Source organism: Molossus molossus, unplaced genomic scaffold (assembly GCF_014108415.1).
Source record: "Molossus molossus isolate mMolMol1 unplaced genomic scaffold, mMolMol1.p scaffold_m16_p_2, whole genome shotgun sequence".
NCBI lineage: Eukaryota > Metazoa > Chordata > Mammalia > Chiroptera > Molossidae > Molossus > Molossus molossus.
In genome coordinates this window covers 13,066,529-13,135,254 of record NW_023425355.1, presented here as the reverse complement: position 1 = coordinate 13,135,254, position 68,726 = coordinate 13,066,529, and the positions used below count along the sequence as shown (strand labels likewise).

At 36.9% G+C, this 68,726-nt stretch overlaps 1 protein-coding gene across 2 annotated transcripts; it reads right to left on the bottom strand.

Moving 5' to 3' along the window:
- Positions 1-8,022: 8,022 nt before the first annotated feature.
- Positions 8,023-60,398, bottom strand: APOOL (apolipoprotein O like). 2 transcript variants are annotated; one of them, XM_036270769.1, is made up of 9 exons: positions 60,363-60,398; positions 46,184-46,288; positions 34,855-34,974; positions 31,712-31,766; positions 29,897-29,995; positions 26,085-26,176; positions 16,106-16,219; positions 15,784-15,901; positions 8,347-8,508 (listed from the first exon to the last, which is right to left on the bottom strand). In XM_036270769.1, the coding sequence occupies exons 1-9, from the start codon at positions 60,375-60,377 to the stop codon at positions 8,420-8,422; spliced, it is 807 nt and encodes a 268-aa protein (XP_036126662.1). In that variant the 5' UTR covers positions 60,378-60,398; the 3' UTR covers positions 8,347-8,419. The 2 variants fall into 2 exon arrangements, with proteins under 2 accessions (XP_036126661.1, XP_036126662.1); XM_036270768.1 differs by lacking the exons at positions 46,184-46,288; positions 60,363-60,398 and adding an exon at positions 35,566-35,686 and having other exon boundaries at positions 8,023-8,508; positions 16,082-16,219.
- Positions 60,399-68,726: the final 8,328 nt, after the last annotated feature.

Below are 68,726 nucleotides of genomic sequence, written 5' to 3'. Positions count from 1 at the left end.
TTGCAAAATCACTAGTGTCTAGGGAGTACTTATTAACTAAGCACAATATTCATGGTAACAACCTTTCCCATAATAGCCCAAGATATTACAGAAGACAGTTTATTGCTTTTCATGCAATAACTTTATTGCATAAATAAAAGTCATTTATTTATCAAATACATGTTTCCAGTTTCAAATTTCAAATGAAGCAGAATTCCCTCCTCAAACATCCCAGCCCAGGCCTTCACAGCCCTATTGTCTGTGTCCATGGGCTATGCATATATGATATAAGTTCTTTGGTGAATCACTCTCTACCTACTCCCTCTCCCTGCCCTCACTTCCCCCAGAGATCTGTCAGTCTATTCCATACTTTCATGTCTCTGGCTCTATTTTATTCATCAATTTATTTTGTTCATTAGATTCCACAGATAAGTGAGATTATGTGATATTTTACCTAAATGAAAATGAAAACAACTTATCAAAGTCTATGGTAATAGCAAAAGTAAATAAAAAGTGGAGTTACAAACCAAATGAAAATAACACTAGTTCTTATACTTTTCTATGTAGTTAACTTTACTTAGTACCTTTACCTTTACTTCTTCATATGGTTTTGAGTTACTATCTAGCTTCCTTTCATTTCTACCCTAAGGACTGCTTCTAGCACTTTATGCAGGGCAGGTCTAATGATAATGAACTCCCTCAGGGTTTTTTTCTTTTTCTTTTTTTGGAGGGGGCGGGGTTGAGGATGTCTTAATTTCCCCTGGTTTGAAGGATGGTTTTGGTGCGTATAGATTTCTTAGTTCACAGGTTACCCCTTCCCTCAGTACTTTAAATATATTAACACACTGCCTCTGACCTCTAAAGTTTCTGATGTGAAACTGGATAATATTATTGAGGAACAAAAATTGTAAGGAACAAGTTACTTCTTTCTTGTTGCTTTCAAGATTTTCTCTTTGTCTTTGTCTTTCAACAGTTTGATTATAATGGGTCTTGGTGTTGATATTTTTTAGTTTATACTACTTGGAGTTTGTTAAGCTTTTTGGATTTGTAGAGTCATGTATTGCATCAAATTTTGAAAGTTTTCAGACATTAGTTTTTCAAATATTCTATTTTCTTCTTTTTCTCTTTCCTTATGAGAGTTGCATGCGTATGTTGGTCCACTTGGTGGTGTTCCATAGGACCCTGAGGTTCTGTTTACTTTTCACTTTTCTTTTTGTTTCTCAGGCTTGATCATTTTAATTGTTTTATCTTCAAGTTCACTGATTTTTTTCCGCTTCCTCATTTCTGATTTTGAGCCCTTATAGTACATTTTTCATTTCAGTTATACTTTTTTAGTTTTAAAATATTTTAGTGGGGTTAATTTTTATAATTTTTATTTCTGTACTCATATTCTTATTTTTTTTCATACTCCCTCCCCCCCGTTTTGTTCATGTCTTCGTTAGCTCTTTGAGCACCTTTAGAACAGTTGTTTTAAAGCTGTTGTGTAGCATGTCTGACATCTCCGTTTCCTCAGGTATGTTTTCTGTTAATGTACTTTGTTTCTTTGAATGGGCCATACTTTCCAATTTCTTTGTATGTCTTGTGATTTTTGTTATTGTTGAAAACTGGACATTTGAAAATTACAATGTGTTACCTCTGGAAATTAAACTTCCTTTCTCCAGAGATGACTTTTTAAAAAATTATAGGATGTCTCTGTGTCAGAGATCAGCCTGAGTTGAATGTTTAAGGTGTTCTGAGGTCTTTTCTAAGTCTGTGCCTCTCTCTGGTTATGCATGATGACTTTCTAGATTCTCCTATACACATGGTTGTTTTTCAATGTCTAACAAAATAGGTGTGGCTTCTTTAAATCTCTTGGAAGCTGTTTTAGTTGGTTGAGGTTAGAAAAATGGTGGCCAACTTCCAAGCCCTAGCCTAAGTGTTCAGAGCAGCAACCCACAATCAGAGCAGAGAAATCCAATATTTGGAGGATAAGTTCCTTATTGCCTCCCCCAGCTCTAGCAAAGCCACTCTAGACATTCAGGTCGTTTTCCACAGCTGCCTACCTTGAGGAGGGTGGTGGGAGCTTAAAAGTCACCAGTGGGCTGATTGCTGAATTTGACTGAAATAAACTGCAATTTACCAGCCAAGTTGTTCTCTGGGAGTTGCAAGTGTTCAAGTGAACACTAGGGCTTCAAAATATTCATTTTGGACAGTTCTGCCAGAATAATTGTTGTGCAGATGAAGAGATGAATTCCTGATGCTGCCTACTCCAACACTTTCCTTCTCTTTACCGTAAACTTTCTAACATTGTATGTGAATTAATATTTCAGATTTATTCAGGGATGGCTTTGGAGACAATCCCCTTTTCTACTGCCTGATTGCAGAAGTACTTAATCAACAAAAAGCATCAGGTAAAATAAATCTTCCTTAATTTAATGTGAAATATATTTTCTCTAACCTGGAACAATATACAGTTTTATAGCATACAATTACTATTAAGCAAAGGATAAAAGTATAAATACATGAACCCAGTTTTTTTTAAAAGAGAAAGTGTGTGATATGTACTTATTTGTACATGTATAAAAAAATTTTTAGAATATATACGACACTGTTAAAAGATGGCTTATCTTTCAAAGTTTCTATGATAAAGGAATTAAACCTTCTACATTTCTGTAGTTTGAAATTTTGTCCATTGAGCTTTTATTACTTTGATAGTTTAAAACACACACAAAGATATTCTCTTTTGGAAGAAAGAACATTCTAAATTCAAAACATTAACCTCTTCATACCTGCTCTTCTCTCTTTCTAGGTAAAGTGACTGCTGGATTTGCCATGTACTATTTTACATACGATACCCAGATTAGCAAGTTACTTTACATAGAGGACTTTTATGTCATACAACCTTACCGAGGTCAGGTTATACTTACAGTATTATTTACACTTTATAAATTAAAATAGTATATTCTAAGGAGTAGAGAGAAGGCTTTAATATAAATATATGAAGTTAGTTTATGTAACTAATTTCTGTTTCATGAGCCTGATCACTGTCCTAGTTATCCTTGAATAAGATAAAGACTCAATCACATTAGAATAATATATTAGTTTCTGTCAATATAATCTGTCAAGATTAGTTTCTTTTATCTTTATGAAATACTTTTACATTTTGAGTTGGTTTGTCAAGCCATGAATAAAAATATACTCTATTATTACATGATAGTGACAGGACTCATTTTCTCTCCACTGACCATTAAGATAAATTCAAAATCTTTTCCATTACCTTTGAAGCTACATTTCAATGAGGAAAAAGAGATATGAAAAACATTCATGAGTTGAGTTTCAACACAAGCTATTAAGAATATATGACAACTAGATATAGGGTTCCATATTTTCTTTCTTTTAACTAAAGCAAATAACATGTTATGTGGAATTCTTCAACTTGTATTTTTTTCATTTTACTTTATATCTTTTTCCTTTTAATTGAATTTATTGGGGTGACATTGGTTAATAAAATTATATAGGTTTCAATATACTGTATTGTGTATTCACCATCCCAAGTCAAATCTTCTTCCATCACCACTTATCCCTCCCTTGAACCTGTTCTACGTCCCCTCCACCCCCTTTCCCCTCTGGTAATCACCATACTTTTGTCTGTGTCTATGAGTTTTTGTTTTTTTTGCTTAATCTTTTCATTTTTTGCAGCTGGAATGCTAAAGAAGCAGTCAGGTATACATTACAATTAATATCCATATTCTATATGTTATCTTCCCTCTATCAAATTTTATTACTTAGCAGGGCCTAAATTAGATAATTTATCTCATCATCTGAACATAACCTCAAACTATACTTAAATTTTGGATTCCATTAAACTGAATTTTCAAATCAGATACTCCTATAAGTTATAATTGAATTATATTTAATTAAGCATTGATTTGTATATAAATCACAACCCACTATATTGCTTTTTGCTATAAAGCAGAAATAAGCAAGGAGACCAGAAGGTGATTTTACCTATAAGATAGGTCTACCATATGCATGAGAATAGCATAAAAACAATATCTTTTTGTATTTTGAAAATACATGTGAGAATTTTAGGTAAACTTTTTCTATAATGAAAAAACAGTGAAATTGTATTTATAGAGAAACCAATGGGTGGACATAGCAAATGCATTTTGGACTTCAAAGGGGGGGCGTAAAACTCTGTAGAGAAAGATGTTTTCCTTTTTTACAGTTCTAGAGGAGTCTAAGGGATAATTATTGTATTATTTGGAAGTACAGTATTATGCACACAATACCTTGCATATAGTAGAACTTTAAGACAATAAAAGTGTTAATGAAGACTATACTTTCAAGTAAAAAAAATCTGTTTTAAACAGATAGCATCGCCCAGCCGGTGTGGCTCAGTGGTTGAGCATTGACCCATGCACCAAGAAGTTGCATGTTCGATTCCCCGTCAGGGCACAAGCCCAGGTTGTGGGCCCGATCCCCAGTGGGGGGCATGCAGGAGGCGGCCAATCGATGTTCTCTCTCATGGATTTTTCTCTCTCTCTCTCCCTCTCCCTTCCTCTCTCTAAAATCAATAAAGAAAAAAAAATTAATTAAAAAAATAAAGATAGCATCAAAAGCCAATGTTACTGCATGAACTTTCATGCTGTCATTTGGAACTAGGCTTCTATTGACCAATACACTCATTGAGAACTTTAGACCTTTTCCCCAGGGAACGCTGGTATCTGTTCATGGTTAACAAAGGAAAACTACTGCACATGGCAAGTATGAAAAAGGACTTATTATACATTGTCTCAACACAGGCTCCAAAATGTCAGTGTCACCTGAGTCCAACAGCAGTTTGACTTTGCATGTTGTAGAATAGAGCAAGTGATTAACCTGGTTTAATGAATATTTTACTTGGAAACAGATTTTGTAGATATAGTCACATCTGCCTTACAAAACTAATATACTAATGGCTAGTGGCAAAGCTGATGATCCAAAAGAGCACACAATTCACATATCACTTATATTTGGCTTTAGGATATTTATTTTTTACTTACCATAGCTCACTAAATTTAAGATGCTTATATTTTCACATCTTAATATGGCTAAAATTGAGGTAAGTGTAACTGGCAGCACTTTTTCTTAGAGGTAAATAACGTGTTTTAGATTTTATGAAATATGGATGTGTTTGATTATAAACAGATCTGAAGGACAAAAATCATTGAAAATACTGTAGCTAAATGTTGAAGAGATTACTTATAAAAAACTAGTAAGTGAACTGCTTCCCCACCTCGAGCAGCTCAAGTACTGCTGCCTCCTTGACATATTCTCAGAACTACAGTCCAGTTTTCAGCATCTATAGCTCTTTGGTTATACTTAGGACAGTTACTACATATATCACTGGATTTGTATATGTTTCCATCCTTTCCAGAATATAAGTCCTTTGATAGAATTATAATTATTTTTGCATCCCGTGTTACAATCAGTATGGTAGAACATGTGAGTTCCTACTATGTACCAGAGTACGTCATGGGTATAAAAGCTACACAAAGATGATTGACTCATACCCACAAGTAGGTACCAAGTGGAGTCTTATCTGTGAAAAAATACTAGGTTTAGTTTTATATTAAAGTGTATGGACTATCACATCTGTAAGTACCAAGTGTATGAGAATGTAGAAGAGAGAGCCTCTAAATCTTACCTTGTAGAATAGTAACATTGGAATTGGGTTTTAAGGATCAGGAAATTGGAATATGGAACAGAATGAGACAAAAAAATGCTAAGAGGAAGCACCAGCATAGGCAGAGAGAGAGAAGGATAAAAGATCAAAGCATGTTCAAGAAGCAAGTCGTATGTTAAAGATAAAATGTAACATGCATTGGCAGTAGGATGGTGGGGTGAGGGAAAATGGGATTAGAGTTGAGCTGGTATCATATATGAAGAACCTTTCATGCATGCTAAGGAGTCTTAATTTGATTCTGTAGGCAAAGACGAGCGACTGATAATTTCAGAAAGACAATCTATAATAGTTAGAAAGATAATGATGTCATAATATGAGAAATGGGTTAGAAGAACAGGGTAGCAGACACTGTATGTTAACTCAAACTCAATACCCATTCCAAATCCCTTCCCCCTTGCTTTCCTTATCATAGAAAACACATGATTTGCCAATCTTCCTTGAGTTATCTGTGCTGTGGCTGTATGACAAGCTCTAGATGTAAAGAGAAGACTTCTGAGAGCAGTTCTAAGAAAGCATTTCCTTTTCTGATAAATGGGGGTCAGAAGCATCTGGTACAGTTTGTCCTAAACCCTGTTCCTACTTTGGTGCATGGGTCAACGCTCAACCACTGAGCCACACCGGCCCAGCCCTTGTTCCTACTTTGAATATGTGTTTCCCAGAAGTACAGTAGCCATTTTGTGAACATGAGGTAACAAATCCACATGCTAAAGACCAGAGTGGAAAGAAAAAATGTATAGGTCCTTGATGGTGGCACCAATGAGTTCTTATACCAATCCTGTAGTGCCTAATAGCAGCCTTTAAATAGACTCTCATTTATTTAAGCTACTATTAACCGGTTTACTGTTACTTGCAAGGAGAACACATTCTGAAGTGACCAAAAGCAAACCTGACAGAAGGCAGATAAACCAGACGGCTACTAATAATTCCGGAAAGTGATGATGAAGATTTCAATGAGAGCAAGCAGAGAAGGTAGACTAGATTTGAGAAACAGAAATAAGGAGACAGAGGTAGAGGCAATTTAGTGTAAGGCACATTGACATTGGGATATCTATGGGATGGAAGATGGGTACACCTAATAAATAATTAGAAAGTTAGGTCTGCAGCTCTGGAAAAATATTAGAGCTGCACATATAAGAAATAAAGACAGCCCTGGCTGGTTTGGCTCAGTGGTTAGAGCGTCAGCCTGCGGTCCAGAGAGACCCGGGTTCGGTTCCCGCTAAGGGCTCGTGCCTCCGTTGCAGTTTGTACCTCAGTTGCAGTTTGTCCCCGGCCCTGGTTGGGTCGTACGGGTGGCAGCCACTTGATGTGTCCCTTTCATATTGATGTTTCTCTCTATCTCTTCCTCTCTCTCCCTCCCATTCTATGTGAACAAAAAGATGGTAAAATGTCCTCAGGTGAGGATAAAAAAAAAAAGAAAGAAATGAAATAAGGACATATAAATGGTTCCTGAAGCCGGTGAAGTATGTTGAATGAAAATGAGAGCACGTAGCAAATGAGAAAAAGAAGGCTAGGAATATAACCTGAGGAGCCCAGGCATTTAAGGGATTCAGAACAAGAGAAGAATGAAGAAGAACAAGATGAGCAGGAATAACAGAGAGCAAAGGGAAGGTGTGTGTTTCAAGGAGGGAGTGGTCAGTCGGTACTGAATAATTACAGAAAATGTAAGAAGGTATAAAGGCCAGGGTGTCACAAATTAGTAATTGATAGTGAGGTAGTAAGAAAGTGACATTACTTTTTTATGAAATATGACAATTACAGAAAGGAGAAAAAAAGGTAGATCAAGAGATAGAGAGAGGTTTTTGTTAGTGCTGTTTTTAGATAAAGAAGATCAGAGCTATTTAGAGGTCGAGGGGGAAAAAATGAGTGAAAAGAGAAACCAAAGACTGAAGATATAATATAAGGGAAAAACCAGGAAGGGATGAGATCAGGACCCAAACAGAAGCATTAGCCTTAGAAAAAGAAGATAGCGTGGCTGAAAAAGGTGTCTTGAAAGTACATGGGAAGAAGCTGTGAATGGTCATGACGAATAACTTGTTTTTTTTTTCTCTGTGTAATAGGAGACACAGTCATCTTTGGCAGGTGTAGGAGACTTGAGAATAAAAGGTCTGAAATAACCTCTCCTAGGGAACAGAATAGGAAACCACCTAGGAACCAGTAGGTCTGCTAAGGAGTACCGGAGGTCACATGGAGCATATGTCCTCTTAAATAGTTACAATGGACATTTAAGAGGAGTCAACATTAATAAAACGCAGAGACAAAGCCAAGCCTGAATATCATAAAATATGAATATTTTATTCCAGCTCTGGGAAATGAAAAAAAGAGAATGATAGGGAACATATCCTTCCACAAATCATTCTAATTTAGCTGACAGTAATTAGAAAAAGCTAAAGCAACTATATGTGTGTATAAGTATTGATATGTACACATACATATTTTTTCAGACCTTAGTCTAATAAGTGTTCATATATTTACTCTATTGTTTATAAACACCCTTAAAAATCATCAAATGCATCTTAATACTACCTCTGCCTCTTCACCAATCATTTAATAGTGTTTGGATTCTGTTTGCTGTTTGTGTTTTAATCACTTACGTGACTGGTCAAACCATACATTAGAAGATGCAAGGAATAGATTTGCTTTAAGTTATGCTCTATGTGTCACAATTACCCATTACATGATTTTTCGTTATGATTTGGAACTTCACAAATCTTGCCATTCTCTATGTAGACGATTTCAGCTTCTAGTGCTGTACATATCTACATCTTCCGGATGGGACTGCCCGTGATCCATGAGCTTGGGGTCAGGCATTCGCTGTGTAGCACCTGATAAAGTATTAAAATGAAAAAAAAAAAGAGTCATTCATTTCACAAATTTATTGTTGTACTAGAAATACAGCAGTGGAAAAAAAGTTAAAACTCTTTGCCAATATGGACACAACATTTGAGTTGTGTGACATGGGCAATAAATTAAGTAAAAGAAATAATATATCGGAGAGTGGTAAGTGTTATGCAGAAAAATAACACAGGGAGGAGCATATGGAGTGAGTGGGTGATTTGCAACCTTTTTTTTTTTTTTTTAAATCTTCACCTGAAGACATTTTTGCATTTATCTTCAGATAGAGCGGGAGGGAGAGAGAGAGAAACATAGATGTGAGAGAGACACATTTAGTGGCTGCCACCCACACAACCCCACCGGGGCCGGAGCCAAAATGCAACCAAGGTACGTGCCCTTAGCGGGAATCGAACCCGGGTGTCTCTGGTCTGTGGGCTGATGCTCTAACTGCTGAGCTAAACCAGCTAGAGCAATTTGCAATTTTAAATAGGGTGACCAGGAACAGCCTTCTAGAAAAGTGGTAACTGAAAGAGGTGAGTGTGAGCCCTGTAGATATTTTAGGGAAATGCCTTAGAGAAGGAGAAGAGAGCAATTATAATAGACCTGAGGCTTGTCCGAGTAACCACAAGATGGCTGGAACACAGTTGGCAAGATGTGGTGACCGGCGGGGGGGTTGGGGGGGTGCCGTGAGAATGATAACAGACATGCTCAGGAAACAATGGCATGCTAGGCCACAAAGAGCCACAATAAGGTTTTTCTTTTTTCTTTTATGTGAGAAGAGAAGCTACTAGGCAGTTTTGAGCAGAGGAGTGACATGATGTTTTTGCAAAGAATCGCTCTTGGCCACGAGGAGAGGAGACTATAAGGGAACCAGGCTGAAAGAAGGGGGAGCAGTTTGGAAGGCACTGCAGTACCCCAGAGGGGAAATCCTGGCGGCCTGAATTAGGGCAGCAGCAGCGGGGCTGGTGAAAGGGGACTGGGTTATGGATAAATTCCTAAGACAGAAAGGACGGGAGTTCCTAAATGGACTGAATATGTTGTGTGAGAGAGACTCTAACTTGAGAAACTGCAAGGATGGAATTGACATTTATTGAGATAGGGAAAAATAAGGGAGCATATTGGGGGAAGGCAAAGGAGGTATTAAGTTTTTTAGAGTAAGTTTTGGGTATGTTAAATTTCAATTCCTAAATAGTCATCCGAGTATACATGTTGACCAAGCAGCTAGCAATGTGAATCTGTAGAGTTCAGGAGAGGCCTGGGCTGGTTTGGACATTTTGCAGTCCGAGCTTTCATATGTTATTTAAAACTATGGGACCACTTGAGATCATTTAGAGCATCAGAGAAGAGGTCTAAGGAATGAGGCCTTTGGATACTACACTTTTTTGAAGTTAAGAAGATTAGGCCCTGGCCGGTTTGGCTCAGTGGTTAGAGCGTCAGCCTGCGGTCCAGAGAGACCCGGGTTCGATTCCCGCTAAGGGCATGTACCTCGGTTGCAGTTTGTCCCCGGCCCTGGTTGGTCGTGCGGGTGGCAGCCACTCGATGTGTCCCTTTCACGTCGATGTTTCTCTCTTTCTCTCTTCCTGTCTCTCCCTCCCACTCTATCTGAACAAAAAATGGAAAAATGTCTTCGGGTGAGGATAAAAAAAAAAAAAAAAGATCAGGAGAATGTAACAGAGAAGACTGAAAAGGAACAGCCAGTCAGTGAAGTAAAAGAACCGTGGGCCAGTGGCATCCCAAAGGCCAAGCGAAGAGACTGTTTTAAGGAGGAGGGAGTATTCATGGACTGCATGAGGTGGGACTGAGAATGGATTCCTGGATTTGGCAATGTGTGAGGCACTGGTGATTTTGAGAAGCTGACTGTGGCCCTGGCCAGTTTGGCTCAGCAATTAGAGCGTCGGCCTGCGGACCCAAGAGTCCCGGGTTCAGTTTCCACTAAGGGAGCGTACCTTGATTGCAGTTTGTCTCCGGCCCTGGTTGGGGTTGTGTGGGTGGCAGCTACTCGATGTGTCTCTCTCACATCCATGTTTCTCTCTCTCTCTCTTTCTCCCTCTCTCCCTCCTGCTCTATCTGAAGATAAATGCAAAAATGTCCTTGGGTGAGGATTAAAAAAAAAGAGAAGCTGATTGTGTGCCAGGCAGGATACTATGTTATTTTCATGCAATGTCTCAGAATATCACCATGAGATATAATTACTTTTAGTATTCAATATAACAATATACACAACGTTCTGCATATAATACCCTGTGCATATTAAGTAGGCGAGAGACAACCATTTTTATATTTCCTTTATGACATTAGAAAAAATGATTTTTCAGAAATTTGTTTTTATTTCAAATATATTTTTCAAAATCTGATTCTTTTTAAAATGATTTTATTACATTTGGGAAACACACCTTTTTTTACATAGAGAAATTTAATTTCCAGTTTTATGATGAAAACAAGGAGAAAGAGATTTATATACAATGATGTTACACGTATCATTTCAGGAAAATTTTCTATTTTAGAAAGTCTGATACACCTATATGTAACTTCACCAGCAAATATATTACAAACAACAAGATCATTAGTAATCATTACCCATGGAACTAATACAGTTTTCCATAGAATACAGTACTTAAATTTAGGGGGGGTCTGTGGATAAAATTCATGTGATTTATGAACTTGGATGAGGGAAATTTGTCTTTCTTTTTCATTAACTTCTGGCTAGAAATGAACATTTCCTTCAATAATGCATGTAGAAAACAAACTACAATAGTATTAACAGTACCTTAGGTTCTGTCACTAATAGAAATTACATATATTTTTGTATTACTCTGCAGTCGCAGTTATCTTGAAATATTTACACTTACCACTAACTTAAAAACTATGGCCTTTATTAGATATTAGATATTCTGTTAGATATATTGTTGTTTAATACATTTAAGGAAGCTCATATATAACCATGTATTTCATTTTGTGCACTTAAAAGCATTATTCTGAAAAGGGGTCCATAGCATACAAAAAACATTAAGGGATTCTGCTTGCTTCCTTCTCAAATGTATCTTTACTGCCACCTTGTGGCAGCTCTTGCTCGGTGCCAGTAAAAAGGCATACTATAATAAGCATGTGACAAATATTTCATATAAGTCTGAATGTGTCTAATTTGCTTAATTTCTTAATTTACGTTCCTGTCCAAAATCTAGTCAAAGATTCAGCTCACTCAAATTTGAAAGGCCCCTTTACCTTTAGATTGCCACTTCTCAAAATTTGTTGAAAGGCTTCAAAGTTTTAATTTACCCATAGTTTACATCAGACATTATTACATAGAAGAATATGCATTGAGAATTCCCTATGGAGTTCTTCCTGTAACCACTTGCTTAGAGGCCTCACCTCTGGAGATTTTGATTTATAATTCTTCGAGTGAATTTTAGAAAACAGAACAAAAAATAATTGTGATGTGGATCTCTCTGGTTTAGAACTTAGCTTTGGTCACTTTATTTCTGATTTTTAAAAAATTATCTCATGATTTTCTGAGTACTTAAGGATTATACCTTTCCTCTTATATATTTCTTCACCCCATGAACTGATCAAGGGCTCTCTATCCTCCCAAAGGATGAACTGTCATAAAACTGTTCTTGAATAGAAATCCCCTAATCATTATAATGTTTTTCTTTGTACTTTATCATATTTTAAATCTCTAATAAAGACACTTGATGCATAAAGTTTTTTTTAGAAGACTTAAAAAAAGTTGGTGTTACAACAGGAAAGTAATAAAGATGTTTAGTTATAAAACATGATTTTATAACAATGATTTATTGTCTCAAATAGCCATTAGTGATACCTGTTGACTGATAATTTAGTTCACACATTATGTCATTTATATTTCAAGCAAGTTACAAAAGATGGGACAGATCAATAATAAACTGCTGAGTGAAGTTAAAATGGTTAGACATTCTATTTTTGTTTCTTTTCTCTAAAATTAGGATGATATCTAGCATTCAGCCCTTCAGTAATTGGAATACTTAAAGATATTAGTCACTGTAAAATACTTTCTCATACATTCTTCCCATTCTTTCTGTTCTTTGCTTCGGTTGGGCTATTTGCTGTTGACCTGTATGCGAGTTCATTACTTCTGTCCTCCCTTGTATGCAATCTACTGTTAGACCCATCCAATGAGTTCTTAATTTCACGTACTAAATGTTTCACTTTTAGAATATCCACTTGATTTTTTAATATATTACAATTTTTCTGTGAAATTCTCAGTGTTTTCATCCATTTTGTTCATCATGTTTTCTATTTAACATATTAACCATAGTTACTAAAGTCCTTTTTTTTGCTAACTTCAATATTTAGATCACCTGTGGGTGTGCTGTTATTATTTTTTCCTCTTTTGATTGTCAGGCATATCTTCCTGCCTCTTTACATGACTAGTACTTTATTTGTATGGAGGCCACTGTATCAAAGAACTGTAGAACACATTATCTTCTACCTGCTATGGAACCCTTTTTCTCTTTAGGAAGGGTGAATATTATCTCAATCCAATCAGCATTGAACTGAGCTGTAGTTTTAGTAACTCACTCAACCTCCGAATCCTCCCTGTTCCTCAGGTATAGCTGCACTGAGAGCCTGGGGAGTTTCTGTCTCCCTCGCACTAAAATTCTGTAGGAAATTCGGTTTTGCTCTTCAGAGGTTTTGAGATTGGCTAGTCTCCTGAGCCATAAACAAACCAACCAACCAACAAAAAACTGGCAAATGTCGTAAGGAGGTAGATGAGTAAAGTATATACGGCACACTTCATCCCTCTCAATCAGAAATCAGCACATTTTTCCTACAAAGGCCAAAGAGTAACTATTTTCGACTTTGTAAACCGTAAGGTCATCCACTCAACTCTGCCACTGCAGTGCCAAAGCAGCCAGAGCATACATACATGAACGCGTGCGACTGTGCCCCAATAAAATTTGATTTATAGACACTGAGATTTGAATTTCATAGAATTTTAACTTGTCAAGAAATAGTCTTCTTTTGATTTTTTTCAACATTTAAATAATGTAAAAACCATTTATGGCTTGTGGAATGTACAAAAATAGGTGATGACCCATTATTTGGCACAAGGGCCAACCTGAGCTTTAGACGGACGTTAATCCTGTGAAACCATGAGACATTTTACTCTGCTTTCATCAGATTTTGAAGAGGTCCATGTCCCCAAATTTCCAAATTAACATAATTTTTACCATAAATGTATATAGATGATAGAAAAAATCAAACTCATATCCACAGCCATGATATAGATAGACAGAAAGACAGACAGACATAGATAGATAGATAGATAGATAGATAGATAGATAGATAGATAGATAGATAGACAGACAGACAAAATGGACAGCTTGAGAGTTCACCCAATCTATTCTGTAAGTTGATAAATGATGATCATGGCCGGGCTTCCCAGCTAAGTAACATGCTCCCAAATTGTGCTCAATGAAAATAAATTTGTTTACTGGCAAAAGGCTAACTACTCTAGTCAAATGATAATGATGTCTTCTAACACTAAGAGATTAGTATAGTATGTGCTTGATACTGGACTTTGTGCTTTCCATGCAATATTGCATTTAATTCTTACAACAACTATGAGAGAAAAATACTATTATGTTTCCCATTTTATGGATGAAGAGACTGAGACTTGAGGACTTCAGATCCATGTCTTATTCTAAAATCTGTGCTCATAATCACTACTGTTTCTTGGGTCTTAGACCTCTGGGACTGCATGCGAAAGGTAGAATGGTAGAAATGGTGAAGCCCAAGGGTCTACTGTATAATCAACTCTGACCAATATGAGATAAGGATGAATGGTACTGGCTTATCTCTTTCCCACATGTCTCCTTAGAATGCTTTTCATATACTACATTACCCACGACAGGCAACTAAAGGGTTCAAGAATCCAGGTATGTAAAAACAAAGTTATTGGCTAGGGATGGTTTGGTCCGACTGTCAAACTATAACATGTTTCATCTCCACAAAGATACTCTGGAATTGACAGGCATTTAGAAAAATGACTAGATCTATTATATATTTGTAGGATTATGGTCAACTGTGTATTACTCAGAGAAAGCGTAAATACTGTACAATTCATCTTGATTAAAAAGGAGAGGTGGCCTAGGAAGAGTAAAACTCAAATCAGTTTTGTTAGTAACAGCTTTTAGGAAGATTAAATGAGAGAAGAGAAGGCTGAAATTAGAGACTAAACTCTGGTTTTAAATTAGCTAACTCTGTACACAATGCGAACAGCTTGGATTTTGGTGTCAGGAAGATCTTGTCTATAAACACAAGTCTGCTACTCATACGCTGTGCGATTTTGGGCAACTTACTAAAGTTCCCCGAGTCTCAGTCTCTTCATCATTAACTGACTACAATGACATACATCAGAGGTTTTTTGTTTTTTTTTTTTGCTTTTGGATGAGGATTAAATAACACAATATATTTACAGCTCTTTGTACCACAGAGGAGGTGCTCAATAAGGCCCCTGAATAATGCAATACTATTATTTCTCAATTCTTTACCCCTGAGTTGGTCCTATTTACTTTGCAGTAAGACAACTTACTGGGTAGTACCATTAACACTGTACAGATAGACAAACCTATGTAAATCAGTGACTGGTGAGTTTACGTATATACATACTGAAATGGTATTAAACATTCTGTTACTTCTTACTGATCACAGTAAAACCATTACAGTATTTTCCTAGAAAGTATAATTGTCACACAAAGTACTAATTGCCATTATCTAACACTAGCAAAGTTATTAGTTTTATAGTTGGTGTAATTTTTACAATTTGATGTTGAAAGTCTCCCAGTATCTAAACTACATAAAACTGATGATGGGAACCAAAACGGATAGGGGTACATAGCACAGGGAATGGGAAGCTGATATTTCTTCCATGTAGACGCGACTCATATTCACAGCCTATAAATTAACAGAATGCAGAAAGACACATTTTACTCCACCTGATTAAAAAGCTCACTTTTATAAAGTGATATTAAATGCTTCATTCATCCAACCTGCAGTGCTACTCTGTACCCCCATGAGCAAAGATCTGTATTATGAGCTATGTCACAATTAGAAAAGTCCCAGGTACCTGAGTACCTCAGGACCTAAAAATATATACAAACTAGATGTGAGAAAGAAAAAAAAATTATTAAAAAGCAACACATAAATAAGTTCAAGCTAATAAGCATAATATTACAAAAATTTAAAAGAAGGAATAAAAACAACATTAAATTATCCAAACAAACCTGAGGTGGATTCTGATTTGGTCTTAGTTTCAGATCTGAGTTCTGTTGGCAAAGCCATTGAGTGTTTCTGGTCATGGGCTGTTTTCGCAGGTACTTCTATTTCAGGAGAGCTCCCTAGCTGTTTAACAAAAAGATTTTCCTCATAAGTAAATCATTTTACTAGAAGAATAAGGTATCTTATACAATTATAGCATGCAAAGGTATTATGTTCTTTCATCTTTTTCTCATTCTGTTCCTGACCTCTGTCTAGTACTACCGTTATAAGCCAACACCCACCCAAACAAAACTCAATGTCGACCTTTTTGCTCCCTTTAAACTCGACCTTAGTTTTTTCTTTAGGCTCAGGAAGGGACTCTTTTTTGTTGTTTTTTGTCCACAATGATTTAACTGCTTCATAAATTTGCTGGCTTGTAGCATATGCCTTTTTCCCGGTTACCTAATTAAAACAAAAGGTGAGACAAATAACCTATTTTTAAGAGTTAAAATAACAAGTATTAAACACTTATGTCAGGTTGTTTATATTAACACCCGTCAGAATCAATGATAAAGATATGATTGAATTTTTAGATGTTAAAACACAAAGTCTCATCTTCTAAATCTTATATGAAGTCATTTGTGTCATGTAAAAGGCTAAAAAAAAGTGTAGTTAGTACAATACCCAAACTGGATCCTGATGTAAACTGTGAACTTTGGGTGATAATGATGTGTCAGTGGAGGTTCATCAATTGTAGCAAATGGACCAGTCTAGTGGGGGATCAGAGGAGGCGATGCATGTTGTAATGGAAATCTCTGATAGCTTCCCCTTGATTTTGTTATGAACCTAAAACTGTTCTAAAAAATAGTCTTAAAAACTGTATAGTTAGCCTTCTCACTGCGAAACTATGTCAATTTTTAGAGGGGTTTGGGAAAGATAGTTTGAGATAATAAACAGATGAGAAAATAAGATTTTAAGATGCTCAAAAGTTAATGCTTATGCTTATATTTTTATATTGCTTTCTTCTCTTTCTTCTGTCATAAAGAAAAAGCATCCATGTGTTTCTACAGAGAACAATACTCTTTTTTTTTTTTTTTTGGTAGAAACATGACATAAAAAATGAACTACAAACACTAAGCAGAGGCCAGGTTGCTAACGAAATTCCTGAAGCTGCTGTTAAACTGTCTGTTTGAAAATAAGATTCCTTCTTTCTAGTCTTCTCCCATCCTTACATTCCTTATGGTTTAAGTCATTTCAATAGCTATTCATATTTCAAGCTTTAAACAAATTTCTAAAAACTATGTTTTTCTTCTATTAAGTAGAAATATTTTTATTATTTTTGATAAGTATATACTACACTTAAGAAAAATCAATCAGCGCTGGCTGGTTTTGGCTCAGCAGTTAGAGTGTTGGCCTGCGGTCCAGAGAGACCCGGATTTGGTTTCCACTAAGGGCACGTACCTTGGTTGCAGTTTGTCCCCGGCCCTGGTTGGGTCATGCGGGTGGAAGCCACTTGATGTGTCCCTTTCATGTTGATGTTTCTCCCTCTCTCCCTCCCACTCTATCTGAACAAAAATATGTAAAAATGTCCTCGAGTGAGGATTAAAAAGAAAGAAAAGAAAAATCAATCAGCCCAGCTGGTGTGGCTCAGCAGATGGAGTATAGTCCCATGGACTGAGAAGTCCTGGTTCGATTCCTGGTCAGGGCACATGCCCGGGTTGCAGACTTGATCCCCAGTAGGGGGCATGCAGTAGGCAGCCAATCGATGTATCTCTCTCACATCGATGTTTCTATCTCTCTCTCCTTTCCTCTCTCTCTAAAAAATAAATACAAACATATTTATAAAAAAAGAAAAGAAAAATCTATCAATCCATTGGTATAAAGATAGTCTTCTTCCTCCCCTCAGCATAACCATTGTTAACAGTTGAGTGGATGTTCTTCCTCAATTTTTACTATTATATGTACATTTTATACATACACACAAAGCATTTTAAAACAAAGGGAATGTAGCCTGATCCAAGATGGTAGCAGTGTAGGTGGAAGTCACATGCACCTCCTCCCAGGACTGAACTGGAATTACAACTAAATTATAGAACAATCAACCTGAATAACCAACTGAAGAGTAGCTGAACAGAAATCTTATAACCAAGGATTTAGAGAAGAAGCCACATCAAAACTGGTAGGAAGGGCAGAGATGTGAATAGGGCTGCCACCCCTCCCACGGGTGGTGGCTGAGATTCTGCAGGGATCAAAGATACCCCTGAGGAGCATGGGGGTCTCAACCACAAACTGGGCCCCTTAGCACAGGGCACCAGAGCCAGGAAGAGGCAACCACAGCACATCTGGTTGTGAAATTCAGCGGGGAGTCTGTCTGCCAGGAAGATACGGGATCTGCTAGGGACACAGATGCCCTCTAGAAGGGCCAAACACATGAAATCTCATTCCCAACCACTCACCCTGGGCTCTAAATGAGGGATGGAAGAGCAGACTAGATTCCTGTGAGGAAAGACTGGGGCTTGCAGTTCTGGGTAGAGACCTGAAGGGACAGCCGCCAGAATCCCTGTGCTGAGTCCTTCTCCCACACCACAGACACCAGCTTTCTTGGGTGAAGCACTCCCTCCTTAGGACCTCAGCCTGGGGTAATTCAATATCCTCAGCCTCTGCACTCCCTGTTGCCCCACTCTGCAGAACACATGCCTTGCTGAGGTGTCAGCTGCCTAGGTGGGAGTGCAGAGGTCTTTGCAGACTCAGGGATTGTCAGTGAGTGAGTTGTGTGGCTTTGAGGCAGGGCCCATTACCCTCACTTTCTGGTGAACCTGACAGGTGCCTACCCCTCACAGGAGATCTGCTAGCCCCACACTTTAGACTCCAGGCAGCCCCACCCTCCCGACTCCTGGCGTCCACTGCCCTGCTGAGCAAGGGCTCCCCGGGAGTTCTGGGAAGAATCCAAGCCAGACTGAATTGTATGTCTCAGAGGCAGGGATCACTGCCCTGAACTTCCCACAAGCCTGACCAGCAGCACCCGGTCACAAGAGGTCTACAAGCTCCACTGTCCTGGAAGCCTTGCCCTGATAAGCTTTGACTATTGGCAGAATCTGCGACAGACTGAGCTGTGTGGCTCAAGGATGGGGGCTATTTTTCCCTCACATGCATGACCAGTGCAGAGCCCTCCCTTCACATGGCCAAATCTTGGTCTGTTTGGGTCACATAACCTCTGTTAGCCTCACCCTGACAACTCCCTGGGCCCCATCCAACCACAAAAGTATGCGGGCACTCGGGGGGTGGCAGCTAGACTTGATATACCCTGGGACTTTTATGAGTGGTCTCAGACTAAGCATAGGCACCGAGTTTGAATAACTATCAATCTGGTAAACTCCACTTGTCCCTATCTGGTGATTCAGCTTGGTCCTTCCAATGCATACACAGGTCCAGCAGAGGCTTCCACAAACTGTGGATCACTTTGTAGCTCCAAATAGGTTACTCAGGGCCAGTCACAGGCAGTATCTGATACTGACCTGTACTAGAATCGCTCTCAAAAGGTCCCAGAACCAACAAGATAGCGATCCACTTCAGACAACATAAGAGCACATTTCAATTAGCTTCACAAGTGGCATATTGAAAGGGAGATCTCAGTAGGCACCAGACCCAGCTGAGATCTTCTTTATGTGGTCAGAACCTCCACAGCAGTTTATATACTGTAATTGGGGTCAACACTAAGACTATGCCAGACTGAAGGTGAAACACATGCATAAATGGGCCAATAGCAATCAAGACTTAATTACAAAGGGAGAGCCCACATAACCTACACAAGAGACATTCTTGAACAGCCAGCTCAGGTGATCAAAGAGACTGTGCCACTGGGTCCCAAAAGAAACTTACTACATAAAGCCACCTTGCCAAGACTGGGAAACACAGCAGATCTACCTAACACACAGAAACAAACACAAAGAGGCAGCTAAAATGGGGAGACAAAGAAACATGCCCCAAATAAAAGAATAGGAGAAATCTCTAAAAAAAAAAAAGCACCAAATGAAATAGGAACAAGCAATTTACCAGATATATAAAGTTTTTTAAAATGGCTATTAGGATGTTTAAGAAACTTATTGAGAACTTTAACAGCATATAAAAAGGACATACAAACCATAAAAAAGAACCAGTCAGAAATGAGAAATACAATTTCTGAAGAATACACCAGAAGGAATAAACACGAGGTTGGATGAAGCAGAGGACAGAATCAGCGATTGGGAAGACAATGTAACAGAAAACACCCAATCAGAGCAGCAAAATGAAAACAAAATTTAAAAAAATGAAGATAGTTTAAGTGACTTTTGGGGCAACATGAAGCATAACAACATCTGCAGCACAAGGGTACCAGATTAAGAAGAAAGAGCAAGTACTCGAGAACATATAAGAAAATAATGACAAAAATTCCCTAACCTGGTGAAGGAAAAAGACACACAAATCCAAGAAGCAAAGAGAGTCCCAAACAAGATGAACCCAAAGAAGCTGATACCAAGACACATCATAATTAAAATGGCAAAGGTTAGACAGAAAGAGAATTTTAAAAACAGCAAGACAAAGACAGTTACCTATAGGATTAAGGACACCACACTCAATGGGAGACTGTTTGGATCTGTCTTCTCAAGTCCTGATACCCTCACCCTGCTGAGCTCAGCTCTGTGGGAGGCTCAGAGAGCTGCTGGAGCAGGGACCTTTAAAACAGGTCTCTCTCAGAGACTCTTCTCCAGGAAGGGGAAGAAATGCCTGCTCCCTCCTCCAGAGGCTTGCCAGTACCATCTCCAATGGGAGACTCTCTTGATCTGCCTCCCAAGTCCTGGTGGCCCTGACCTGCTGAGCACAGCTCCACAGAGGAAAGGAAGTACTGCTTGCAGCTAGGACATTTGGAGTGCTTCTCCCTCAGTGGCTTTTGTCTGAGAGCAGGACGAAGTGTTAACCCCATTCTTGTGGGTTTAGCTGGCACCATCCTCAATGGGAGACTCTTTTGATCTGTTCTCCGGAGCAGCGGTGGCTCCTCCCTGCTGACATTGTTCCTGCAGAGGGAACAGCTGGCTGCACCTAAGCTGAACTTGCAACACGTTCCTCTTGGTTCCTCTAGAGTTAGAGACTCTGGCAAAGAGTGAGTGGTAGGGCTCTGGAGTAGGGACCACTACCCCCTCATTGAGTTCCTGACCAAGTAAGAGACCTACTAGTCCCACCCTCATGACTCCAGTCACCCTGCCCTACTGAACTCACATGTGAAACTGTCTGTAGGTCATGGCCAGCCTATTATTACTCCACAGTATTTCTTTGGAAGGCCCTTTAGGAAGATCTGTCAACCTCAGGGGTAGGCAGAGTAGCTGACAGGTGGAAGTGGACCTTGGGGATCATCAGACCTTTTATAGATCTGCCCTCAGCTCTAAGCTGGAGGAAGCTGACCTTTGTATACAGATTGGCCCCTACCATGCACACCCAGACCCAGTAGATGCAGCCACAAACAATGAATAATGTGGTAGCTCCAAACAGGTAGCACAAGGCTGGTTACATACAACGTCTGACATCAACCTGTACCTGAACACTGTCCAAGTGGACCTAGAACCAACACAACTAGTGGTGGGCTTCAGGCCACACCAGAGCTTAAATCAACTAGCCACACAAGCAGCACACCCAAAGAGGGATTCTGACAGGCATCTCTGCCTCAGGGAGCAGCCCTTGAACAGTGTCTCATACACAGTAATTGAGGAGTATCCTTATAGTCACCCAGCCTGAAGGGTTAAGTCCACCCACAAAAGGGCCAACAGCATACAAAATTCAACTACAACAGGAGGTTGCACATAACCCACAAAAAACATTCCTGGAGCACAGAGTTCAGGTGATCTGGAAGATCTTGTCACTGAGCCAAACAAGACACCTACATCATAAAGCCATCATAACAAGTTTAGGAGTCATATCTAATACACAGAAACAAAATGGGGAGACAAAAAAAAATGCCCCACATGAAAGAACAAGTGAAATCCCTAGAAAAAGAATGAAATAAAATGGAAACAAGATAACCAGGTATAGAGATTAAATCAATGGTTATAAGGATGCTCAAAAACCTTAGGGGAAGAATGGATGATCTCAGTGAGAATGTAAAGCCATAGTAAGCATTAGAAAGGACATAGAGCCCAGCCGGTGTGATTTAGTGGCTGAGTGTTGACCCATGCATCAAGAGGTCGCTGGTTTGACTCCCGGTCAGGGCACATGCCCAGGTCGTGGGCCAAATCCCCAGTGGGGTGCATGAAGGAGGCAGCCAATCGATGTTCTCTCTCATCGATGTTTCTCTCTCTCTCCTCCTATTCCTTCCATTCTCTATAAAATCAATAAAGAAATTAAAAATAAACAAATAAAAAGGACATAGAAACCATAAAAAAGAGCCAGTCAGAAATGAAGAATACAATATCTGAAATTGTATACTTCCTTCCTTTTCTAAGAGGACGTCAGACAGAGAAAGAGAAATACCAAATGGTTTCACTTACATGTGGAATCTAGAAAAAGAAAACAATGAACAAACAAAACAAAAACAGACTCATAGAACCAGAGACCAAAAAAATGGTTACCAGAAATGGAGTATGAGTGAAAAGAGGGAGAGGAATACAGTCAATAACACTGCGATAAGTTTATAGTGACAAATGATTACTAGAATTAGTGGGGTGTTCACATTGTAAGGTATAAAAATGTAGAATCACATCATTGTACACCCAAAACTAATATGACCAATATATTGGATACCAACTATACTGGAGACAAACTGCAACCGAGGTACATGCTCTTAGCGGGAACCTAACCTGGGACTCTCTGGTCCATGAGCCGATGCTCTAACCACTGAGCAAAACCGACCAGGGCCAAATGGTTGTATTTCATCTTTTCCTATGGCTGAGTAGTATTCCATTGTGTATATGTACCACATTTTCTTTATCCAATCACCTATTGAAGGACACGTTAGTTGTTTCCATGTTTTGGCCACTGGGAATGAACACAGGGATACATATATCTTCACGAATAAATGTTTTCAAATTTTTCAGGTCGTTACCCAGAAGAGGGGTTGGTGGGTCATATGATAACTCTTCTTAATTTTTTGAGTAACAGCCACACTGGTTTCCATACATTCCCACCGGCAGTGAATAACGGTTCCGTTTTCTCCACAGACTCTCTAACACTCGTTATTACTTGTTTTGATGATAATAGCCATTCTAACAGATGTGCGGTGGTATCTTACTGTAGTTTTGATTTGTATTTCCCTAATAGCTAGTGAAGTTGTTTATCTTTTTATATATCTGTTGGCCATTTATATGTCTTCTTGGGAGAACTGTCTCTTTAGGTCCTCTGCCCATTTTTAAATTGGATCATTGCTTTATTTGTTGTTGAGTTGTATGAGTTCTTTTATATTTTGGATATTAAGCTCTTGTTGGAGCTACTGTTTGCAAAAATTTTCTCCCATTGGGTTGGTTGCCGTTTTGTTCTGTTGATAGTTTCTTTTACTGTGTAGCTTTTTAGTTTGATACACTCCCATTCATTTATTGTTGCTTTTGCTTCCCTTGCCTTTAAGGCAAATTCACGGGATATAAAATTGAAAGCTACAAATGAACAACCAAAACAAGCAAACAAAAACTCATAGACACAGACAATAGTGTGGTGGTTACCACAGGAAAGGAAAAGTGGGGGTAGCAAAGTTTAAAGGGGGGTAAATTTATGGTCACAGAAGGGGATCTGACTTTGGGTGGTGGGCGCACACTGCAATATACAGGTGATGTATTATAGGATTGTATACTTGAAACCTATATAGTTTTATTAACCAATGTCACTCAATAAATCTAAAAAATTTTAAGTGAATTACTTAAAAAATAAATATATAACTGCTATCAAATTACAGGTGACCAAGACAACTATAAAAGGCTATGAGAAATAATAAAAACCTACAGGATTCTACTCTCATTTTATTTACAAAATGTTTTTAACTGCTCATTATATATTTTTAAAAAACCTAAACTGAACCAGTAGAAGACATATTACAGATATGGCTACCTATAAGAAAGATGCTACTAACCTTCAGCTAGGAGACCCATACTCATAGAAAAGCCCTACTTCAAAAGTGAGAAAAGTAAACACACCTATATGTCTTAATTTTACATATATATTTAGATTACATATTTATGACTTTTAAAAAACTTCTTGTAACATTTTTTATTGTTAACTACTGATCCTGATAATATCAAATTAGAAGGCACCTATCATACACATACAATTTTTCATATGGTTTCAGGTGGGCAAGTCACAGGTTCTCTAAAGTTCCTTATGAAGCTCAGGTTAAGAACCCATCACACACACACACACACATACACACATTTGTCTAATGTACACAAATATATATTTATATGTAATATACATCATATTAGAACCCACCAAATGTTACATATGACACTTTTATATGACAGTTAGAAGAAAAGCAAGGGTCCCAACTCTAGAATTTTAAGTAACAATTATTATTAAACCACAGAACTTTTAGGAACTCATAGTAATAATTCTTTGAACGTAGAAATTTTAAAGATCAGCAATTCTTTTCTTTTTATTTCCTTCTGTCAAAGTAACAATGAACTTAATACTTTATTTTTTAATTAAAACTAAGATGCATATTATGTATACTGTGATCCTGTTCTTAGGAAACTGTTTCTGTTTATTCACCCACCTAGTTTTCCATCTCTATGCAGGCATGAATATATGACTAGAATAACATTCTATCAAATTTTAACACCGACATTTTTCTGAATGGAAGAATTTCAGGGGGTTAGTTTGTTTTTCCCTACACTTTTCTTGTAATGCTTAAATTATTTAAGGATGAGTAGGTATCAATTTTACTTAAAAAGCATGAAGTCATTACTGTAAACCAGTGGTTCTCAACCTTCCTAATGCCGTGACCCTTTAATACAGTTCCTCATGTTGTATGTGGGCGGACCTGCATGTGGGCGGACCCGCCTGGAGATGGATAGAGGAGCGGTGTCTCGGTTCCTAAGACCATCGGAAATATGTGTTTTCCGATGGTCTTAGGCGACCCCTGTGAAAGGGTTGTTGGACCCCCAAAGGGGTCATGACCCACAGGTTGAGAACCACTGCTGTAAACCAACAAAAAGAATCAGTGGCAGTGTCATGAACAGGAAAGTACAACACCTGAAGCTAAATATAACTCTGGTCAAATTAGTCACTGTGAAACTTCTCTGGGCCAGTTTCCTTCCTGTTAAATGAGAAAGTTGAACGTAATGAATGCAAAGGTTTCTCTTTCAGCACTAATATTATATGAACTCAAGTGGCTAATTCCTGCATAAAATTTTAGGAAATATTTCAAAAAGTAAATGTATCATTTTATCCATCAATTATCTTAAGTATAACATGACTTAATGAATAACGGTCTTTTTGTTTGCTATGAGCTTTTATCATTTGACTGATTACATTACAAACTACATAAGGCACTCTATCCTTCACATTCTCAAAATACTGAATTTGAAGTTTTATCAATGATTGAAGAGATGCTGTAATGATAATGCAATTACACAAGTTCTTTTGGTAACACTATACACTGCTCCAAGTGTGAGGGAAATGTCAGATGTTGATATTTAATGGAAGAAGGAAAGGAATTAAAAAACTGCATATTCCAAAGCTTTCCTTCCCACTCTGAATATGTGTGAAAAATAAGATACAATACTGACACACGCTGTTAAAATTACTAGGAAAATATTTGGTTTTGTAGGTAAGCTCACAAGAAAATGACAAAACAAATATAATATGGATTTTCATGGAAAGTGTTACTTGGTTCCAGATGGTTTCAAACTTGAGTTTGTGTATGTGTCTATTTTGTTTTCATTTTCAGAAGCCTCTGTTATCTTGTCTGGGTACCTACCAAATGGCTGTTTCTTACATAATGTTACTCTTTTAAACTGACAGCTGACAGCAGGTATAATTTTCTGTAAATTAAAAACTGAATTCTACATTGCTCTACAATAGAAGGGTATTTATCCCCAAAAATTCTAATTCAGTGTCTCTGAACTTAATCGTCAAACAGCATTTATAATGTTGAACTATACTGAAAGAAATTCATCCTATTTATTTGTGATGATCACATACTTAGGAATGACATTTACTATGCTGGGATGCTAACGTAATTTTACCAATATAAGAGTTGATACCACTATGTATCTATGAAAATTAAATGTTGCAGATACTCTATGTCATTTAAATATTGCCATATCAAGAGTTTAAATAAATACTGAAAAGCAGCTTTCACTTAAAAACAACTTACCTTTGCAATTATTATGGACTGAACTGGATAACAAACAGTTGCTCCTAAAGTAGCCAGTCCCAATGGATAAGCAATTTTCTTAAATCTAGAACCTAAGAAATTCAAACAAACTATTAAACTCCTAGAAGAATGCTACCAGAAACTTGATGCTTTTAATAATTTTAATATTCTCTTTGTTCCCATTTAAGCCATACCCCTATGTTAAACATCAGGTAATAATACCAATCAAGGTGTCCTTAAGGATCACAATTCAATGAATAACCTTTAGTTGTCACATCCAATTTAAGAAAAGTATTCTCAATCTAACATAATAATTACCTACACAAGAGGGATTAATGATTTTTTCTTTTTTAAAACTAGGTATTTGTTCATGTTCTAAACCATGTTAAAATGAAATGAACTTTCTTTATATATCCTTTTATGATTAAGTGTTTAAGAAGGTGAAAGATCCAACTAGCTAATCAGTTAAGGACTTTAAAAAGTACATAACTCCTTCATGTCATTGACTTAGAATAGTGAAGTAATAATTTAATAATTGCAAGTAACTTGAGATAATCAAATCATTTATAAAAGTGTCTTATCTAAGCATCTAAAGGTCATTTTCAAACTATTTTGGACAGCACAATCCTTTTCAAAATAAATCTTAGAGATAGAATGTCAGTAAGAACTTCATATATAAAACTTATAAACTTGAAACCACTCTGGTTAGCCTGCAGGAGGAAAGCCCAGTATAAAGCCATACTTACATAGCTTTTTCCTTTTCCTCATACCACCCCTAAACACTCCCATCGAACCCCAGGTTCTGTAGAATAGTTTGAAACCCACCACTCTAAGCTATAGCTTAGTTTCAACAGACTGCTGGTACAAAACAATACGTATCTTTAAAATACTTGTCTGGGTACCTTGGACTCTGTAAATATGATCTGAGCAATTATATGATGGAATTGGTAGCTAGGGGTAAGTACTTTTATTCTTTGGAACAACTCTTAATTTAAAAATGAAACAGCCTCCCAGCCACTGTGGCTCAGTAGTTGAGCGTCGGCCCATGGACCCATAGGTTGCCGGTCCGATTCCTGATTAGGGAACATATCTGGGTTGTGGGGGCAATCCCCAGCAGGGGGGCATACAGAGGCAGTCAATCAATGATGTTTCTCTCTCATCAATGTTTCTCTCTCTCTCTCTCTCCCTTCCCCTCTCTCTAAAATCAGTAACAGCATAAGAAAGAAAGAAAGAAAGAAAGAAAGAAAGAAAGAAAGAAAGAAAGAAAGAAAGAAAGAAAGAAAGAAAGAAAGAGCCTATCTGATATACCAATACAAAAAAAAAAAAAATACCTGGCAACGTTTGCAGGCAACTTTACAGTTTAGGGAAAGTAAAAACAAGTTTGAGGACTAAAGTTGGGTAAATCAACCATCAAGTTATCTGATATCAGATTCCAGACTGGTTCAGAGCTGTGACTTCCAACCTCATGCAATTTAGTTTGGGGACACTGACTGGCAACTTATTTGTGGACAGAGGATGAATGAAAGGTGACCAAAATAGCTACTGATCAGAGAATCACATCAGCTTAGTAAGGGCTTGACTGAGGAGAGGAAGCAGTAATGCCTGCTGAGAGGGTTTCCATAACCAGAGGTGGAAGATGGTCGAATAAAAAAAATCATCAGCCCTGGCCGGTTTGGCTCAGCGGTTAGAGCGTCGGCCTGCGGTCTGGAGAGACCCGGGTTCGGTTCCCGCTAAGGGCACGTACCTTGGTTGCAGTTTGTCCCCGGCCCTGGTTGGTCGTGCGGGTGGCAGCCACTCGATGTGTCCCTTCACGTCGATGTTTCTCACTCTCTCTCCCTTCCTCTCTCTCCCTCCCATTCTATCTGTACCAAAAATGGAAAAAATATCCTCGGGTGAGGATAAAAAAAAAAAAAAAAAAAAAAAAAAATCATCACATGCTTCTGAAAGAGAGTTATTTAATGGATTGCAGAAAAGGAGTCGACAGAGTGTGTCCAAGGCCATTGTTAGAAAGGCCTGCTTGCAAGGCTGGCATCTGGGAACTTGATTGGTAAGCAGTTCACTACAATAGAAAACATCCCCTGAATGATGAGTGGTACACTTTGCCTAAATGATTGTGCAAATAATATGGTTTAGAATGAACAACTATTTTCCTTCTGGGAGTGTGGAATTTGGGTAGATGCTAGATAGACAGTGTGTACAAGACCAGCCCCCAATAATATCTCTGGTCACTCAGTCTCTAATGAGTTTCCCTGGTTGACATCTCATGCGCACTGTCACGAGTCATTAATGGAGGATTTGAATGCATCTTATATGACTCCACTGGGAGAGGACTCTTGGAAGCTTGTACCTAGTTTCCTCTAAGCTCGGCCTCGTGTGCCTTTCCCCTTTGCTGATTTACTTTGTGTCCTTTCACTGTAATAAATCTTAGCCATGAATATGACCACAGGCTGAGTCTTCCTAGGTAATGGAAAAACCTGGTGGTGGTCTTGGGGACCCTCTACACAAGTCGTATAGTGGGAAGGAAGGACAAATTGGTAGCGATAGAGAGTGCAAAGAGGGGGAAAAGAAATAAAATATATCAAGTCTCATGTGCTAAGTGAAAATAGTGAGTGAGCTGTCTGTTTCCCAAACTCCATTTTGAGTTGGCTGATGTCAATTCCAGCAATCTTGGGATAAGGAGGGAATATATTTTTTTTCCTCAGATGTCAGACCTCTGTCTCAAATCTTTAACATAGCCCCCAGAAAACTGGTTGTCATGACTAAGCAGGGAAAAGTAGTTTGAGCAGTTAGTATACATTTTTACCTTAATGTAAAACTCTTAAGACTTTTTAAAAATAGTTATCTAGAAGATGAGAACCAAATGATAGATTACAATGTTAATAGGAAGAGATATATATTTTTAAATTTTTTATTTTAAAATGATCTTACAGGAAATTCAACTTTTTTTGGTGCACAGGTCTATCAATTTTAATATATGTATAGAGTTGTGTAACCACCACTACAATCAGGATATGGAACAGCTCTATTGTTCCTAAAAATATCTCATACTATCTCTTTGTAGTCCTACCTTCTCCCTACTCCTAACCCCTGGGAACCACAGACCTATATTTTGTCACAGTCGTTTTGTCTTTTTGAGAAATTCATATAAATGGAATCACACAATATTAAACTTTTTTGAAATGGCTTCAAGATCGTTACATGTATCAATGGTTAACTCCTTTTTTGCCCGAGTTGTATCCTTTGTATGAATGTCCCACAGTTTAGTTAATTATTGAAAGACATTTAGGTTGTTTCCAACTTTGGGTGATTATGAATAGAGCTGTTATTAACATTTGTGTACATGTTTTTCATTTCTCTAGGATAAATCCTCAGAAGTGGTATTAGCGAGTCTCATGGGAAGTATATGTTTAACTTTATGACAAACTTTTTTCCAGAATGACTGTACCACTCTGTATTCCCACCAGCAGTGTATGAGAGTTTCAGTAGCTCCACATTCTCAGATGTACCTGGTATGGTTAGTTTTTTTTTTTTTTTTTTAATTTTAAACAATCTAATAGGTGTGTAGGGGTATTGCATTTTGGTTTTCATTTGCATTTCTAATAATTAATGATGTTGAACATCTTTTAGAATAGCTATATTCTTGAAAAAAGTTTTTAATAAAAGTAGTCATGCTGTAGTATAAAATCTAAATATTTTAAGGTAGCCTACCCTAATAATACTCAATAAAGGTTATAAAGTTTTCCTGTGATGGTACATTCAGAAATTAGTATAACATAATCAAAAAAGAGAATATATATATTTTTAAACCCTACCTTTTCTTGCTGCAACAACGCCTGCCAATCCTGAGACTGTAATCACTCCAATTTTCGGAAGAAAATCTCGTGGTGGATTCTTCAGATAAACATATGCATCTCAAGAAATCAGTTAAAAATTATTATAAATGACTTACCACAACTGGGCATTTTATATAGGCATGATGCAGAAAAGTTAAGAGATGACAGCAAATGCTTAAACATTTTTAAAAAGAACTACACAAAATAATGATTTGAGCAGCGACTTAAAAAGCTAATTATAATAGTTACTTGTTATAAAATTTAATCATCCTTCTGTAGCTGATTTCAGGATAAATTTGCTTTCTTAATAATATAGGCTATTATTACTCTTCAATGCAATATGATGTTAGAGTCCATATCTTAATATAGATTACTATAAAATAAATTCCTGATTGTTTAAGTATTATATACCTATAATAGAAATGATTCTGACCTTTGAGCAAATAAGCTCAAACATTGGTAGGAGCTGGTAAGAACTGAAACAGATACTTTATAAAGGAACCTTAAATAATAGTCTAGGGATACATGCAGCCACTAGATGCTGAGGTTACTCCCCAGTAACCTCAGAGCCGATGCTGATACTGGTTAAAGTCAAGATTATCAGCATGAGAAGTGAGTCTAGACAAAAAGTAGATAGAGAATGGGCAGAAGTCTGGATTACTTAGCTTTTTATATATTTAAATTGTATTGATTCTAAGCAGTTAAAAACCACACTCTCAGCCTGGCTGGTTTGGCTCAGCAGTTAGAGCATCAGCCAGTGAACCAAAGAGTCTGGGGTTCGATTCCAGTAAAGGGCGTGTACCTCGGTTGCAGTTTGGTCCCTGGCCATGGTTGGGATCGTGCAGCTGGCAACCAGTCGATGTGTCTCTATCACATCAATGTTTCTCTCCCCCTCTCTCCTACTCTGTTGGAAGATAAATGGAAAAATATCCTCAGATGAGGATTAAAATAAAAACACACTCTTGTACCATACTTAATTATTTAATGGCAATCACTTATTTAATCATATTCCTCAAGATTGATGAGGAATTATAATTTGGAATTAATTCCCACAACATACATTAAATAATGATAATGCATATACTGGTCATCAATATCATGGAGACTTTTAAAATTTTAGTTGCTCTTTGTGTCCTCTATACATTTGACAATTGACTTAGGTTAAAAATACTAGGAAGCAATCTCTCTGCCAAACATCATTGTCAAACTAAAGACTCAAACACAACTGTATTCCAGCATCAGCTCAAATATTCTAGGGTGTGAATGACTGGTACACTGTTTCCTAACAAACAATAGCAAAATGCTGTGTCTTTTAACAGCAAATAGTGCTTATTAAAACTGATAACAACAAAGACATGTTTCTAATTTATGCTTTATGAGTACATAATATAAAACAGAACTTAGTTTGAACGCAGCTGTTGCCACTTACTAGCTATGTGGTCTGGGTAACCTATTTAATATTTCTGAACCTCAGTTTACTCATCTATAAAAGGGGAATAATACCAACAGTCACAATATTGCTACAAAAAGTAAATTAGACAAATTATGTAAAATGCTTATTATAGTGACTTAGCATATATTATATTTGGCATATAATATATTTGGCATAATAGCCAAATAAATTATAGATACTGTTGCTTTGTTATTATTATCATAAACTGCTTTGCAGAGTGTCTTTACAGTTGGTAAAACATGATCATGGATAACATACCATGTTTATTTTTCTCACATTTAAACCTTGCAAGTTAAAAAGACAATAGAACATTCCCAATTATAAATGGTTTACTCACCTACCTTTCCCAAATTGTACTGTATCCATTATCCCATTTTTCACAAAGACATAAACACCCTAAGCAAAAAAGAGGAAAAGGGCATATGTATTTTTGAAAATGTTGATAATTAGATCAGAGTCGACATCTCTGAGATTCTATTAAAATGTTGACTTAACGTTGCACCCAAATCTAAATCTAACTGTACTAGATAGTCACTATGAGAATATTTTTTGAACTTAACTTCTCTTCACTTTTTGCTTTTCATTCTATTTAACATTGATAATACTTGTACACTATTTTCCTCATATTAAATAAGTAAAGTGCTGCCTATAAAATAATCAGAGTAGCTCATATAAAACTTATTGCAGAAATACAAAACAATGATCATCTCATTTTTATAATGGCCTAGAAAATTGAATGCAATTTAAATAAAGCATAAAGAGAGGTATATTTCAGCTTAGAAGCAACATCTGATTAATAAAGATGCACCAGCAACAACACAATGATTTGTGGAGAAAACAACAAAAAGCCTAAAGAAAAGTACTTCATCTTCTGTCCTTTTTAAGTGTGCATTAGAATGAGAAAAATCTAATTAAGACATTTATCTCCGGATAGAAATCATCCTATAACGGTTAGTGTCCATCTTGTTTTTAAATAGCAACATAAATTTTCTATAAATCAAGATTGATTAACCCATGGAGGGATTAAAGCTTCAAATCAAATTGTTCCTTTTACCTGTTTCCAACTAATTTATTTTAATGCAAGAAATATTGTTACACACATTTATTAAGTGATAGGTACTATCTCAATTACATCCGAAGAAAAATGAAGGTATGAAATGATTTTTCCATAGTAATTGCCCATAGTCACACTGTACTGCATTGAAGGAACCAAAAAACACAATATAAAGATACGGTCTCCGTCTTTAAAATAGCTGCTATCAAACCATGGGATAAAAACAATAAAAGAGATTTGCAAAGCAAAGAAAATAGAAATTAGTATATTAGATGGGAAAGGGATAAGTTATTGCTATTGAAATATCTTGGTATTAGTAACTTTGTCTCAGATATTTTCATGGCACTCAGAGAGGCACAGGTTCATTCTGTTCACCATGGTTTCAAGCTGTACAAACCAACATAGACCCTAACTGCCACGGAGCTACCTCTCTTTAGGGACTGTGTCTTGAGAAAATGTCACCTTCATATGATAACCTATTGACCAGTTGACTGGGAAATCATGTAGCTGTTGAAGAAGCAAACTAGTCACTTCTTTTAGAACATTTTCCTTAGCTGCGCTTAGGAATTCATTCTTACCACTGGGGGTCACTGCTATCTAAATTTCCAAACATCATCAAAGAGTAGGAGTAGAAATTGAATTTGCCCTACATGATTCTAAGTTTAATGCAGAATGTAATTTGAGTCAGAAGTAAGTTTTAAAGAATATATTCCATTTTTAGAGAAAAATTAGAGAAGAAACATTGCTTACATTGAAAATGAAATGCATCCAAAATTGACCTTCTTCAACCTAATTGTTTCAGCATATTAACAGAATATAAAGTTCTTTCAGTCTTAAATTGGGTGATAGTTATAATAGCTATTTAAGTATTTTTTAAGAACAATTTACCTCACTGAAAAAAACAACTTTGAGAACAGTAGAGAATAATAGGTATCAGGAGACTAAAGTGTGAATCACCCAGCTGATGGCATGATTCAGACCCTAATTACTTAAGATATTTCCTTCGGAGATTAAACCATTAAGAGTGTATAGTACACCTAGTACTATTAGAATTATTTGACAGGCAAACTTTTTAAAAAATAACACCATATATTCATTAGATGTTTTAAATATCATCTGGAATGACCACAGTTCACAGATTTGGTATTTCAATCAGATCATTAGAATTTTCTTTTTATGTGGAATCTAATGAACAAAGTAAACTGGTGAACAAAACAGATCCAGAGCCATGGAAGCAGGGAACAGACTGAGGAATCTCAGAGGGAAGGGGGACAAGGGGGAGAGGAAGAAATAAACCAAAGAACGTATATGCATATATGCACAACCAATGGTGCAATAGTGCGGCGAAGGCCAGGGGCAACAGGGTGGAGGGAGTCAATGAGGGAAAAAAGGGGGACATCTGTAATACTCTCAACAATAAAGATAATTTAAAAAGGAATGAATTAGAAACAAAACCCACAGAAGTTCACAATTGGCTAGATTTGGAGCAAATCTGTGTAGCTATTAGGTCAGAATGATAAAAACAATGGTACCGGCGTTATCATTATGACCCCAACATTGCAGATTATGATGCTAACACACCTATGTTGCTGCAATAATAATGAAACATCAGTATTGAATCAGCTTATTGGACCCCTCTGCTGCTAAAACTGATTGAAAGCTATGTATTAAAATAAGGTGAATTCTACTGCCCAATAGCTGACTGTAGTCAAATTGGTCTTATGAGCTAAACAAAACAAGTGAAATAAGTGCTTAGTCAAATAAGAAACAATTAAGAAGTAATATCAGAACTTCATGCAACAGGCCAAACATGCTAGGTGACATAAATGCTTGTGGAAGTACTTTAATCTATGAAGTAGTGCTACAGTAGAATAAATACGGCCACAAATGATTTGTTGTTACTTGTATTGAGGGGTGGCAGTTTTCCCCTCTTCCTTTAAAACTGGATTGGTCTTAGTGACTTAACTATGTGATGCTGTAGAATTCACTTTCTTGAATATCTGAGGATACGTAAGAAACATGGCAAATTCTGCCCAGGGCCTCTTATAACATCTTCTATAAGAGCCCTGAACTGCCTGTAAGTTATCTCGCCACCTTGCCTGAGAGGCCGTGTGTGGGTGCTTTAGTCAACATTCCCGGCTGAGCGCAGCCTTCTAGCATCTGTGACAAGTTGCCAGACATGAGAATGAAGCTGTCTTGGACCTTCTAGATCAGCCCATTCCCCTGATGAATACCAGAGTGACCCACATGCATGAGAAGAATCATCTGTCTGAACTCTAATTCCTGATTTACATGAAATATAATAGAATGGTTGTTTTAAACCACTAGGTTTGGGGGTAGTTTGTTACACATTGATGGGTAACTGGAACAACTGGTATGTAATACAAATGAGAAGCCTCCAATGTTAAACAACTATTAGAACAGACTTACCTTGCACCAGCCAATGTAACGACCAGTTGTAGTGCGGATGGAGGCAAAGCGCATTTGTAAATTACCAGGCTGTTCTTCAACATATTTAGACTGGAGAGGTGGTGCAGTATATATAGGGAGCTAGAGGGGGAAAAAATCATTTCATGTAAAAAATATAAAAGAGTTGAAATTACTTTTCCAACAGTATGGCAGAATAGTAATCCTCATCAACATTCCTGCTAAAAATAATTAAAAATACAAAATATATATATACATATTTATATATGAATATATAAAAATATATATACATATAAAATTGGGTTTATAGGGGTGACATTGGTTAATAAAATTATATAGGTTTCAGGTGTACAATCTATAACATATCATCTGTATATTGTATTGTGTGTTCACCACCCCAAGTCAAGTCTCCTTCCATCACCATTCATCCTCTCTTTACCCTCTTCTACCCTGCCCCAACTTCCCCTCTGGTAATCACCATACTGTTGTCTGTGTCTATGAGTTTTTGTTTGTTTGTTTGTTTTGTTTTGTTTTGCCTAATCTCTTCATTTTTTTTCATGCAGCTCCCCAACCCTCCCTCCCTGATAACTGTCAGTCTGTTCTCTGTCTCTATGAGTCTGTTTCTATTTAGTTAGTTTATTTTGTTCATTACATTCCACATATGAATAAATTCAAGTGGTACTTGTCGTTCTCAGACTAGCTTATTTCACTCACCATAATAATTTGCAGGTCCATCCAAGTTGTTGTAAAGGGTAAGATAGCCTTCTTTTTAATGGCTGAGCAGTATTTCATTGTATAAATGTACCAAAGTTTATATCCACTCATCTACTGATGGACACATGGGCTGCTTCCAAATCTTGGTTATTGTAAATAATGCTGCAATCAACATAGAGGTGGATGTATTCTTTCAAATTAGTGTTTAGGTTTCTTCAAATATATTCCCAGAAGTGAAAAAATGGGCTGTAAGGCAGTTTCATTTTTACATTTTTGAGGAAACTCCATACTGCTTTCCACAGTGGCTGCACCAGTCTGCATTCCCACCAGCAGTGTACTAGGGTTCCCTTTCGTCCACATCCTCGTCAACACTTGTTGTTTGTTGATTTATTGATGGTAGCCATTCTGACAGGTGTGAATTGATATTTCACTGTGGTTTTAATTTGCATCTCTCTGATGATTAAAGATGTTAAGCTTCTCTTCATATGACTATTGGCAATATGTTTGTCCTCTTGGAGAAGTGTCTATTCAGGTCCTTTGCACACTTTTTTTTTTTTTTTTGGTATATGCCCCTAGTGGGAACTGAACCTGGGACTCTCTGGTCTGCAGGCCGACACTTCAACCACTGAGCCAAACCAGCCAGGGCTCTTTGCCCATTTTTTAACTGGAACTGTTTCTGGTGTTGAGTTGTATAATAAGTTCTTTATGAATTTTGGAAATTAACCTTTCATCAGATGTATCACTGGCAAATATGTTCTCCCATTCAGTTGTCTTTTCATTTTGTTGATGGTTTACTTTGCTGTGCAAAACCTTGTTAGTTTGATGTAGTTCCATTTGTTTATATTTCACTTGTTTCTCATGCTGGAGGCAATATATCACAAAAAAATACTGCTGCAAGAAATGTATGAGATTTTACTGCGTGTTTTCTTCCAGGATTTTTATGGTTTCAAGTATTTAATCCATTTTGAGTTTATCTTGTATATTATGGTATAAATGCATCCTCAGAATAAATCCGACTTGATTATGAAATATGACCTTTTTAATGTATTACCTGATCCAATTTGCTAATATTTTGTTGAAGATTTTAGCGTCTATGTTCACCAGAGATGTCGGCCTGGAAAAATGAGCTTGGAAGTCTACACTCCTCTTGAATTTTTTGAAATCTGTCTAGATTATCTGATTCTTCCTGATTCTGTTTTGGAAGATTGTATGTTTCTAGGAATGAATCCATTTCATCTTGATTGTCTAATTTGTTGGCCAATAGTTCTTTGGTGTAAGTTATTTCTCCACTTTCATTTCTGATTTTATTTGGGTCCTATCCCTTTTTTCTTGATGAGTCTGGTTAAAGGCTTTTCATTTTTGCTTATGTATTGCAAGTACCAGCTCTTGGTTTCATTGATCTATTGCATTAACTTTTTTAGACTCTATTTTGTTTATTTCTCCCCTAATCTTTATAATTTCCTCTCTTCTACTCATGTTGGGCTTCGTTTATTGTTCTTTTTCAATTTCCTATAAGTGTAAATTTAGATTATTTACTTGATATTTTTCCGTATTTCTTGAGATAGGCCAGTAACGCTATGAATTTCCCTCGTAGGACTGTTTCCGCTGTGTCCCATGAATTTGGCGTTGTTGTGTTCTCATTTCCATTTGTTTCATGGTACCTTTGATTTGTTCTTTGATCTCACTGTTAACCCATTCATTGTTTTATAACATTTTATTTAGCCTCCATGTCTCTATGTGTTTTTCAATTTTTTTGTGTGATTATGATTGATTTCTACTTTTGTACCATTATGGTCAGAAAAAATACTTGATATGATTTGAATCTTAAATTTATTGAGACTTGTTTTATGTCAGAACATGTGGTCTATCCTAGAAAGTGTTCCATGTGTCCTTGAAAATAAATGTATATTCTGCTGCTTTGGGGTGAACTGTTTTGAAGATATCAATTATGTCCATTTGATCTAGTGTGTCATTTAAGGCCACTATTTCCTTGTCCATTTTCTGTCTGGAATATCTATTGATGTCAATGGGGTGTGAAAAATCCACTATTATGACTGTATTACTGTTAATGTCTCTCTTTATGTCCATTAAGATTTGTTTTACATGTTTTGGTGGTCCTATGTTTGTTGCATAAGTATTTGCAAGGGTTATATCCTCTTGTTGGCTTGTTCCTTTTACTATTACATAGTGTCCTTCTTTGTCTGTTATTCTAGCCTTTGTTCTACAGTCTATTTTGTCAAATAAAAGTATTGCTACCTAAGTTTTTTTGTCCTTCCCATTTGCATGAAATATATTTTCCATCCCTTTACTTTTAGTTTGTGTGTATTTTCTGTTCTGAGGGCCTTTTGTAGACAGCACATATATAGGTCTAGCTTTCTTATCTATTCAGTTACTCTATGTCTTTTGCTCGGAACATTTAAACCATTCAAATTTAAATGGATTATTTATAGGTACATATTTATTAACATGTTTTTCCTTTAACTATGTTCCTCCGTTTTCTTCTTCTTCAAGAAGGCCCTTAAACATTTCTTTGTTGCTGTTGAAAGTCTGCATGTTTATTTTCTCTCTTTTTCTATTTTAATTGTTGATACCATTACAGAAGTTTCCATTTTCTCCCCCTTTCCCCCTCTCTACCCAGTCCCTGCCCCAATTCCCTCTGGCCTTTACCACACTACTGTCTGTGTCCGTGGGTTATGCACATATGTTCTTTCACTAATCCCTTCACCTTCTTTTAACTGGTTCCTGCTCCCTCCTCCCCTGACAGCTGTCAGACTGTTCTACATACCCAAGCCTCTGTTTCTATTTTGTTAGTCACACTATTTTGCTCATTAGATTCCACATATATATGAGAACATATTGTATTTGTCTTTCTCTGACTACTACTGGTTTGGTGGTAACAAACTCCTTTAGCTTGTTCTTGTCTGGAAAACTCTTTATTTCTCCTTCAATTTTAAATGATACCCTTGCCCTGGCCGGTTTGGCTCAGCGGTTGGAGCGTCGACCTGCGGTCCTGAGAGACCCGGGTTTGGTTCCCGAAAAGGGCACGTACCTCGGTTGCAGTTTGTCCCCAACCCTGGTCGGTCGTGCAGGTGGCAACCACTCGATGTGTCCCTTTCACATCGATGTTTCTCTCTCTCTCTCTGTTCCTCTCTCTCCCTCCCACTCTACCTGAACAAAAAATGGAAAAATGTCCTCCGGTGAGGATAAAAAGATAAAAAAATAAAAAAAATAAATTATACCCTTGCTGTGTAAAATAGTCTTGGTTTTATGTTCTTGCTTTTCATCACTGTGAATATTTCATACCAATTCCTTCTGGTCTGAAATGTTTCTGTTGAGAAATCAGCTTATGATCTTATGGTAGCTCCCTTGTAGATAACTAACTGTCTTGTGGCTTTTAGGATTCTCTCTCTGTCTTTAACCTTTGTCACTTTAATAATGATTTGTCTTGGTGTGGACCTCTTTGGGCCCATCTTGTTTGAGACTCTCTGTGCTTCCTGGATTTGTATGTCCTTTTCCTTCACCAGATTAGGAATGTTTTTGGTCATTATTTTTTTCAAATAGGTTCTTAATCCCTTGCTCTTTCTCTTCTTCTTATGGTACCCGTATGATGCAGATGTTGTTACGCTTCATACTGTCCCAAAAGTCCCTTAAACTATCACATTTTTTTAAATATTTTTTTTTCTTTTTGGTGCTTTGATTGGGTATTTTTTCTGCCTTGTCTTCCAAATCACTGATTTAATCCTCTGTTTCATCCAAATTCTGTTTATTCCTTCTAGTGCATGCCTCATTTTAGAAACAGTATTCTTTATTTCTGACTGGTTGTATTTTTTATTGTTTGTATGTCTTTTTTCATGCTGTTGTAGTTCTCACTAGATACCTTGTAGTTCTAAGTTCCTTGAGCATCCTTATAAGCATTTTCTGATCTCTGTATCTGATAAGTTGTTTGCCTCCATTTCATTTAACTCTCTTTTAGGAGATTTCTCCTGTTCTCTCATTTAGGGCCTGTTTCTTTGCAGCCTAGTTTTGGCTGCATGTTTGTGTTTGTTTCTATGTATTAGATGGATCAGCCATGACTCTCAGTCTTGGTATGGTGGCCTTTTGTAGTAGGTGTCCTGTGGGGTCCAGTAGTGCAGGCACATTGATCACTTTAGGTGGTTGCTCCAGGAATGTTGCTTATATGGGTTATGTGGGCCCTCTTTTTGCAGTTGAGTCTTGATTGCTATTGGCCAATTCATGTATGGGATCAACCCTCAGGATGGCTGACTAAGAGGCTCAACCCCAACCATGGTGTGTGAGCTGCTGTTCAGGAGCAGACCACACAATGCAGAATTCACCTCAGCTGGGTCTGGTGACTGTCGAAATCTCCCTTTGGATATGCCACCTGGGATGCTTATTGGGTCCTGTTCTGACGTTGTCTGAAGCTGGCCACTGGGTGTGTTGGTTCTGGGCCTCTGGGAGGGACTCTGGTTCAGGCAGATGTCAGGTGATACTTGGGACTGGCCCCAGGCAACTAGATTGGAGATACAAAGCAGTCCATGGTTTGTGGCTGCCTCTGTTAGGCCTGGGTGTGCACAGGAATAACCAAGTTGTGCCCCAAGGCTGGCTACTACCAGCACTGGGCCTGGGTGCAGGTCAGCAAAACCCCAAGTCACAATGATATTTGTTTCCCCGTCTCTGCCTGCCAGCAACATGTTAGGCTCAGTCACTGAAAAAGCCTCCGGTGGTACCCCAGTTACATGAGGTAGGTTCTCAGTCAGTCACCAGGTAGGGGTCAATGGTGTTCACCAGATAGTTACAGGTTCAAATTCGGTGCCAGTGCTGGGTCTAAGGCCACTCAGCAAAAGTTCCAGGGTATACCAAGTCTTATGCACTGAAAATTATAAGACAGCAATAAATAATTAAAGACAAAGACAACAGTGTGGTGATTATCAGAAGGAAAGGCTGGAGGGAGGAGGTAGAAGAAGGTGAAGTGGGGGATAAATGATGACGGAAGGAGACTTGACTTGGGGTGGTGAACATGCAATACAATATACAGATGATGTATTATAGAATTGTACACCTGAAACCTATATAATTTTATTAACCAATGTTACCTCAATAAATGCAATTAAAAAACATAAAAAAAGAGATCTTGGTTCTATTTCCAACACTTCTTCCTAATAACTAATAAATTTGAACCAGTCACTAAAACATAAATAAATAAATAAAGACACATAAATGGAAAGACATCTCATATTCATGGATTGGAAGAATTAATATTATTAAAAGGTCCATACTACCCAAAGTGATCTACAGATTCAGTGCAATCCCTATCAAAATCACAATGGCATTCTTTAAAGAAACAAAAAAAAAATCCTAAATTTCATATGAAAACCAAAAGGCCCCAAATAGCCAAAGGAAAACTTGAACAAAAAAAAAACAAAGCTAAAGGCATCACAATTCCTGATTTCAAAATATATTACAAAACTATAATAATCAAAACAGTATGGCCCTGGTCGGTTTGGCTCAGCAGTTGGAGCGTTGGCCTGCAGCCCAGAGAGGCCCGGGTTCAGTTCCTGGTAGGCCCTAGCGACTAGGGGCACGTACCAAAAACAAAACAAAACAAAACAAAACAAACAAACAAACAAAAAACAGTATGGTACTGGCATAAAAATAGACATATAGACCAATGGAACACAATGATTTTTACAGAAATAAGTCCACATGATTACAGTCAACCTTTGACAAGGGTGTTAAGAACACACAATGGAGATAGTCTCTTTGATAAATGGTGCTGAGAAAACAGTATACCCACATGGAGAAGAATGAAAATGAACCCTTATCTCATATCTCACAATATATGCAAATAGCAACTCAAAATGGATTAAAAACTTAAATGTAAAAACTGATATGTAAGACTATTAGAAGAAAGCATAAAGAAAAACCTTGACATTGTTCGTAGCAGTGATATTTTTGGTATGGCTCCAAAAGCAGAGGCAACAAAAGCAAAAATAAATAAGTGGGACTACATCAAACTGAAAAGCTTCTGCATAGCAAAGAAAACCATCAACAAAATAAAAAGGCAACCTACAGAATGGTAGAAAACATTTGCAAAACACATAACATATCTGAGATGCAGTTAACATCCAAAATACTTAAGGAGCTCATACAATTCAATAGCAAAAAAAGTCATAATTGGAATAAAAAATGAGCAAAGGATCTGAATACATATTTCTTAAAAGAAGACACACAGATGGCCTACAGGTATATGAAAAAGTGCTCAATATCACTAATCATCAGGGAAATGCAAATCAAAACCACAACAATATATCACCTCACACCTGTTAGGATGTCAATCATCGAAAAGACAAGAAAAAACGAGTGTTGGCGAGGTTGTGGAGACAAGAGAACCCTATACACTGTTGGTGAAAATACAAATTGGTACAGACACTATGGAATAGTATGGGCGTTCCTCAAAAGGTTAAAGATAAAACTAACAAATGGTCCAGGACTACCACTTCTAGGAATACGTCCAAAGGAAATGAAATCTGGATCTCGAAGAGACACCTGCATTTCCACATTAATTGCATAATTATTCACAATAGCTAAGATACTGAAACAATCTAAATGTCCATCAGTAGATTTACTGGATAAAGAAAATGTGTGTGTGTGTAATACTGACTCCTTCAAATTTCAAGGTTTAAAAATGCATAATATATGCGTGTATACACACACTCTTATATGCAATAGAATATTATGCACCCTTAGCAAAGGGATATTCACCTGTTTTTGACAACATGGATGAACCTGGAGGACATTATGCTAAGTAAAATAAGTCAGACACAGAAAGAAAAATACTGTATGAGCTCAGTTATATGTAGAATCTAAAATAGTTTCAGAAGAAGCCAGTGGAATAGTGCTTACCATGGGTAAAGTGAGAGGAAAATGAGGAGGTCAAAAAGTATACTTATGCAAGAAGAATAAGTTCTAGAGATCTAATGTACAGCATGGTGACTATAATTAACAATACTGCATTGAATGCTTAAAATTTCCTAAGAGGGTAACTCTAAATGTCAACAAACACACACCTGACCATGTGAGGTGACAAATATGTTTGATTGATTGTAGTGATCATTTCAAGGTGTGTATGTGTGAAAATATCAAGTTGTATACCTTAAATGTATACAATTATTATTTGTCAAATATATCTTTGTTATAGTTGAAAAAATATTTCAACCCTACTATGAGAATCTGTGTCCACTGAAGGAAGAACAATCTCATTATGGATTACAGAAATACAAGTTGCTTGTACACGATTAGCAGTTACAATTAGATTCGGTAAGTTATAAAACCACATTTAAATTAAATTGAACAAAAGTAACTAGAACTCCAAAATCAATATTCTCCTCTGTTATTTTTTGGTAAAAACAAGCAAGAAGAAAATGACTCAAACTCCTATCAAAGAAATATTTTAAAAAGAAATATCCAATGATTGCTGACCATATCTACACATAGCCTAACTGTGTCATTTTACAGATCTGAATACTGCAAATTTCATGGTTTAAAAAATTGGCAGGGGTTTTTGATACTTTTCAAAAATATGCTTAACACCCTGGCCGGTTTGGTTCAGCAGTTAGAGCGTCGGCCTGCGGTCCTGAGAGACCCGGGTTCGGTTCCAGCTAGGGGCACGTACCTCGGTTGCAGTTTGTCCCCAGCCCTGGTCGGTTGTGTGGGTGGCAGCCACTCCATGTGTTCCTTTCACATCGATGTTTCTCTCTCTCTCTCTGTTCATCTCTCTCCCTCCCACTCTACCTGAACAAAAAAAATGGAAAAATGTCCTCGGGTGAGGATAAAAAATATATATATATGCTTAACAAGAAGAACTGAACTAAGAAAAAGACATTCTGGTTAGGCACAAGTTTAGCAGAAGAATCAATTAACCAGAACAACCTCATTCATATAGTGTTTTGGTTCATAGAGACTTTATTGTAAATAGATGTAAATAGACACATAACTAACTTCACACAATAAAAGTACCTGGAAATGTTGGATGCAAATCATATTTTCGTTCCTTCAGAACTTGTAAGTTCCTCAGTAAATGGGTCCTGACTTTGTGAATAGTCCCTAGCATTTAGCGCAACCAACCTTTAATGAGTAATCCAATTAAATTCTATTTACAATGTACTGGGGAAAACAATAAATATCAAGGAATCTTGTATATTCCTTGGAATAGTATTCAATAATATAGTAAATTATGTATTCCATAATATAGTAAAGAGCACACATTTATTTTAAATTCAGAAATATGCATATTCAGCTATTAGGGACAAATGCTAGTTACTTATCTTCCTACCTAGATTTTGAGGTTTCCAAAGATGGGAGTATCTAGGTAGGCTTAAAAAAATCTACCTTTCTATGATTAAAAAAAGGAGAAAAAATACTAAGATATAGCAAGTTAGTAGGGAAGTAAATATCTCCTAGACTAAAAGTTTATAGTTCTATTATTATAATTCATTGCTTAGAACAGTGCATCATACACATGCAAGAGGAGCTCAGAAAATAATTGTTAAATTTTATGCATATCAGTATGCCAATGCATTGAAATTTTTCATGCATTATGACCTACAATTCCATTTCTAGATATGTATTCTAAATGTACACACAGATTTATGTATAGAGAGTTTTAACAATGCAGTATTACTGTAAACAAATTATTGGAAATATGCTAAATTTTCAAAAATTATGGAACTTGCACATTTGATAATGTACATTTATACAACAGAATATCTGAGCTACTGATAAGAATTCTGTCCAATCTTATCCAAATAGTCAATGGTGGCGTCAAGATTCAAATTCAGATCTGTCTGATTCAAGAATATGTTTCTAAGTATGTAGATAAATCTTAGGGTGACTTAAGGCTGGAAAAGGAAAAAGTACAATGGAGAACTGAATCAGTAACCACAATTGGATATCAACAGGCTTGCATGATATAGACTAGATCAACAAGAGGGAAATTAAACAGGCATATATATACCTGCAATTGGATCCAAAAAGTCTATATGCATAAGTACACATTAGGAAAAGACATAGCTTACCAGTAGCCCATATAAAAATGTTTAACAAATTTTAAGAATTGCAAGTTCACTATGTTATGGTCAAAGGGAATAAGCAGGATTGATTGTGAGGACACAAAACAAAAATATATTTAAAAGCGAATGTGATCTTAGGTAGCTTCAATATAAACATATTATCTAAAACAGGAAAAGTCAGAGTCTGTTTCTATTGAGAAGTGGTCAAAATATTTACACCTGAAGAAAATGCTAACCATCCCCAATATGTTTGGCAGAGAATGATCATGGTACTGAAGGAACTAAAAGCTATGGACATATGAAGAAAAGCTAAAGCTACTAATAATACACTTATCCAGGAAGCAAAACTACTTAAAATGTAACTGACATCTGAAGAGTTGTTTGGTTGGAGAGAGATAAGAATTTTTCTGTATGGTATCCATGGTAAGAGATACAGGGTGAATGGGTAGAACTTAACTATAACACAGGTTTGATGGACCTAAGGAAGGATCTTAAATTGAATGAGAGCTGCCAACAAGTTGAATGAACTGCCTTAGGTTCCTTTATCCAGAGTTATATTTATGTAGAAGAGAAATGGCCACTTAATGTACCCATTTAGAGGGGATTACAGTAACATACAGGAGGCTGAGCTAGAAAACATCTAAAGCCACTTTCAAAAATGAGATCTTAATGAATTTCTTAAACTAAAGCTTCCAAATATAAGATGTACCTATATAAATGTTCAAGAAAGAAAAATCAGATTGCTTAAAAGTACTAAGAACGTGAACTACATATTGATTATTCAGTGTGAAAAATCATCAACTGTTTTTCCTTGGAATTAGGATTTTATTGTTTATTTTTATTCCTCATTCGAGGATATTTTTCTATTTATCTTCAGATAGAGCGAGAGGGAGAGAGAAGGAGACAGAGAGAGAAACATCGATGTAAGAAAGACACATTGACTCGTTGCTTCCCACACAACCTTGACCAGGGTCGAGAACAAACCACAACCGAGTTACATGCCCTTGACCAGAATGAAACCCACGACTCAATGATCTGCAGGTCGACGCTCTAACTACTGAGCCAAACCGGCCAAGTCTTGGAATTCAGACTTTAGAGGTTTGGATTAAATATAATATGGTATTGTTTTTTTAAATCCTCATCTAAGGATACTTTTCTTTCCATTTTTATCTTCAGATAGAGTGAGAGGGAGGGAGGGAGGGAGAGAGAAAGAGAGAAACATCGATGAGAGTGAGACACATTGATTGGTTGCCTCCTGCACAACCCCAACCAGGGCCCGGGACAAACCGCAACAAAGGTACATACCCTTGGCCAGAATCGAACCCATGACTCTTTGGTGCACAGGCGACATTCTACTGCTGAGCCAAACTGGCCAGGGCAATACAGTGTCTATTTTAAGGCACTTTATAACTATTTCTCTCAACTTATAAAATGTGCCCAACAAATACTTCAAAGACATGTGATGAGTAAGGGTAACAACAATATAATAAAAATTCATTTTAATCATATTTATGTTATTTAAAAATCCACAAAAATTGTAGGCAAATTACCTGCTCTGGTTTCATTAGCTGCTTTTTGGATTCCTCTTCTTTGGCTGCGTGCACACTTATAGATGCAAACATCAGACCTGCAGGCACAATTGTCAGCTTTCCCATCTGAGAAAGATATATCAAAAAATATTTTTAATTGAAAAGTTCCCCATCCTCAATTTTCTAATATATTTTGTGGACATCTGTGGAACGCAGTAGGTTTCACTGAAATTTATTAAAATCTCAAGCATTAAAAATTATTTCTTCAAGTAGTTTTAGGATATAATTCCTAAAATTCACTTTTCATACTAGATGGTAAAGTATTATTTTTTACCAATTAGCTAACTATCTACTTCATATGGAATATAGCAATATAATAATTACCAGAGAAAAACTGAATATAAAAGTTGAGAGATGAAGCAGGATAGAATATGGTATTCATTCAGTGTACAAACACTGACTGAGCAACTATTATATGCCAGACCCTGGTGTTTAGAATACATCAGTGAACAAAACAAAGATTCCTGCTCTCATGGAGCTGACAGTCTAGTGGAACAGAGACAGACAATAAACACAATATATAAGTTATATGGTACATAAAAATTGATACATACCATGAAGAGAGCAAAGGAAAGGGTAACTTGAAGTACTAAGTGAATTAAGTTACATCTAGAAATAAAATGTACATTATTCATAAAAATAATTTCCTTCTCTTACAAATACTTTGCCCCTAATTTTACCAATGCATTCTTTTTTTCCTTGTTTCATGCTTACTGTAAAGCCAAAGTGACCTGTGTTTTGGATATAACCTGATTTGAATTGAAAATGCAGGAAAATTATTGGCTCTAAGAACAAACTGTTCCAGAGTTTATTCAAGTACCAAAGTAATTCCCCAAAATGATCTATTCAACAGGCCAAATGAAAAGCTTTCCAGGGAACAAATATTTTAAGAGCTTGATTCTTCAGAAAGGAAAGGAGGCAAGCTGAAATCAACAAAAAACATCCAGAGGGAAGAGGTAGGTCTCTTTGGCTTACATACAAGTGTAATTGCGAAGAAATCCTGGCCAAAGAATTCTAAATGTTCTCTAATAGTGCCTTTATTTCATTTCTGACACATTTTTCAATATTTTCTGAGCAGAATGCAGAAAGCTCCAGGAACTAATTAAACAATTTTCCTGTTTAAACTAGGCATGACTCTGATTTTAGATTTGAGATTCCAGAAATACAGCATAAAATGAAGAATCAATACTAAAAGTTTATTCACTGTTTTTCCCTCTTCAAGCCTCCCTATAGTACATATAGCATCACAGAATGATTTATCTAGGCTGGCCTTCCCCAAAGACATCACTTTTTATTTCTTCTACCCAGTAGGTATTCACTAATCAAATAACAAGATTTCCACTCCATACCTATGTCAGGTGTCAATAAAAAGCATATTAAAACTAATTCCAGCAAGAATACTCTCCCATGTACCTGAGAAATTTTGATAATAAAGTTCTGAAATGATTATTTGCACAATGTCAATTCTTACATTTAAAAATTATTTATAAAACACCTGATGAGATCTTACTCCCTTGATATAATAAATATACTTTTGAAGTATACTAATACTTGAAAAATTTTCAACACCCTAATGTTCTTAGAGTATAATCATATTACTTTTCATAATGCAATAATAATACATGTAGACTATAAACATGCCTATCATGCCCAGCCAGTGTGGCTCAGTGGTTGAGCACTGACTAATGCACCAAGAAGTTGCCGGTTTGATTCCAGGTCAGGGCACATGCCTGGATTGTGGGCTCCATCCCCAGCGTGGGGGGGGGGGGGAGCATGCAGGAGGCAGCCAATCAATGTTTCTCTGTCACTGACTTTTAAAAAAAATTCCTAAACTGAGGTGCATTAACTGTACACTACCAACCAGCCTGTAGGCAGAGACTGGTCTCTAGGTGCTTTGAGTCTTTGGCCTGGCTCAGTTATTGGGTTTCATTGCTCTGGGGACCAAGCTGTGAAAGTTGCTGCCTGTGTCCCTGTGCTGAGCCATTAATCCACGCTGCAGAAATCATTTTTCTCAGGCAGAGTGTTCCCATCAAAGCAGCTCTAGCCTGGGGAGGGGGGGCAACTACCCCATCCATTGGAATTTCACTCCACTTGCCAGGAGGAGTTTGCACCTAGCACAGAACTGCAACCTGAGGCTTATTAACTGTCAGAGACCACCAGACAGCATGCAGGCAGAGATGGGTCTCTGGGTGCTTTGAGCCTTGGGCCTGGCACTATCAAGAAGATAAAATGATAATCCACAGAATTGAACAAAATATCTTACAAATCATGTATCTGATGAAAGTCTAGTCTCCAGAAGTTTTAAATATATATATTCTGTTTACTTCAGATAGAGTGGGAGGGAGGGGGGGAGGAAGAAAGAGAGAGAGAGACATCGACTCGTTGCCTCCCACATGATCCTGACCAGGGCTGGGGACCAAACTGCAACCAAGGTACATGCCCTTGACTGGAATTGAACCCACAACTCTTTGGTCCATGGGCCAATACTCCAACTGCTGATCCAAACCAGCCAGGGCCAGAATATGTATTTTTTTAATCTTACAACTTAATAAAATGGAAAATAACCTGTTTTCAAAATGGGCTAAAGATGTGACTAGACATTTCTCCAAAACAGATATACAAATGTACAGTATACACATGAAACAATGCTTGACATCACTTGTCATTAGGGAAATGGGAATCAAAACCAAAACAACATACCATTTACCAATTCATGTAGAATGGCTATAATCAAAATGACAGACAATAAGAAGTGCTTGTAGGATGTGGAGAAATTAGAATCCTCATACATTGCTGGCAGGAATGGAAAATGATATAGCCACTTTGGAAAATAATCTGGAAATTCCTCATAAAGGTAAAAATAGAGTTACCATATTACCCAGAAATTCCACCTACAGATCTCTATCCAAGAGAAATGAAAACACATGTACACATAAAAATGTGTACATAAATGTTCATAGCAGCATTACTGACAATATTCAAAAAGTAAAAACCCTAATGTCCATCAAATGGCAAATGTATAACAAAATGTGGCATATCCATACAATAAAACATTATTCAACAATGAAAATTAAAATAATACATGCTACACCATGGATGAACCTTGAAAACACTGTGCTAAATAAAAGACAGACACAAAAGGAAATATAATGCAAGAGTCTATCTACATAAAATGTCCATAATAGACAAATACATAGAGACAGAAAGAAAATTACTGGTTGACTAGGGCTGGTGGAGTAAGGGCTGCATGGGGATAGGGAGTCCAGCTAATAGACATAATGGGTACAAGTTTTCTTTTAGGAATGATTTTATAAATTTCAATTATGGTGATGGTAGTACAGCTGTGTAAATATACTAACAACCTTTGAATTGTAAACTTTAATGAGTGACCTTTATTGTATATAAGTTTTATGTTAATAAAAATTTAAATAAATTGGAAACAACCAAAATGCCCTACAATAGGTGAATGGTTACACAAATAGTGGTATATCCATATCATGAACTACTACTCAGTAAGGAAAAGGAATAAATAATCGATATATACAACAACTCAGATAGATCCTAAGGGTATTAAGTTGAGTGAGAAAAACCCGTCCCCAAAGGTTACATAATCTTGAAATGACAAAATGTAGAGGTAATGACAAATTAGTGGCTGCCAAGTGTTAGTGATGGTGGAGGAATGGGGTGGGAATGATTATAAAGGGGCAGAATAAAAAAACCTTAATGGTGATGGAATAATTCTGTATCTTGATTGTGGTGATACTTAGAGGAATCTACATGCCTGATAAAGTTCCATAAAAGTGCATACACACACACACACACACACACACACACACATTACCAACATCAATTTCTTTGTTTTAATATTGTACTATAGCAATAAAAGATGTAACAATTGGAAGAAACTGGGTGAAGGGTACACAGGGCACCTCTTGTACTATCTTAGCAACTTTTTGACAATTTTTAATTACTTCAAAATAAAAATTTAAAACAGAATATGATGGAAGTATTAAAGAACATCTAAATTATATTTAGAATGGGTGGGTAGAAATAATCATAAAAATCTCCCCAGAGGAAGATTATGGTGGGCTAAATCTTGAAAAGTGAATAGATGATAAAAATAAATAGTTCCATTTATTTTTTTAAACCACATAATATAAACAAGCAATAGTCAAATAATTCTCTTCTGTAGTATTTTATCATCAAATAATTTAAGGTTTCCAACAGACTTCCATAACTTTTCATTCTTTCAATAAAATCCTGTATCTATAGACATATAGTCAACCCGTGGTAATTATATTGAGGATTATGTAGATACTCTTGTTTTATATTTTTTCTGATATAATAAAAGAATATAAGTCACATATTTTACATAATTATCTTTTACTTTGAAGAATGGAGAAGACAACTTCATGTAGCTTGGTTTTCAGAAGTTAAAATCTGTTTAGGTAAGGCGTGGTCTTTTAAACCAAAACACTATATTAAAATCCTTAACCTTGGTAAGTTATAAAATATAATTATTCAATATATTAAGAATAAATTATCTTGATGTACACATAAAGAAAATAGAGATCATGAAGAATAAGCAAGATTCAAAGCAAACAGAAAAGCAGAGCAAGCCCCTGCCAGTTGCATGGCTCTGCCCAATCTAGTCCCTACATTGCAGAAGTGAGGACGTAGATATTTGCTTTAAATAAAAAGGATAAAAATCTATTGTGAATTTTTGTCATAGAGGCCCCAAATCTGAGCTTTTGCTATAGGTAGAAATGTAAATACAAAAATACATTCCAAAGTTAAATGCAAATACTGGTTTCCAATTTTTTATACTGCTTCTTCCCCTTCATTTTAGTCCAGATGAGTGGATATAAAGTATTTTCTCTGCTTACAAAAGTTAGTTCTGTTTAATTTCTACTAGCTTTTTCATGATAAACACGAGGATTTTTGTTTCACTAAAGTAAATATTTCACTTTAACCACATTTTGATCAGTACCAAAAAATGCCAAACTAAAGTATAAAATTATTTACCTAGTACATATTTTTGCAAACAGCGGTTCTGTGTTTGTATACCATTATACAATCCACCACCATCATCTGTGAAGTTCAATTTGGTCCCCTGAAAATACAGAATCACTTGCCTACTGCCTGTGGTAGACTGGGCGGGTGGATCTATGGAATAGTAGACCTTGGACTAAATGCCTGCTCAGACTTCAAAACCCATATCATATGTACTAAAGTGTTCCCAGACTTCCCAAGGATAATGCCTCTTGCATACCACTATGCATTTGTTACAGGGTACTAATTATAATTATGTTTGTAAGTCTGTCTTTCTTAAATAGGCAGTGGGGCCTTCAAAAGCCTATGCTTTATTCATTTTAGTATAATTAATACATTTCTGTATTAATCAGCTTTGCTGCAGTTACAAATGACCTCTAAAATTTCAACAGCTTATGACAAAATTTATTTCTGCCTCACATTACATGTTGGCTATGGAGTGTTGATTGTTCTTCTGTTTCACATACTTCTCATTCCAGAATTCAGGCTGAAGAAGCAACCCTTACTCGTGCTGTCATCCTTATAGTAGAGGAAAGAATAGAAAATCTAGGCAAGAGTATACAATCCTCTTACAGGAAAAGAGAGAAAATATGTAAAATCATAACTACAACCTACCATAATTTGGCAATCCATTGTAGGTGCTTATTATATATTTGTTGAAGAATTAAATGAACAAATTAAAATAACCAAATAAATATTATGAAGCAATCTTATGTTCTGTAGACTTTTAAACTACTGCACTCCCCCCACCCCACACAGTAAGTTTTGATATCTTTTATTTTCAATAGAACTCGTTGTTCATGTCAGTTTTACCCACAAGAGTATGGACATTCTTTGGTCTTGTGCTTCTTTGTCCTCCCTTTTGCAAAAGTGACTGATAGCTTCCTCTTTTAATATTGATTGATTGACTCATTCAGGTCCTTTAATCACCAAATTTCATTCTTATGCTCCCTCCACAGGTAGCTATTTTAATGTGTTTAATACTTATCTTTTAGAGTCTTTACAAAATGCATATTGTAGTAATGTGTACACATATTTTTAATTTTGTTATATACCTCATTTTCTTTCTTTTTCACAAAGTAAATGGTGTAATACAGTTATTTTGTTTCTTACCTTTTTCATAAAACATGCTTTTATATTGATCTGTGTTCCTATGTGTACACACAACTCATTTTGTCTAGCTGCTCTATAGGACTACATGATGTACATTCACATTTTACCTATCTACTGTCAGTGATGGACACCTATATTGCCTCCAACTCCCCACCACCATAAATAATACTGCAATACTGCAATAGATATTCTTGTATAAGCGCCCTCATCTTTGTGATATACCCTCAGGGACAGAATGACCAGGCCATAGGGTAAGTATATATTCTTAATTTCACTAACTATATCAGATTGAGCTCCATAATGGCTGTACCAATCATCTCTCATACCAGCACTACAGGGGGGTGCTTATATTCCCATATCCTGACCAACATTTGGACTTCACCAGCATCCTTTTTCAACTTCATAAAATATTATCTCATCATTTTAATATGTAGCTATCTGATCATTATTTTGGCATCTCCTCATGCCAATATTATCACCATCTCCTGCATATTATAGGCATTAAATATGTTTTCAATGTGTAAAATAAGATTGCATAAACGAATAAAGCATCCACAAGGTTTATTAATTGTTTGGATATGGGGGACACTTTAGGATGATCCCAAGATCAGATACTGATGTTCCTAAGTGAAATAAAGAACACAACAGAAAAATGAAATTTGGTCAAGATAAAGAAATTTTGATTTACCTAAAGATATAAAGTAGGAATTTGGAAATATGCATGAATGAGGTGCACGATGGAGCCAGCTGAAGAAGGCTGTGGCAGTCGCGGTTAGTCTAGTGATATGAAAAGCTCCAGGTGAGCTTCAGAATTGATCAAGCGAAAAGATCCAACAATAACCAGGCCAAATCCACATTAAGTGTGTAACTCATGCCTTGGCCTAGAGTACTAATATTCACCAAGTCTATATAACAAAGAGATGGTCTCGTTCAGGAGAGATTATAGAAATGGGTCATATCCCCCCCCACCACCACATGTTCAAATTATATTAAGCAACTTTCATTGTCCTTCACAGATTGCTCCTCCCACTGGTTGTCTTAAAGTTGTTGTGTTTTTGTTTGTTTGTTTGTTTTTAATTCTCAAGGAACCATATTTTCAACAACTTCATTACATATTTCTGGAGAAAATATTTTAAAAAGACAGACCACGAACCCCAGAAGTATCCACTCGCTGCTTCCCTTATAAGAGGCCTCAGAGCACCTGCCAATTACAATGTACCCTTCTGTGATTCCTAACATAGGTTACTGTGCTTTGAACTACAGGGCTGACACACTGGCCAAAACTGACTGGAATAGGGATTGGTACTTGAGCCAAAGACAGCTAACGACAGGCTGTCTTATAAAGGGGCTTGATGTGCAATTTCTGCCCAAGAGGGCTAACTCTATAGTAATTAGTGACTAGCCAACCAATCAGATCCTCTCTCTAGGGAAATATGGATGTGAAGCACATGGATTAACAGAAGCAGAACCATTTCAATATCTTTCTATTAAATCAGTACTTAAGATTAACTTGGCCATGCCTCTATTCTTCATAACCTGGAAAAGCCCAATACTCTGCTCTTTATAACATGTATAAAAACCACACATACCCCCTTCTCCCAATTAGTGGTTCTCAAACCTAGCAACACATCACAATCAGCTGCTGGGCTTTTGAAACATTAAAATGCTCCATCTAGGGTTGAGCTCTGGCGTCAGTCCCTTTTAAAGCTCCCCAAGATAATTCTAAAGCACAACTAGGATTAGGAAATACTGACTTACAGTGTGCAACAATATTAGGGAACCTTAGGATCCATGAAAGCAATCTTTTATTTCCATATTCAACGAGGGTGACCGAACACCTAACAGCCATCTGTGAAGATGACAATACAAGAAATAGTTCAGTCATATGGTGTGGGAGGAGGCAGTGAACAGATCATTTTCATTTTATGGCATAAAGCAACTTCCTGGAACCTGTACCAAACAAAGTTACAATGAAAAAAGATTTTTAACAATGCTGACAAAACAAAACAACTGATTTTGCTGGGCATAACTACCAGTTTTTCCAAGTACAAACTTCACTTTATTAGGTTGCAACTATTTTCTGGTATCAGTTACATTAAACACAAAGAGAAAAGAGCCAAGGACTAAAGTTGACACAAAGAAACAGACAGCTGACATTAGCAAGGATTTTTGAAACATTGTCCATGTTCCTTCCCATCCACATCATCCTTGGCCCAGGCCCCAACACATAATCCCAGAGTCATGAATCATCTCCTGTATTTTAATTCCTACAATGATCTATATTTTCTCTCCACTGACCAAACTTTCTGCTACTTCTCAAAACTCCCAAAGTCATTCCATGTGTCTACCTTCTCCTTGCCTGAAATAAAACATGACTGTCCCTGAAGTCACTGCTTCCCTTGTAAGCCTCAAGCGGAGGCTATTAAATGTGTCTCAGGGACAGGAGGTAGAGTTTGTCTTCTTCCTGATTTCTAATGCTGCCTCTAAGCCATTACTTCTCCGCCTGAAGATAAAACCTCTGTCCTTATTAATGAGAAAACGGAAAAACTTGAACCCTCATGAATGGGAATGTAAACCACTTTGGAAAACTTATGCAGTATATACCAAAGCTGCATTCTCTATAACCTGGTGTCCCCATTCCCAGGTATATACTCAAAAGAAATGTACGCTTACATGCACCACAAAGACATATACAAAAATGTTCATAGGAGTATTATTTGTAATAACTCAAAACTGAAAATAATTCAAATGTCCATCAGTAGTAGACCAGATAAATAAATTGTGATATATTCTCCTATGGATCATCATACAGCAATAAAAATGAATGAACTAGTGTTGCATGCATAATGACTGAAACTCAGAAGCATAATATTGGGTGAAGGAAGCCAGACATAATAGAGTAAATAATGCATAAATCCCATTTACATGAAAGTCAAAAATAGGCAAAATAAATCTATGGCAGAGGATAATTCTGCGGGGAAAACAAATGGGAGTGTTTAAGGGCTGTTGCTGATAATGTTCTTTTTTTTTTTTAAAATTTGGGTGCATGTTGAACAGGAATGATCCTTTTGTGAAAATTAACCAAGCTACTTATTTGTACTTTACTGTATGCATCCTATATTTCAGTTAAAAAGTTTACATACAGGAAAGAAATTCTGCTCCTTTGACACTCATACCACCCATCTATTCATCATTAGCACAGTCATCTACCTACCTCCTTGTCATCACAATCAAAGATTAAGGATCTTGGTTAAAATCTTAGTCTATACTCTAAATCCGTTCATCATTCTGAGTGACTTTAATGTCCACATGGGCGAACCATTCAAAAGCCTCACCTCAATATTCTGTGACCTCACTTCCACAGACTTTTATGTGCACTTCACTGTGGCTAGCCACTCAGGAGAACATACAGAATTTGCCATTACCCATAATATGTTACAGCTAAAATCATAAATTCAACAAACTTTTCTCTGAGTAGAACCTCCTACTACAGCTTGATTTTCTCACTGCTCTATTCTTATTTTTTTCATCCTCACCTGAAGATTTGTTTTTATTGATTTTTAGAGAGAAAAGAAGAAAGACAAACATCAATGTGAGAGAAAAACATCCACCTGTTGCCTCCCTTATGCACCTCGACCAAGGATCGAACCCACAACCTTTTTGGGGTACGGGACAATACTCCAAGCTAACTGAGCCACCCAGTCAGGGCTCTATTCCTATTTTGTTGAGCTAATAAAAATACCTACCTTAGAAAACTTTTTGTAAGAATTAAATGAAATAATGCACATCAACATGGTGTATGACACACAGGAAGTGCTCTATAAATGATAGCCACATTTTGATATTAAGTGTTCTATTATAAACAATTTCTTTTTCAGGACTAAAATTTTCCTCAAATTCACTCAACCTCTGGCAGTAATGAAATTTAGCTTTCGTTTGACATTACTAACATTCCTCCCAATCCTTTTACATAAAGGCCAGTCCTCCAGCTATTCTGATTCAATAAATCAGCAGGATCACATGGTAACTCCATTCTTAATTTTTTGAGGAACCTCCATACTGTTTCCCACAGTAGCTGCAACAGTTTATATTCCTACCAGCAGTGTACGAGGATTCCCTTTTCTCCACATCCTCTCCAACACTTGTTCTTTCTTGTCTTATTGATAAAAGCTATTCTAACAGGTGTGAGGTATACTCCAGCAATCCCTCTTCAGGGAATCTACCCCCTCCCCCAATTTTTTTTCTAACATATATATTATTTTCTTTTATTTTTCAATTACAGTTGATGTTCAATATTATATCAATTTCAGGTGTATAGCGTAGTGGTTAGACATTTATGTAACTTACAAAGTGATCATCCAGGAAAGTCTAGTACCCATCCATCTGGCACCATACACAGTTATTACAATATTATTGACTATAGTACCTATGCAGTACTTTACATCCCCATGACAATTTTGTAACTGCAAATTTGTACTTCTTAATCCCTCCACCTACCCTAAAATTAATATAATATATATATATGAATACTAGTCTGCCATAAAAAGGTGAAATATTGCCATGTGCGTCAACACGGATGGATCTTGAGTATTAAAATAAATCAGACAGAAAAGGTTAAGAAAAGTATGATTTCACACATGTGGGATATAAAACAAAAAGCAAAAAATGAAGAAACAAAACAAATAAACTAGAAAATAAACTCATAGATACAGACAACAGAATAGTGGTTACCAGCGGGGAAGGAGTTTAGAGGATAATCAAGAGAGAAAAAGGGAATCAAACAGAATGGTGATGGAAGGAGACCAGGTGGTGAGCACACAATATAGATGTCATATTGTAAAGTTGTACACCTGAAATTTATAATGTTATTAACCAATGTTACCCTATTAAATTTAATGAGAAAACAAAATCTTCTAATATCTAGTAAGACAACAATCTTTTAAAAAGAAGTCAGCAGGAGGGATCAGCACAGTTTTTGTTCCTCAAGGCTAATTCCACATCAATGTTCCACCATCACATCGGCTCAACAAGTTCTTATATTTTATGCTGTATGTAAACTTTTTTCGGTTATCTACCAACCTTCAGGGATCCTCTGTACCTTCCTCTTTGTATTAAACTCTGGGGCCTCAAAATTAACACAAATTACCCTATTGGTACCTTGGCCTCACAGGTGCTTCCTCAAGCTAAATCCCATGATCTGGACTCACAGATCATGTAAGCTCAGATGCAGCCTTACTGCATCTATTACTGTGACTGTGGACAAGTTACTCAACCTTTCTAGCTTCAGTTTCCTTAACTGTGGAATGCTGATAACAACAGCACTTACTCATAGGGCCACTGTGAAACATAAATGAGAAAATTCACATAAAATGCTTAGCAAATTGCTCAGCGCATTACATGTTCAGTAACATAATAGCTGTGATTACTATCTTTCCTCCTTGGCACATTTCCCCTCCTCTCCGAATCTGCTCGGGTCTCCTGACTTTTTTCCCAATTTAATTGAGATGTAATGGACATACAGTCGCCTGACTTTTTGAAATGAAAGGACATTTTTTCTGAAATTTGCTACATCTTCGCAAGATTTCTTTCCTTCCTTTCACCACAGCACTTCTGTAAAGAGTAATATACACCATCCTTTCAGGAGCAAAGATTAGTGGAAAGATCATAGATTTTGGAGACAAATATATGTGTGTTTGAACCTGGCTGTTCCACTTAACAGCTGTATGACCTAGAGCAAGCACTTTTTCTAAGCTTAAGATTTTCATATGTAAAACGGGGCTAGCACCAATTTCTTCAGGTCATCAAGTGAATAAAACTGAAATATTATATGTAAAGCAGCTGGCGAAAGTAGTTGCTAAATGAATGCCAGTTTCCCAACCCTTATCCTTTCCTTAACTCCTTACCATTTAGGCTCTCCCTCTGCCATTTTACTTATACCTCTTCTTTATCTCCCTTCAGCTATAATTAGCATTATAACTTCAGGCAATTCACTGAACTCTAAACCTTCGTTTTTCATTTGTAAACTGGTGATCATAATACCCACAACATAAAATTATCTTGAGAATTAAGTGAAATCACACATGTAAAGTCCTTGAGCCTGGCCTTTGGGTAAGCACTTGATAAATGGTATCTGCCAGTGACTTATGAATGGCTAAATCAAAAGACTTTTCAACTCTCTCCTTCTGTAGGCTTCAGTGACAATGCACTACTCTGGTTTGCTCCTGATGCAAGGCAATTGCCTTACTCCAAATTACAGTTGTGTGTATTACATGTTGCATCTACACTGCTTAATGTCCTTTATCTTCATTGTCTGGCACTTACTTATTCATATAGAATTTATTGAGTACCTAATATCAGTCATACCTGTGTTATGTACTAAGGATACAAAAATTAATGTTATAATTACTGTCCTCCAGTAGTTTATAGTTTAGAAGGGTAGAACAGACAAGTAAATAGTTTATTTGCAATGTGATAAGTCCTATTGTAAAAGTATGCCCACGGTTTTCTTGGAACACTAAGAGTTATATCAATTAGATTGGAGGCCCTGTTCATAGTTTATTGACTCGTTTAACAAATAATTGTGTACTGCCTCCAGGTATGCTGACCACAAAAACTGAGGTGGCTCAGTTGGTTAGAGCATTATCGGGATACACCTAGGTCGCGGGATCGATTCCCAATGAGGGCATATTCAAGAATTAGCCAATGCATGCACAAATAAGTGGAACAACAATCTCTCTACCCCTTCCTCTCTCTCTCTAAAATAGATAAATAAACAAATAAATTTTAAATTTGACTGAAGAGGTTCAGGACACTATCTTGAAAAAGATATTTTGGTCAGCATACCTGAAGGCAGTACACAATTATCTGTTAAACGAGTCAATGAACCATGAAGATAAATTACCTAAATGAGGATGGGAAATGGCCTTTCAGGCCCCGAGAAAGAGAACGGGAAAAGGCTTGGAGTACAAATGTTAGGAGACTTCTTCAGAGGCAGGAGGTGAGGCTCTAAAGCCTAGGCAGAGTATTCTAAACATAGGAGTGTGACCTGACCCCAGAGGGCAGATAATAGAGCGCCAGTAACAGTTTGTAAGTAGGGGAAGGGCATACTCAGACTTGCATTTTAGTGGAAGTACTGCTCTGGCAGCACAGGGGAAAATGTATTCCGTGAGAGGCAGGCTAGAGATCGTGAGTCCAGTTAAAAGGATGTCATGACAACTCAGCTAAAAGCCCGACTTGCAGAAATGGAGTGAGAACGGCGAATGATGACGGTTACTGAGCCAATTTAAACACCGATTGAACTGAATTATTCACATTTGTATCTCCTGAAAGCAGTTCACTTCACGTACAGATATTTCTGGACTCCTGTTACTGAAACCTACTTAGGGAACTGACAGAGTCACTTCCTGTCCACAGATTCCCAAGTGGCACCTTTCCTCACGCAGAGCTCCAAAGAGAAAGGCTCCTTATGCAAAGCCAGAGGTTAACAGCAGTAATACGAACCCGCGCGCCTCGCAGAGAGCCCGAGACGCGTCTATCCTGGTCAATTTCACCCCAACCACGTTTGAACAAAGTCCTTCAAAGGGTCACGAGGCCCGGTGCAGTGCACCCACACACATGCCCAGGGCTCTTTCCTCTTTGTTTCTGATCAAGACCCAAACGTCCTCTGCTGCTGGTCTCCTCGCAGGCCATTCTCCCCCAGCAGCTCCCCTCGGCGTTCGCTGTGCCGCCGCGAAGCGTCAAACGCAGGGGACTCAGGACAGGACGGCCAGGCTGAGGATCCTCAAGGCGGCCGGCGGGTGTCTTCAGGCTTCAAACATTCAAGATTCCCCGGCCTGGCCAATTTTCTCCCAACGCCACCTCCACCCGCCTCTTGCCGCGGGGCTCCCTTCTGAAGTCAGGAGGCTCCTTTCTATATTTAACTGCAATGCTGTCTACCCTGCGACAAACCAAGCAAGTTTTTTTTTTTTTAACTTACCCTTATGGCCGCCATGTCTGTGCCCTCTCCACTCAAGTTTGCATACGGAGAGCAAAGGCGGACAAAACAGATCCACTCAGCGCCCCGCACTAGGGCCCCGCCCGGCCCGCCCTGTCTCCGCCCCCCCCGCCCAGGGGGGACAAGCCGCTGCTGGCTGGGCCGCCGGCTGCGGGGAAGCCCTGGTTTCTGTCCCTGACAAGACCTTCAGGATCTCCTCCAGGGTCCAGTCGAAAGTTATTTCATTGGGTGCCGAACTTTTCATTATTTTCCTGGTGTCAGGCATAGCTGATTTGTCTGGATGAGGACTGAACACAGAGGTCCCGGTGCCTTAATAAATAACTATGTATGTAGTCACAAAGAAAACGTTCCCTCCGCGATAGGTGAGTGAGTTCATACTTTAAAAAATAATAACTTTATTGACTTTTTTAGAGAGAGGGGAAGGGAGAAAGAGATAGAAACATCAATGTGAGAGGGAACAATGATCAGCTGCCTCCTGCACGCCCCGCATTGGGATTGGAGCTGGAAACCTGGGCATGTGTCCAGTCCGGAATTGAACCCGGATTTCTCAGTCCGTGGGAGATCAATGAGTGGTGGGAGTTGATACACTCTAGAACCATGTCTCTAAGCGCCTCCTCTGCGCCAGGCACTGGTTCAGGATACAGAGCAAAGCATAGTGCCTTCCCTCAGAGAGCTTAAGGTCCCAGGAGGAAAACAAACAGATAAAGGTTACAAAGTTCCAGATGCTATGAAGGAAAATGAAACAATATGGGTTTACATAAATTAAGGCAAGGCTTTCTTAAGGCAAGATGACATTTGAGAAAAGTCCTGAAAGAATTTAAGGAAGGAATTTTGTCCGACTTTAAAATCTATTATGCTTCCATGGACACTGGAGTTGTTTCGACTTTTTAAATATTGTGAATAATGTTGCCGTAAACATTCTTGCACGTGTCTTTTGATGCACCTATGTATGTGATTCGTTTTGGTATTTCCTTAGCCCGGGTTCCTCAAAACAACTGAGCTTGAGAAAAATCCTTACGTACTATTCCTTTATTAGGGAGCACATTCCCAAAGTGACTAAGTCTCAGAAGAAGGCAGAGGCAACACAAGAGACTGTTACTGCCCTGCCGGTGTGGCTCAGTGGTTGAGCATCGACCCATGCACCACGAAATCATTGGTTTGATTCCCAGCCAGCGCACATGCCCAGATTACAGTCTTGATCCCCAGTAGGGAATGTGCAGGAGGCAGCTGATCAATGTATCTCTAATCAATGTTTCTGTCTCTCTCTCCCTCTTCTTTCCTCTCTCTCTAAAAATCAATAAAAAAATATATTTTTAAAGAGTGTGTTACTGAGCTAACACTTGGATCAAACATAACCATATATTGCTCAAAATCAATCTCATTTTTTTTTTATCTCACCCGAGGACATTTTTCCATTTTTTTGTTCAGGTAGAGTGGGAGGGAGAGAGAGGAACAGAGAGAGAGAGAGAAACATCGATGTGAAAGGGACACATCGAGTGGCTGCCACCCGCACGACCGACCAGGGCCGGGGACAAACTGCAACCAAGGTACGCGCCCTTAGCAGGAACTGAACCCGGGTTTCTCCGGACAGCAGGCCGACGCTCTAACCGCTGAGCCAAACCGGCCAGGGCGTCAATCTCATTTTTGAGAGGCTACATGGACTGTCTCAGGACAGTCTGGCTGTGGGAAGAAAGGGAATTTTATTTATCCATTGGCTACTGTCATTCATTCACTAAAGATACATGCCATGGAAGGTTATTGCCTTCAAATCTGGGGCTGCAGATGTATAGGCTCTGGGAGGGTATTAGCATCATTATGTTAGCAGGGAAGCTCTTCAGTGCAAGGCAAAGAGTATAGCATGAGCATAAGATGAGGTACCATCAGATTTTCCCTGAGTAAGTGCAATTGAAGTTTACATACAGCTGTTTGTTTTTTTGTTTTTTGGTTTTTTTTTTGCCTTGGCAGCTGGCACTTAAAAATTGACCACAACACAGAAGGAAGAAATGGAACTACTGGGTTATAGTGCATGCCTTTGTTCAGCTTTAATATAGACAGCCAGCAATTTTCCAAAGTGATTGTACCAAATTACACATTCAGCGGTACTGTTTGAAGGCTCCACATCTTCATAAACAGTTGGTATTGTCTTTTTCATTTTAGACATTCTGTGTAGTATTATCTCATTCAAGTTTTAATTTGAATTTCCTTGATGTCTAGTGAAATTGTTCACCATTTTATATTTTATTTGACCACATGAATATTATCTTTTATTAAGTGCTTATTCAAGATTTTTGTTCACTTTTTCCATTGTGTTGTTCATTTTTCTCACTTAGTTATAGATGCTCTTTATAAGGCCATATACAAGCAGTTTGCAAGTTAAATGCATTGTAATTCAATACAAGTCGATAACAAAAAATTAAAAATCCAGTCAAAAAATGGGCAGAGGACATGAAGAGATACTTCTCCAAAGAAGACATACAGGTGGCCAAAAGACATGAAAAGATGCTCAACATCACTAATCTTCAGGAATATGCAAATCAAAACCAAAATGAGATACCACCTCACACCAGTCAGAATGGCTGTTACCAAAATGTCAACAAATAACAAGTGTTGGTGAGGAGGTGGAGAAAAGGGAACCCTTAAGCACTGCTGGTGGGAGTGTAACTTGATGCAACCACTATAGAAAGAAATATATAGATTCATCAAAAAAAAAATAGAACTATGATATATCCAATAATTTCACTTCTGGGTATTATCCAAACAAGCCAAAATCATTAATTCAAAAAGATATATGTTCATTGCAGCATTATTTACAATAGCAAGGGTATGGAAGCAACCTAGGGGTCCATCCATAGATGAATGGGTAAAGAAGAGGTCACACACACACACACACACACACACGAATAGTACTCAACAATAAAAAAGAATGAAATCTTGCCACTTGAGACAACATGAATGTACCTAGAGAGTATTATGCTAAGTGAAATAAGTCAGACAAAGACAAATGCTGAGCCCGGCTGGTGTGGCTCACTGGTTGAGTGTCAACCCAGGCACCATGAGGTTGCCAGTTCAATTTCCCATCAGGGCACATGCCCAGGTTGTGGGCCTGATCCCCACTGGGGGGCATGCAGGAGGAGGCCAGTCGACGATCTCTCTCATCCATGTTTCCATCTCTTTCTCCCTCTTCCTTCCTTTCTCTCTAAAATCAATAAAGAAAATATATATTTTTTAAAAAGACAAATACTGAATGGTTTCACTTATATTTGGAATCTAAAAACAAGACAAACAAGCACAACAAAACAAAAACAAACTCATAGAAACAAATTAAAATGATGGTTGCCAGAGGGGAGAAGGGGAAGGGATTGGTGAACTGTCTCAAGGGGAATATAGTCAATAATATTGTGTTAAGTTTTCATGGTGACAGATGATTACTAGACTTAGTGTGGTGATTGTATTATAAGGTCTAAAAACATCAAATTATTATGTTGCACACCTTAAACTAATACAATGTAAACCAAACGTACTTAAATTTTTTTAAAGTTATTTTTTCTTTTTTTTTTATCCTCACTTGAGGACTTTTTTCCATATTTTGTTCAGACAGAGTGGGAGGGAGAGAGAGGAAGAGAAAGAAACATCGACGTGAAAGGGACACATCGAGTGGCTGCCTCCTGCACAACTGCCAGGGCCGGGGACAAACTGCAACCAAGGTATGTTCCCTTAGCGGGAAATGAACCCGGGCTTCTCTGGACCGCAGGCCGACGCTCTAACCGCTGAGCCAAACCGGCCAGGGCAATTTTTTTTTAAAGTTAAAGATGAACACCCACGCATGACAGAATCCTGGGATGTAATAGAAGTTTGTGTTTCTCAGAAACCCTGAGGTTATTGGATAAACTTTATTCACATACAATTAGGTTGAACAATCAAGTACTCAATATTTAAAATAGTACCATCAAACTTGCTGGACATTTTTTTTAATGACTTGGCTATTTATGGGGGGGGGGGTATGTCTTTTAAGTTTTGGAGCACTCAAATAGTTAACTCTATTATTATCTTCCTTACATTAAGGATATCTGAATTAGAGATGTTTGTAACAAAAAAGTGTTTCCAAAAGAAAGAAAGAAAACTCAATATTTGAATGCAGATGACACCATTTATTGCAATCTAAATTTACAAATGAAGTTTGTAAAGCAAAAGACAAATTTGAATTTAGGACGAAATATATTTCTTTCACTATTGTGCCAAATATATATTTTTAAGCAAATTAACGTGTTAGAAAAAAATTAGCATTTTTGCAGTGCACCTTACACATCATTATAATGTATTGGAACTATATGCACAATGAGGACAACACAGTGACATTTATCATCAATAAATTTTACCAGATACAAATATAAACAAGGTAACATGGCAGAAATATGATAGGAAAAATGACATCAATTACAATCAGCATCACAATTTACTTGAAGAGATGGAAGAGAAAAATAATTCAGCGTATATAACCTCAATATAAGTCTCAACATAGTATAAATACAAAACTGAAAATATTTAAGAGAAACAATATTATCCAGGAGTTGAAATTTTGTTTTAAAGATATAAGAGGGGAGGTAATTTGTTTTATTTCTGTAGTACCAAACATATCTAGTGTTTTAGCTTTTAAGTTTTCTCATCAAGTTTGTGTTTGAGTAAAGAGTTCACCTTCTGAAAAAAGAAAAACTGAACTTTTGATGAGATTCTCGTGTATAAATTAAGCACATGAAACACATATAATCAATCAAGATTCTCAATGTATGAGTCTGGAGATTAGCCCGGCTGGAGTGGCTCAGTGGATTGAGCATCTTCCCATGGCCTGAGAGGTCCTGGTTCGATTCCTGGTCAGGGTACTTGCCTGGGTTGCAGGCTCCATCCCCAGTAGGGGGCGTTAAGGAGGCAGCCAATCAATGTTTCTCATGGATGTTTCTATCTCTCCCTTCCCCTCTCTCTAAAAAATCAATGAAAACATAAAAGAAAGTCTGAAGATTAGTTGCACTTTCTATTTTTATTCAGTTGATTAAGACACAAAAGTCAACATTTGAAATCTCTTCTCCTGTTTGCCAAATTAGCAGAGCAAAGTTAAGAAGCACAAGTTTATATTACAAATGCAGATGAAGCGATATTAAAAGTTGAATAATTTGGGGACAATTATTTTCTTGTAAAATATAAAATGATACTTTTGAGGAATTAAGAAAAATACATTGTGTTGTTAATACTGTCAATGATTAAACAAAGTGCTAATAATAGTGTATACATTTCTCTTCAAATATCCTGTTTCTCTATGACTCACACATTTTCAAAAATTGAAAATGTCCACATCATGGCATTATTCTTAGACAAATGACCATGGACGGGAAGCAGCTCGTGTATCAATCAGCAGGTACAGCAGTAATTTTGGTTTTGTCTGTTTTGGAAAACAGCCCTAATGAATGTTTGGTGAAATGTGCTACAGAAATAAGATTAATTTAGTGATTAAAAATTTAAATTGTCATAACCCCTCTGTAATATTCTTTATTAGAATTTTAACTTACTAAAATATTAAAATACCTGTTGTAAGCTTTGCAAGCTTAGAATAATCTCATAGACTGAGCACCAGCAGTTCTAGAGACTTGAGCTGTGATAATTCAACCCCTGAATAAATAAATGCATCACATCAAACTACACCACACTTTATTTAAAGATACAATATAGGTCAAGATACACACATCACGTATACATTAAAATTTCACCCTGAATGGTACAATGTTTAAACACATTACAGTAGATACTTAATAAATGAGACACAATTCAACAATGGCCAGCAATTGATGTCAATATACATTTTTTAAAATGTAATACAGCATGAATGTAAAATGGAAAGTGTTTCACAATACCAGTGTACTTTACTGTCTTCCTTTTCTTTGAAAATAAAACCAAGTCAGATGCTTCATTTTCAAAAGGTGGACATTTAAAATCCATGAGCTTTGCATCAGCTCTCACTGATTTTTTTAGGAGCATTGGAGGGCTGTTATTTTTTTTTCCCTCCAAGTAAAAACAGATTTGTTCTCTAATCACTGGCAATAAATGTAGCAAAGAGAAATATGGACTTACTTAAACATACTGCACACAGTCATAACAAACTGACACACTTGGTTTGAGAGCTGGATGAGTTTAAAGGTTTAGGAAGGTGTAATGTGTAAAGGTGTTATTACTAAGTTTTTATAGTACTGGGTATTTCCAAACCCATAATACTTTTTAATTAATTTTTCTTCTTCATAGATTTTTGAATCCCTCCAAGTACTATACATGTATTGGCAATAACTCTTACTACATAGTACTGGAATATTTAAAGAATGAACTTTGGCCATTATAATTCTTCAACTACAAAATCATCAAATTTATGTGTATGTATTTTGAAAGGACTAGATATACTTCTGAAGGAATTATGAAAATTTGTTAATATTTTCAAGATTTGGGGGCTTTTGGGATAAATCAGTATATTAACTGCTGATATGTCTAACACTGTTTAGTATTATATTAACTATAATTTTGAATGTCACTGCATTTTAAAGTGAATTTTATGTTAAAGATAACCTTTTATTTTATTCTAATGTATGTATAATAATAAAGGTCTTGATTTCTAGATGGATATTGGTTGTGTAAGATAACATTTAGTAGAGGTGAGTCAGCTTAAAAAATAAAATTTTAAAATATTACTTTTTAATAGCAAAAATACACTCTAGGTAAATCCACAAATTGCATATTTTATCTTTTGCGTTAACATATTTTACAATTTAGATTAAGAAATCAGTGGTGTATATCTGTTCATTTACTCCAAGAGCCTAAAATAAATACTTCTTTAGTTGAGAGGTATTTTTATAATATATGAAAGAAGGAAACATAATCTATAAGTCTTTTAAAAGTCATTCAAAAATTAAAAAAAATAAAGCAGACTAGGTCTTAAAATCACATTTATATATTTTTATAATCTTTGAAAAGCTGGCACAAACCAGTCTATTTTCTCTATTAAAGATTCCTTTGGGGCTAAATGGTAATCAGGCCCCCATATTTTGACATAATCATTTTGATTTATCTGCACTGATATATAAATATTATAATTTGGGATATCTTGACATATTATGGAAGAATACAACTGGAGTTTTATTTTATTAGACATTTTTACTTCATTCATGCTTCACATTGGTCTTTAGTCTATCCTTATCTCTGAAGGTCAAGATTGAAAGAGAGTTGAAGATTAATGTTGGGTGGAGTTGAAGGGTCAAAAATGGGGTGACCCTTGGAATGGGTGAAGTCAAAGGTAGGGTGATGGTTAGAATGAGTTTCAGGAATTGGCTAAAGCAAAGGGTGATATAGAAATATGGTGGGGTATATAAGGGTGTGGAGATCAGGACAGAGTGTGAGCTCAGAATGTGATAGAAAGAGAAAAAAATAGGGAATGGGGTGAAGGTAAGAGATGAAGATATCCAGAATGAAGTAGGATGAGGTAAGGGCAAGGAAGGATGAAGCAGGGATGAGGTATGAAGGGTATGGAGAAGAAGTCAAGGATGGGGTAGAAGTGGGGATTGGAAACAAGGGGGTAGAGGTGGGGATTGGAAACAAGGTGAAGGATGGCTTGGAACAAGGGTTGTGATGAAGAACCTGTATGAGGGGTGGGAATTAATTAGGAGGTCAAGGATAGTATAAAATTTAGAAATGGAAATGAGAAATTTGAATAATTTTAAGGCTTATTTGTTTGTATTAATAAAGAAGAAAATAACACATTTCAAAATAGGAAAAAGGAAAAAAAGTATTTCAAATAATATTTTTAAGAAAACATTTACTTTAAGCGCTACAGTTTCATACTGGTATTAGTGTTTCTTTGTCTCACTTTCACTAGATTGTCACATTAGTGAGGCTCTTGAAATATATACAAGGCACATGTACTTTATATCCTATAACCTATTAAAAGCACTTTGCTATATTTTTAATTTTCACTTCTAAAACATACTTAAAATATAATCATTAGATACAAATATCACATGCAATTATTGAAGCTTTCTTACCAATTAATGGATTTTAAAATAAATAAAGCATACTGCATATAATTGCTTCATTGTTAAACAGAGATACCATTATACATTCATCTTCTATTAGATTAATCATCAAAAACAATTCCCTTGCCTGGCTTTTCTTTGGGTTAATTTTTTTTTTCTACAGTTGTATGTTTTAATTTGACTTTTGATACTTGGTTCTCTGAAAATCAAATTTCACTACATGTATTTCTCCATTTATTCTTCAATTCTCCATTTTACTTTTTAATTATGGATACAATTTGGTCAG

Bases quoted from the DNA above. Each gene is read 5' to 3' on its own strand.
- APOOL (XM_036270768.1), bottom strand. From the start codon at position 35,676: ATGAGTGGATATAAACTTTGGTACATTTATACAATGAAATACTGCTCA. The intron at 31,767-34,854 runs GTAAGTCTGTTC...TTTTTTGCTTAG, and splicing joins GTTACATTGGCTGGTGCAAG to GGTGTTTATGTCTTTGTGAA. The intron at 29,996-31,711 runs GTAGGTGAGTAA...TGATTTCTTGAG, and splicing joins TACAGTACAATTTGGGAAAG to ATGCATATGTTTATCTGAAG.